A 60,948-nucleotide genomic window follows, 5' to 3' on the forward strand; every position below is an offset into this window, starting at 1 on the left:
GAGTTCTTTAGGCTTTTTGCAATTGTTAGTGTGAGAATATTATCATAACAGGATTTTAGAATTAGAGGAGTTTTAGAAAGGTTTCGTGCAGCTGAGTGTAATACTCCTCCTCAAGGAACCCTTCTCTTCCTCCTCTTCATTATCAAACAATGGCACCATTGAAAAAGTCGGTACCAAGAACTGAGAATTTGCGTCATCCTTTGAAATTACAACAGCAGTGATCATATGAAATCTACTGACCAAACCCAAGAAAATAAAAATGTACCTTCCAGCTCCCAGCAGTTATAAGGATGAAGATTTAGTGATGATAATCTTTCACTAATACATCACTCTCAGTCATGTTCATTGGTTCATTTGAAATCTCAATGATCTTTACTATCCCCCCCTTCACAGAGCACGAAATTAAGACTTACAAAGGTTAAATGTCTTCTCCAACATTATCTAGCTGATTATAATACTAACAGCAGAATGGACAGGATTCAAGCACAGATCACATTTCAGAACTGGGGCTCATACTACACTGTTTCTCAGCAGGAGAGAATCATGTTCATCTCATTAATAAGGAAGCTGTGGCACATATGCACAATGGAACATTACTCATCTATAAAAAGGACACATTTGAGTCAGTTCTAATGATGTGGATGAACCTAGAGCCTATTATACAGAGAGAAGTAAGCCAGAAAGAGAAAGACAAATACCATATATTAACGCACATATATGGAATCAGAAAGATGATACCAACAGTCCTACATGCAGGGCAGCAAAGGAGAGACAAATGTAAAGAACAGACTTTTGGATTCAGTGGGAGAAGAAGAGAGTGGGATGATTTGAGAGAATAGCATTGAAACATTTTGTACATTACCATATGTAAAATAGATGACCAGTGTGAGTTCTATGCACGAAGCAGGGCACCCAAAGCTGGTGCTCTGTGATAATAGGGTGGGGAGGGAGGTGGGAGGGGGTTCAGGATGAGGGGGACACAAGTATACCTGTGGCCAATTCATATTCAGTTCAGTTCAGTCGCTCAGTCGTGTCCGACTCTGCAACCCCATGAACTGCAGCATGCCAGGCCTCCCTGTCCATCACCAATTCCCACAGTCCACCCAAACCCATGTCCATCGAGTCAATGATGCCATTCAACCATCTCATCAATTCATATTAATATATGGCAAAAACCATCACAAAGTTGTAATTATCTTTAAATTAAAATAAATAAAAATTATTATTGATAAATTAAACCCTGATTTGTATATTTATAACCAATGCCCTAAAAGTTTAGTGTTGAGAAAAATGACATCCATCTGTCTCAGATAGTAGCATGAGTCATGTCCCACCTGTTGAAATGTTTGCCAGCTGGCACTACCCAAACAAAGAAGAAAATATGCTGGCAATGCATCATAAGTATTGAAAGATGTCAACGGTCTCCCAGTGAGTGAAAACTCCTGGCCATATACAGACAGATTTTCTCCAGATAGCAAGACACCATACTAAGTGCCAACTCCATCTCACTTAAAATGCCGGGCTAGGAGTTCCTACTAGCTGTCAGTCAAATCGAGCCTGCATGGGGCTTGTGCACTTGAACTAATAATGCACTGGGTCGGGTCCTTGGGAAGAAGCAGAGAGAGAGGAAGCATACCTTGTGACTGGCTAACAGAAGCTGCATTTCAACGCAGACATAAAAGGAATTTAGGCCAGGCTAGAGAAAAGCTCACACTTTAAATAAAATAAATGTTTTTGTTGGGGTTCAGGGGACTTTTCAATTGCAGTATTTAGGCTCAAAAGATGACACTCATGCTATTGTGGTCGTGAAGAAAATTGACTACCAGGTGGAATGAAGGAACAGTGCCCTGGAAATCTTTATAAGTAATCTGAAATGAAGTGCCTTAAACCAACTCACTTCTCAACATAACCCTGCAGATGCTACACAGATGACATCTCTCTCCTCATAAAAGTGATAGAAAGCACACAACGGAGGTATTCAAAACCAAGGATTACAAGGGATCACCTTCACGAGAAGAACAACACAGATCCTGGGCTTCATCGTGGGATATCACACTTCTTGTCTCTTAATGGCCACTTGGTCTAAAAAGTCACTGCAGATTGGAAAAGTTATGACTACTGAATCAACAAGCAGAACTCAGCCAGGGTTGGGGGGGCGGTGGGGACGGGGGGGTGTTGAACACATATAACCTGTATGCAGACCCTGTGCAGACAGACCAGTCAGGCTTCCCCCGAGGGACAGCTTTGAACACTCAGACATGAGCATCAGTTCTCTCCTCTCCACTGTCAGGCACTCGGTCTCCTCCACACCCTGGGCAGTGGTGAGGCAGAGCACTTGCACACAAATAGACAGTGACAGTCAGGACTTCAGCTCAGCTCTTCTTGAACTTCCTTTTGTCTCTGCTACCACAGGCTGCCTCTGTGAATGACAATAGTAAGGCACACACAGCACCCGTCTTCAGCACTTTACAGTTCCCAAGCCATCTTCATTGCCCTTTCTCATTTACCTTTTAGTAGAAAAGTGCATTTCCACCCAGCTGACCTCTTTTCTCCAAGAAGGAAACCAGCTTTTCCAGGTTTAGTGAATTGACGGGATGGTAACTAGGACTCCTTTCTGAATGGTCACCAGAATAGCCCCACCTCTACCTTGTACAGACCATGGAGTAGGTTAGGAAGGATCATAAGAATTTATAAATCATGAAGATTCTCATTTTTTAAAACTAAGCCCTCCAGTATCTACCACCACACCACAACAGGATATACCAAGGTCTTCCACTGAGCCAGTGTGTTGACATAGTCCAGGCTACCATGAAGAGGGAAATCACTAAAGTGCACTGCTTTAAGGACACTGTGACCAGCCTCTGGTCTTCACTGCATGAATAATAAGAGTCAACTGATATGCAACAGTATCTTACATCAGATAGTGCTTATGGTTTCCAAATTCTTCCACATGCACACCTCATTTGACCCCTACAATAGTATCATTGTTGGATATTATTAGTAGTATATTTTCCTACTTGCATCACTGATTCAATGGACATGAATTTGAGCAAACTCCAGGAAATAGTGAAGGACAGAGTAGCCTGGCATCCTGCAGTCCATGAGGTCGCAGAGACACAACTTGGTGACTGAACAACAACAACAATCTTTATACTTGAGGTGATTGAAGTTCAAGGATATTGCACAAACTGCCCATGTTTACCCAACTAGGAAACATCAGAGCAAGAGGCAGGGTTAGATCCTGGGCCCAGGACTCCTTCTAGCTGTCCCTTAGCGGTACCCCTAAAGTTGAGCATGAATTAAACTCCTGACCCGTCTTCTTCTATCTGTCATTGAGCAGACCTATAGGTGCCTGACTCCAGCCTTAACCCTCTTGTACCACTCTTTCTGCTTCCTTTTTTACTTACACACATTATTTTTCTTCAATATTTTTCAGTTCCTTTAGTCCTCAACGCAAGCTACCTCCACCTTGTATGGAAGGTGCATCTCGAGAGTTAAGGTTTGAAAAAGTTTGCCCATGTGTATGTATGCATCCTTCCTGGACTCCTTAACAAACTTTTCCCCATGTTAACTCCCCTCCCTGATGGCCTCTCTGATGCAGATGCAGCAAAGATATTTGCCTGAACACAGGCACCTACAAACATGGGGAAGGAGTTAAAATAGTGAGCAAAGGGGGCCTTTGACACGTTATCAGGGTCGGACAGAAGGTGCTGCCTGTGATCTTGTCTGCTGGAGTCAGGGCTTCTGGCCTTGCTGAATAGAATTCCCCTCCAGCTTGTTCTTCCTCATTACTGTTTTCCTGTCCTTGTCCTCAAGGCCCAAGGACTCTGTGAACAAGGTGAGCCAGCCTGGAGAAGCGAGGGAGGAGCCACTCTTTTGGGAGAGCACCTCCAGCTGCCAACAGCTGGGTGACTTTTCAGGAGACAAAAGGCATTGAGTTTTAGGAACAAAAACTGTATTACAACAGATCTTTTTAAAACTGCCTTTAGAAATCTCATTCTCTACTGCGGATCTTTGGGGAATATTCTCGGGAGGCTCAAGAGTTCTTCGAGAATTTAAGTTGGTATCTTCACCTGATGAAATGCTAAGCAAAATTTAAAGCCTACAGTGAATCAGGCAGTTGCCCATAACTAAGCACTGCCCCATATGAGTATCCACATCTGTTGTATAATGATATCTCTGCTGCAGAAACAAAGCTTTCACAGCAAGGTGACAGAGGGTAAGGAGAGCTGAGTCAGCCATCACAAGGCACGTGGTGGTACCGCACACCCAACCCAAAGAGCCTGCTTAGAGCTATACACGCTGTTCATGCTGGCAAAATACACACTTGAAACATGGTTGTATAATACTTTGGGAGCCATTAATAGAATCCACCATAAAATGTAGGTGTTAATTTTATTTCTTGGTAAAAGGTGCATTAAGTTTTATTTTGAGGTACACTACTGAATTGATTGGTTCATTGAACTCACAAATAAAATTTAGTCATTGTTAAAAATTATCCTGATGGTGACTCAAATGGGACAATCCATATCCTAAAAATCAAGGTCAATTCAAGAAACACTGAAAACACATTTTATTCACATTGAATTATGCTAATGTGAAAGTGCTAGAGTTTATAAATTTGCTTGAATTCAACTTGGAAATTTGTTCTGATTTTATAGCTATAAAGAGGTATGAAGGCACAAGGATTTACACTTAATTTTATGTTGAAACAATCATTTATATTCATAATATTAGGACCATAAGATTGTTTTTTCCTTTTGCAAAGGTTGAGAAGTGTCACATTAGACTATTTCCTATTTTTCTTTCATGTCCGTATAAAGCAGGAAAGCAACCCTCCATACACTCCTAAATTCTCAGGCACCAAAGGGCAAGACTCTGGGTTTACTCTACAAATCTGATTTAAAATCGCTGAAAAGTAAAATTATCCAGTATCCAAGAACTCTACTGACTCTAGGACTTTGCTTCACTGTTTTGAAAGTGGTGTTCGAGGACTGGGTGCAGACCATGCCCACCACTCCCACGGCCACTGTGCCCAGACTGGGACCAGCCCTCCTCCACTCTAAGGCCTCGGACACTTAATCTAAGTCACCCAGGAGTTGCCGCCACACTCCTGCCGGCTGCAGAACAGGAAGGCCTTCCCAACAAGCTCTCTTCACCACCAGGAGCCAAAGCCTGTCCCCTGACACATTCTGAGCTTCTCAGAAGCAAGGGGAGCCCATGGCAGATCCCAACAGGTCTAACATGCTGTAGTGTTCAGATAGCTTACTCCCCACAGGAAGGGGTTTAGGGCGTTCATATAAACTGATGCTGCAGTGAAGGGCAGTGCACGTCTCTTTAGTATTTCCTATAGCCATTCTCAACCAGAACTGTTTTCTAAATAAGCGTGTTAATTTGCCATTAAGTGGATTGTTACCGTGGAATTAGAATAACTCAAATAGAATCTGAAATTCACTTAAAAGAAAGGAGATAAGGAGGTAAATCTTGCTATGGGCTGAAATGTGGAAATTTTAACACTCAGTATTTGAAGATAGGGCCTTTAAAGAGGTAATTAAGGTCAAATGAGTGAACCCCAATTAGAGTGAACCCCAATCTGCTGTGGCTGGTGTCCTTATAAGAAGAGGAGACGAGGACAGAGCCATACACAGAAGAAAGATCATATGAAAACACTGGAAGAAGACAGCCATCTACAAGCCAAGAAGAGGTGCCCAGAAGAAACCAACCCTGTTGGCACCCTGATCTTGGATTTTCAGCCTCTGATCATGAGAAAATAAATTTCTGCTATTTAAGTCTGCAGTATTTGTTACGGTAGGCCTAGGAAATGAATGCAAGGCTTTACCAAAAGAATTTCTTAATTTATAAACTTTTTTTTAGTTACAAAGAAATTGCACTTATTGTATCTTGTTCAATCCTAACAACTACTCACGGTTTCCCTTTTTTCCCTGACGAGAAAAAAAGACTCAGATTTGCCCAAATTCATAGAGCAAATTAGTGCCAAAGCGAGAATTCAAAGCCAGATCTCTTTATCTCTACATCAGTGCTCTTACTACCAGGCCTTTAGACCTTTCAGCTATGAATTTGAAGTAACAAACCAGTTTGCAAACAATATCTTAAATATGAAAGAGATCAAACTATTTTAAATGCACCTACATAAACAGATTTTATCAGGACCCTTAGGCTGGGGCAAAAGAGGCCTGTGCTCTGTACATTATACTTTTGAGGGTCCTATAAAGGATTATAAAATATGCAAAAAACAGTAATAATACATTAAAGAGAATGTGAGCACCTTTGTCATTCAAGATCCGGCTCTCAGCACTGACACAGCCTGACCCAGAACTTTAAACATCTGCCCTGATAACTAACACTGTTAGGGTCCCAGACCGACACCACTTGCATCTCTCACCCTAGGTCTTCAAAACACAGGGCAACTGCATGAAAACTAGACTTACTGTGGTGATCATTTTGCAATACATGAAAATATCAAATCATTATGTCACACACTTGAAATTAATATGCTACATGCCAATTATATATGGCAAATATATAGAAACAAAACAGAGAGTGACTGTACCTGAATGCCATGAAGGGTTAAGAATTTTTTTTGTGGGGGGGGTTAAGAATTTTAACACCTGTCCAACACTGGGAGCAGACCCAGATTGTGAGGGTGGAAAAATCTGTGCTTAGGCAAAAAAAGATTAGCATGTCAGATCCTCTCTAAGGGTGCACGAATGCAGTGGGATGTGCATAATGAAGAACTATTGCCCAGTAGCACCAAGAGTCCTCTTTCTGGCTTCTCTTCATATTCCTGTTTGTAGTTTCATATGGACTTGTGAATTACGAAGGTATTCACAACAGGTGCATGTGACAATTGAAGAACAGTTCGCAATATTAAATAACTCACACTGCACTTTGCTGTTGTTGTTTAGTTATTAAGTCATGTCCAACTCTTTGTGACCCCATGGATTGCAGCACACCAGGCTTCCCTGTCTGTCACCATCTTCCAGAGCTTGCTTAAACTCATCAAGGCTGTATTAAGTCATCCATTAAGTCAGTGATGGCACCCAACCATCTTGTCCTCTGTTGTCCCCTTCTTCTTCCACCTTCAATCTTTCCCAGCATCAGGGTCTTTTCTAATGAGTCGGCTCTGCCCATCAGGTGGCCAAAGTATTGGAGCTTCAGCTTTAGCATCAGTCCTTCCAATGAATATTCAGGACTGATTTCCTTTAGGATTGACTGGTTGGATCTCCTTGCAGTCCAAGGGACTCTCAAGAGTCTTATCCAACACCACATTCAAAAGCATCAACTCTTCAGTGCTCAGCCTCCCTTATGGTCCAACTCTCATATCCATAACATAACTACTGGGAAAACCATAGCTTTGACTAGACATACCTTTGTTGGCAAAGAAATGTCTCTGCTTTTTAGTACACTGTCTAGGTTTGCCAGAGCTTTTCTTTCCAGGAGCAAGCATCTTTTAATTTCATGACTGCAGTCACCATCTGCAGTGATTTTGGAGCCCAAGAAAATAAAGTCTCTCACTGTTTCCACTGTTTCCCCTGCTATTTGCTATGAAGTGATGGGACCAGATGCCATGATCTTTGTTTTTTGAATGTTGGGTTTTAAGCCAGCTTTTTCACTTTCCTCTTTCAACTTTATCAAGAGGCTCTTTAGTTCCTCTTCACTTTCTGCCATAAGGGTGGTGTCATCTGCATGACTGAGGTTATTGGTATTTCACCTGGCAATCTTGATTCCAGCTTGTGCTTCATCCAGCCCAGCGTTTCTCATGATGTACTCTGCATATAAGTTACATAAGCAGGGTATCAATATACAGCCTTGACATACTCCTTTACCAATTTGGAACCTTGTTTAACTCAATGAAACTATGAGACATGCCATGTAGGGCCACCCAAGACAGACAAGTCATGGTGGAGAGTTCTGACAAAATGTGGTCCACTGGAGAAGGGAATGGTATACCACTTCAGCATTCTTGCCTTGAGAACTCCTTAAACAGTATGAAAAAGCAAAAAGATATGGCACATTACACTTAGATATATGCATATTATATATATCATGATGAAATATGATACTGAGCATATTAGCACTTGGATACTGAATGCTAGAAATGCAAATAGTTTTATTTTCCAAAACATCAAATGAGGTTTACTTCTCTTTGCAAAAATAAATTTAAAACATTAGCTTTATTTAAGTGATATTTTCTGTTTTTGAGAAAATATATGAAAAATAATTTATCTTTAGACTTTGAAGTTAATTTATCTTTTTATGAAAATATATTTAAATTTATATATCTTGAAAACAAGTACAATTTGTTTTTTTTTTAATTTTTAAAAAATTTTTAAAAAATTAATCCTTTTGATAATCACTAGGAATCTAAATTATGTGAAAAACCACATAATTAGTGACTTTGGCTGAAGTTAAGTGAAGAGAAAAAATTTAATGGAATAAATATATGGTAATTTATGAATTATATATGTCTTCATTTTATTCGCCTGCAAATGTCACCACCTCATCAACAGAGATCTCAGACACATGCATTAATAATTAAATTCAGTCATCTTTAGTACTTTGTTGACTTTCAGTCATTAAAAACAGAGCTTTACATGTATTTGGTATTATCATGATGAAGGAATATTTATCAAGGTAGGAAGAGATTTTTAGGCAAGAGAATAAAGTTAATATGCTTGAATCAAGAAAAGAATGCACTACAAGTTCCATGAAAAATAGATTATGGAGAGAAGTTGGAAGCAGGGGACCAAGGTGGAGTTTTGGAGAGTAATCTAGGGAAGACAGAGGGGCCCAGACATAGGCTGGCAGTGGGGACAGAGTGAAGTGACAGATTTGAGTGACCCTCTATCTTTCCAAGTTTCATTTGTAATTAAAGTACAATTTCTTAATGTGTGTGTGTGTGTGTGTGTGTGGGCGTGTGTGCACAAGCATGCACGCACACATGGGCACATGCATGTGCCTGGCAAAGCTGTTCACTCGATTCAGAAATCTTTGCTATCGCACCCCAAACGGCCTGGCATCCAGGTGCATTTTGAAGCCCGGAGTGTAAGATGACACTACTTCCAGGGGTCAGCCATTCAACCATCAGCTCTGGTTTCTAGAAAACAATCTTCTATAACGAGTAGAAAGCTACTTCTATAAACCTCTACATGCTAGTCCGGTTCTATCTTCTGTAATAACAATTCTTTGCTTTGTTTAGTTGCTAAGTCAGGCCCAACTCTTTATGAGTCCATGGACTGTAACCTGCCAGGCTCCTCCGTCCTTGGGAGTTTTCAGTCAAGAATACTGGAGCGAGTTCCCATTTCCTCCTCTAGGGGATCTTCCCAACCCAGGGATCGAACTCATGTCTCCTGCTTGGTAGGTGGATTCTTTACCACTGAGTCACCTGAGTAAAAATTCTACCTGCTAGAAATTAAAACTGATAGCCTTTTGCACAATTTAGGTTGCTACTGTAGCCGCTTTCCAGGTTAAACCCTTCCAGTCTCTTATTTCTCTCAAATTATTTTCAGGGGCCTCCAGCCCACGCCAAGCACACCCACTTCCCTCTGCCAGCAGCAACACCTCGCCAGCAGCCAGTCACACAACCTTGGATACATTCTGGTTTTTCAGTGTCTCTCTTAACATGCAGCACCCGGAAATATTTCATAATTCACATTTTTCCCTATTCACACTGTCCTTTCTCATAATTAATATAGATGGCTAAGGTCTGAATGCAATTTTTCATCTCCAGGGCATATTTTTATGAGATTTACCACAGAGGTTTCATTTCTCTATTCAGGATATATGAAGATTTTTAATTTACTCCACCAACAGGGGATAGAAAGGGTGTCTTCTGGAATTACTATTTACACAGAGCTCCCTAAAGGAAGTTACTTGCCAACAATGAAGTAGTTGCTAACAATCTTCAGAAACTAGGAGTCTTGCAAATTGCCTTTTCTTTCCTTGCACTACTAAAGCTCCTGTTAAATTGTTTCAAAATATCCCAAGATGGAACTGCTTTCCTTGCTTCATTTTATTTCTTTTTCTAGGACTCCAGTGGGTAGGTCCTATTTGGGTTCTTACCCTGGCTCCATCATTCACCTGCTATATGACCTGGGGGAATCTTCTCACCTCTTTGAGTCTCAGCTTCTCTTCTAAAACTATAAAGGAGTGGTCCTTACTTGGTAGGAAGCTTAAATGACATTAGACATGGAAATGCTTAGCCTTTTGCCTGGAACCGGTTTGGGATTGCCATATAAGGCTACCCAGTTATATTTGAATTTCCGATGAACAATGAATAACGTTTTAGAGTGTGTCCCGAATACGACATCATTGTCATTTTCCTCTTCTCTTCCTCCCTTCTCATCCTCTCCTCTCTTTGTTTTCTTTCTCTTATTCTTTCCTTTCTTTATTCTTTCTTCTTCTCCATTACCTAGTTCTAATCTTAAAAACATACCAGTGGTAACATGATTCCTCTACATTCTCAGTTTATTTTTTTGGAACAACTATTACCCATTATTAGCGGTATGTATAGTCCAGCAGCCTCAAAGGAAGTCAAGGATATGTAAGATGGTACCTAGATGTACATGTGGTACAGGGACTGGAGGGTTGTTTGCACTTTCTTTTTTTTTTTTTTTTTTGGAAACTCTTGCTTCCTAACTGGAAATTTGAGTTTTCCCACTTGAACAGATCACCTCTGCCTCCTCAAGTCTCAACCAGAAATGGAAACTTTTGTCTCTACTATCAGCACACTTTAAAAAATTAAGATATTACAGAATATCTTCTTGTTTTTCCTGCCATCCTTCATCGTTTTAGTTTGCTTCTTCGTGCAGTTCTCAAACAAAATTATGAGGCATATTCAGAAGTACAAAAGGCATGCCTCTCCCCACCCAAACACACACACTCAGCATTCTCCTGCTCTAACCAGGAATAACTAAGTCCAATCACTCCAAACTCTGAGGGATCTGACCTATTCATAGGAACCCCAAGAATGATGATATAATTTTACAACTCTTTTTTCCAGACTTTAAATACACCTCCATGCATACAATATCATGAGAGTCCTGATAAATAATCAAGAATGCCTGCCCACATTCTAGTGAAACACATACACACTTTTCCTCTTGTCCTCTTTCAAACAGAAGGAAAAGGTAACCCAGGGTTTCACTATTATGAAAACATCGAGACTTTTTTCCATTCCCAGGATTCCCATTTTTTATCTGAGTATCCTGTGACCCAAAGGGGATCCTGTTCATGCGCGTATATGGCAAACCACAAAATGCCAGCTGCAAGGAGGACCACACTTCCCTATACTGGTTCTCCTTCCATTACTCAAGAGACCAATAGCACTCTCCTTGAATGGAGAAAAAAATATTAAAATGCTTCATTTCTTTCCCAGGATATACAAATTAGTATCATTATTCTCTCAGAACAAAAACGTGTCTAGATGGATTCAGGATATTCCATTTAAAATATCCATTACCCTCAAATCAAATTTCCACTGCCATTGAGTGGCAAGGGGCAATGCCCTGGGATCAGTGAGCTGCTAAGATTCCTTCTGCTGGAGTGTTTAATTTCATTTCACTTTCCACAAATAAGCATGCTTGGAGCCGCTGCCTTTCTTTCCTCGGGAGTAATCGAAAAATTTAATTCACATTAAGCCAGAGAGGATGGTGTTTTTCCCTAAGGTCACTCAAGGCAAACATTTTAAACCTCTAACAGCCCATCAGTCAGAGATGCATGTCTCATCCTTTCCTGATGAGATGCCTCCTGGAGCCAAACAAAGCCTTCACTCCAGCCCTGCTCCATCCTCTACCCACCATACTCAGCCCCTGAGCAAAAGGTCACCCAGAGAAGCGGGTGGGTACATCTCCAGATTCGATTCCCTCTGTGATTTTGAAGATGCCTACGGTATACCTCCCAGGAACCGCCCCCATTTGGAGACATGTGAGTTTCTAGGCATCATTTCTGCTTAGAAGATTAATATAAGTGGGGACCGAAAACCTCTTTGCTACTGCTATTTGAACTGCAAGCGGCTTACCCGAGAATGCATATTTCACTAGGGCTAGGCGATGCTTCAAATCTTATCATCCCTTCCTTAAAAACTAATAACACTTTGCACTTATATGGTGCCTTTCATCAGCCCCAGGTAACACACACAATGCTAGAGCTCAGAGATGAGTAAATCATTAATTGTTCGTAAGCCTCGCATAAGCATTTTCAGATCGCCATGCATAAGGATTCAATCAAGCACAATGACATCCATGCATATTTCTCTTTTCTTCAGGTATAAAATGTGTGCAGTGACTTATAAATGACAAATTTCTCATGAACACAATCAGAAGCATATCATCACCAAGATGACCCTAGTGCCACAAAGGTGGGAGATATTCTGCTCACGGATCACAGGACTCTTTATCAGAAAGACCAAGGAGTTCTAAGGAAGAAGGAAAGAGTAAGAAGCAGCTAAATATCCTTATTTAGAAAAACACCGAAAACACTAGATTTGTCCCCTCTGTCAGTCTAGCATAACATTTCTAAGGCACTTCTCCTTGTAAAGATAATACATTTCTTCTTTTTAAAGGACAGGTAATGGAATAAAACAGAGTGAGACCTTGTAAGAAGTCCACCTCATTACATTCCTGGATTTTTCTTTACTTCAATTATAGAGTTAGAACTCATGTAGCAGAGGGGAAGCATGTAGCCATAGGGGCTGACTCAGAGGATATCAGGGTGCGGGGGTGGGGGGGGGCGTCAGCCTAGACAGAGGGTGAAGAGACATTTGGAAAGGACAGGAGTGTGTCTGTTTCAGTGTGAGCCACAGTTATTTCCCCTGGTTTCAAGTCTCTGGCCTCGGTAGAAAAGATCTCAAAGAGGCATCAGTGAGCAGTGCTGTGAAGTGAGATATTATTAGTAATTCCCTGCCCAGAATTGAACCTGGGTAGCCTGGATGAAACCCAGAAATCCTAGCCACCAGATCAGCAAGGGTTAGAACGTATTTCCCCCTGGAATTTACCCCCAGTGAAAAATGCACTTCTCATGTAGGCAAAAACTGTAAATGCAGGTACAAAGGTTATTGAGACACAGCACAACAAATGGGAGAGCACACAGAGAAACAGTTTGTTAAGATAGAAATAAGACAGAGATGCACACCCAGAGAGAAAGGGTGTGGGTGTCCCCACTAGTGAGGAGGAGTGCCGTAAAGAGGAGGCTAAAACATTTATACAGGGCAGTTCTTTCAGGTCTCTGTTTACCTCTGGCCAATTATTTCTTCTCCCATGCATGACCTACCCTAGGACCCTCCCTGACATGCATGTGCAACTTTTTTCCAAGACAGATTCCAGCCCAGAGGCCTATGGGACAGCTTAGCTTCACATATTATGGAGTAGCGCCCCCTTCTTTTTGATCTCCAACGCGCCTTTCCACACATGTGAAATGAAATGTCTACCTTGCCCTAAAGATGGGAAATATATAAGCTCTTGATTCTTTACTCAAACAAGGTTTAGTACCTCTCTGTTCTTGCCATGGGGCTTCCCAGGTAGAGCAGTGGTAAAGAATCTGCCTACCAATGCAGGAGACGCAAGAGACACAAGTTCTGTCCCTGGGTTGGAAAGATACCCTGCAGTAGTGTTATAGCCACGTGTTCTGGGAAACAAACTCACTCAGAAGGACAATGCAGATAGTGGAATGCAGTTTAGTACACTGGCGGCCCCAAGGCAGAGTCTCCTCTTAGCCAAGGACCCCGACCAGAGTTTTTGAGAACCTTATATACCCTAAGTGTACGTGCCCAAACCCACTTCCCCAAATTCCCTGAAACTAGTCTGAACAAAGGAAAAGAAAGATATAATCAAAGTTAACCCATGATTCATATGCCTTAAGCCTAGGTAGTTAACAGTGGACAATTATCAATAAGCCTGTGGTCATACCCCAATAACCATAATAGAATTTATGATTCTATTCAGTTACACAGATAATTAGGGTATTCTTTTAGGTGATGGAGAGTCTAGGTATGAGCCCTGGGGCTCTACCATCCGGGGGTCTGGTTTTCCAGTTGGTATGTCATTTCCATAGATACTGGGCATATAGCTCAAAGTCCACAGTCCAGCCCAAGACGGAGCCTGTTCGTCTGTTTCCTCCTTCAGTAGGAAGTGGCAACCCATTACAGTATTTGCCTGGAGAATTCCCTGGACAGAGGGGCCTGGCGAGCTACGGTTCACGGGGTGGCAAGGAGTCAGACACAACGGAGCACAAGCACACGTGCGGGCACGCACATTCCTGTCATGACTACTATCTTAAGGTTTTCATGCAAGACAACGCCTGGCTTTTTACCCTGTTTTAGTTGTTACTTCCATTTCGGAGAGCAAACAGGAGGCTAGTTATCAGTATCTAACCTGAAGCCCCATGTTTCAGGAAATGCAAATAGGAGGCTAGTTTTAAGTGTCTGGCTTGAAGCCCATTTTTTTCTCAATCCAAGAAAAGCAAATAGAAGGCCAGTGTAAGCGCCTCGCCTGGGGCCCATCTATCTCCTGCCTCGGTAAGACAAAGCTTCACATTCAAAAACCACCTCTGCCCAATTCAAGTCTGATAAGTTGGCTTTGACAGTCATCCTCCAGTTGAGCCTAGATTCACTCCTGCCCTTCCCAACTTTGGTAAGGATCACTGCTTCACGTCACATCAGTCCCGGGGTGCTGGGCCACCCCACCAACAGTAACATCATCACACACCCTCCACAGACCTTCCCACCCATCACAGAAACCCCAGATCTCTCCAAATCCCCTCCCACGGGCCTCCACAGGGCGTGGCCTTCCTGGTGCCCACCATCTCCCCAGCGGCTCCTAGCATGGGCCCCCTGGCAGCAGCAGCGCCACCCCACAGTTACTCTGGGCCTCCCACCCACTGACGCCTGCTTTCCCATCCTGCTGCAGCAGTCACTGTGGAGGGGCAGTGGGCGAGCTTTCCTCTCACCCCAGGCGAATCCCATTATTGGACTGTAAGCACCCCGGCCCTGCATCCTTGACTTCTTGTTTATTACAGCCACCCTCCCACCATACCCTCTCCTCTTAGGATTCAGGGCTGTCAACTAACCTGAGCCTTAAACTCTCCAAATGAAGACCCTTTTTCCTGCCAATGACAGAAATCCACTTAATTTATTAAAAAAAAAAAATAGGCATTTGCCATGTTGTATATCATTTTTCATGTATGGTCTCACTGAACCCCAGGGCAGGGACACAGCAGAGCCTCAAGAATAGACCAAAAACCTGTGTCTGCTTCCCTGAGTCTCTCCTCTCCATGCTTTTAAATATATCCACATCACTCTTTCTCACTGCAAGTCAGTTTTCTCCGCTTCCCATATCACCTACAGTCCCTGCTGAGGCTGAAATCTCTGAATCCCTACTCCAAATTTTCAGGGAAGAAACCATGACCAACCCAGCTTCTTGTCTAAGGGGCCCAACACTGGACAAATCAGCTGTGACCAGCAGATCAAGACCACTTCACAGGGACTTCCCTCATGGCCCAGTGGTTAAGAATCTGCCTTCTGATACAGGGGATATAGGTTCAATCCCTGACTGGGGAACGAGAGATCTCACATATCACAGGACAACTAAGCCTGTACCACAGCTACTGAGTCCACGTGCTCCAGAGCCCATGCTCTGCGACAAGAGAAGCCCGCACTCCCCAACAAAGACCCAGAAGAGCCAAAACAAAAAAAGACCACTTCATACATCCTGGTTGTTATGGGAATCAGCAAAGTAGAGTGATAGTTTCCAAAAAGAATCTGAAAAAGAAAATATATTGCATATATACTATAAAAGAATATATGACTGAATATATGTATCATAAAAGGATACACAACTGTATATATGTATGATGAATCATTCTGCTGTATACCAGAAAATAAGACAACACTGCAAATTAACCAGATTTCAATTTTTTAAAATGGATTTAAAAAAGGCTGCTTGCCACAAAAGTGGGTGAAGTATCTTTTAATACCTACTTTTTTTTAAAAAAAGAGCAGAAACTAAGCAAACAGCTCTATCAGTGCATAAAACTCAGTTGGCCTCCAAGCAACCTTTTGTATTTCAGCTCTTCCTCCCTGCAGACAGAACTCCTTCCCCACACTATACACACCATGGCAGAGAGGCCATTGCAGGCAGGAGATGCAAGAGGCTTGATCCTAGAGACAAAGACTTCAACCACAGGGTCCAGTCACTTCTGCTTCACCAGGGCATCCTTGTCCAATTTCCTAATCTGTCAGCTCCTCCTGCACCTCGTTGTAGCTGTTGTTTTAGTCGCTCAGTCATGTCCAACTCTTATGTGACCCCGTGGACTGAAGCCCACCAGGCTCCTCTGTCCATGGGATTCTCCAGGCAAGAATACTGGAGTGGGTTGCCATTCCTTCTCCAGGGGGTCTTTCTGACCCCGGGATTGAACCCTCGACTCCTCCATAGGCAGGTGGATTCCTTAACACTGAGCCACTGCAAAGTACCGCCACCCACCTCTGCTCCCCAGCCCCCACCCGCCACACACACACCTAGAGGGCAGTTATTTCATGACAGGTTCACACCCTGCTGCGCAGAGCACTTTGCAGACAGCCTGAGTTGCAGACAGTGCTTTGAGGTCAGGACATTCTGCTTCTGACATTGTTTCCATCACTTACCGGCTGAGGGCTATCAGGTTGGCTATCTATACTTTCTGAACCTCAGTTTCCTTATCTACAAATGGACACAATAAGGCCCATCTCAAAGAGTTGAAAGGAATTAACATATGACATACAGTTACAAGAGTGCCTGGTGAACTTTAGGTGCTCAACAGAAGGTTCCTCTTATTATTATTTTTTTGTTAATATTAACCTTTAAAATAAAACCTACAAATGCCATTTTAAATAGGCAAACCATCTTTAGGTTAATTTCATAACTACAGATGCTATGCTGCTGCTGCTGCTGCTGCTGCTGCTGCTGCTAAGTCGCTTCAGCCGTGTCCGACTCTGTGCGACCCCATAGAAGGCAGCCCACCAGGCTCCCCCGTCCCTGGGATTCTCCAGGCAAGAACACTGGAGTGGGTTGCCATTTCCTTCTCCAATGCGTGAGAGTGAAGTCGCTCAGTCGTGTCCGACTCTTCGCGACCCCATGGACTGCAGCCTACCAGGCTCCTCCGTCTATGGGATTTTCCAGGCAAGAGTACTGGAGTGGGGTGCCATCGCCTTCTCCGACAGATGCTATACCACGTTCCAAAGCATTGGATAGTGTATTCTAATAAAGGAAATGGTTAAGAAGCAAAACAAAAGTAGATGGTAATTTTAAGACCTTTTTGTTTGGTTTTTGTTCATATTTTCTGACATCTGTAGAACTCTCTTACTCAGAATTATAAGAATGAAATAATAAAAAGGGCACACAGCACTAAGCACTGCACTTAGGTGTAGAACATACTCAAGTGATGACTGTTGCTTTTATCAGCTAGCATGATTATGATTACTATCATTATTATTAGTCTAAAGGAGAAAAATGTTTAAACATTCATTGACCAATCCATCAAGTTGATCATTTCATTGACTAGTATGCAAAGCTATGAAGCTTCCTTACTTGTTAAATCTGAAACTTAATGTATATGTGTGGTGTTAGACATTAATCAATATGGAAAGCTCAAAGTAACTTTTTAAAATATTTCTAATGGAAAGGGAATCACTGATTAACACAGCAAAGATAAGAGCAGTTGCCCAGGAAGGAGCAGCTTTTTGGGGGAGGGGTGCGGATATTGCTGGCTGTAGTTCCTACTAATTCCCACCCTGCTTTCTTGCTCAGAGAATTTTCTAAGCTTCTGTTGGAAATAAGTGCCTTAAAACCTCAAGGCAAAAATACATCTCTTCCCACCACACTTGAGCAGCCTATCTTGGGTGTCTGTGACCTAGATTCACCATAACATGAGAGCCAAGAGGGAATGTCAGCTTTTAAAACCTGGGCCACTTGCCACCACTCTGGGCTTCAACCTGGATCCCTAGGCTGATTTGGAAAGAGTTCGAAGGTGATCCCCTGGGAAGGGGTTCCGGTTTAATAAAAAGGTGGGAACATGACAAGAGGGGAAGAGGAAAAGAAGGCACTCCATACGGACCCTACTGCAAAAATAATCTCCTTTGCATAGAAAATCCACAAGCCAGCGGCAGTCATTGCACTTCTTGGCCACAGCCTGCAAAATATATCTTCTTCGGGCAGGCATGAGAGAAACACTGCCTCACGGTGCGGGTAGATTCGCTCTCTGTGTTAGATATTGATTTTTCCTTCAGTGGAATAGCAAAGGCATGAGAGCATGAAGGAAACAGAGGTGGGTTCCCTTTCCCCATCCCAGGCTCCAAGTGATGAGTCAAAGCAACTGTGAGCCACTCCTTATCTTTCACGTTCGAGTAGCAATTGAGCCCGGGACTCACCTCTGATTAGAGATAGCTGTGCCAACGAGTGTGCTATGAGGTTCTCAAAGAAACAGTCCTTCCCCTTCTCTTATCACTCTATCCCCAGTCGCATACTGTCTATTTAGGCTGTTGATCACCATATTAAAACCATTACCATACAGTTTTAATATCAGTGAAAGCACAGTTGTATCTGGATGCGATTTTCGTTCCCGAGCAGAAAATTGTTGTCTTCTTAGTTTCCTTAAGTTTCTCAAGAATTCGGCAAATTGTTGAGCATATTTATTAAAAGACTTTTTTCCTATCAGAGAAAGTCATGTATACTAAGCAAAGGTTTGGGCTGGGCAATCCAGTGCTTCTGTCTCTTCGATGGGGAGAAATTGCTTCTGTATAAGAATACCCACCTGGTTTCAAACCTCAGCCGCTGGCAAATATGTCAAAGAGACATTTCTTGTTTCTTTGATAGATTGGCCCAGGGCTGAAATTTAATCTAATGTGCCCAAAGTGGTAGGTGGGAGGAGTGGGGAAGGAGACAAAAACACTAAACCTACTCAGATGTTTACAGTAGTTTGAACCCAATGTGGTTATTGGTTAGCCTGATAAGCAATAAAAGTAAACATTGTAAAATGAAACGATTAAGAACCCTCATAAGCCTCTACATTTGTCTTTTTTAGTGATAAAATATTCATACCAAAAGTAAGATGTAAACATCCATGCCAAAAAATGAATCTGGACACAGACCTTAAACCATTCACAAAAATTAACTCAAAAAAAAAAAAAATATAGACCTAAATGTAAAACACAAAACTATAAGATTCCTAGATGACCTTGGGTATGGCAATGACTTTTTAGATACAACACCAAAAGCACAATCCATGCAAGAAATAATTGATAAGCTAGACTTTATTAAAATTAAAGACTTCTGCTCTGAAAAAGACACTGTCAAGAGAATGAGAAGACAAGCCACAGACTGAGAGAAATATTTGCAAAAGATATACCTGATAAAAAGGACTGTTATCCAAAATGTAAAAAGAACTCTTAATGCTCAACAATAAGAAAACAAACAATCCAGCTAAAATAGGCAAAAGTCCTGAATACACATCTCACCAAAGAAGATCAGATCAAATCAGATCAGTCGCTGAGTTGTGTCCGACTCTTTGCGACCCCATGAATCGCAGCACGCCAGGCCTCCCTGTCCATCACCAACTCCCGGAGTTCACTGAGAAGATACACAGATACAAATAAGCATGAAAAGGTGTTCCACACCACACGTCATTAGGGAAATGCAAATTAAAACAACAGCAAGATACCACTACACACTAAAATCCAGAACACTGACAATACTAAATACCAGCAAGAATGTAGATCAACAGGAACTCTCTCTCATTCACTGCTTGTGGGAATACAGTAGGTACAACCACTTTGGCAGACACTTTAGCAGTTTCTTAGAAAACTAAGCATATTTTTAGCATATGATGCAGCAATGATGCTTCTTGGTATTTACCTAAATGAGCTGAAATTTTATGTGCACATAATTGTTTATAGCAGCTTTATTCATGATTGCCAAAATTTGGAAGCAACCAAGAGGTCTCTCAGTAGGCGACTGGATAAACAAACTGTGGTACATCTAGACAATGGTATATTACTCAGCATTGAAAAGAAATGAGCTACCAAAATATAAAAATACATGGAGGAAACCTAAATGCATATTCCAGTTGTCATGTATGGATGTGAGAGTTGGACAATAAAGCTGAGTGCCAAAGAATTGATGCTTTTGAACTATGGTATTGGAGAAGACTCTTGAGAGTCCCTTGGGCTGCAAGGAGATCAAACTGTCAATCCTAAAGGAAACTAGTCCTGAAAATTCATTGGAAGGACTGATGCCGAAGCTGAAAATCCAATACTTTGGCCACAGGATGCAAAGAACTGACTCATTGGAAAAGACCCTGGTGTTAGGAAAGATTGAAGGCAGAAGGAGAAGGGACGACAGAGGATGAGATGGTTGGATGGCATCACTGACTCAATGGACATGAGGTTGAGCAAGCACCAGGAGTTGGTGATAGACAGGGAAGCCTGGCATGCTGCAGTCCATGGGGTTGCAGAGAGTCAGACATGACGGAGCGACTGAACTGAAGTGAAAGAGGCCAATCTGAAATGGCTGTATGTTGTATGATTCCAACTATACAGCTTTCTTGGAAAGCTAAAACTATGGAAACTATAAAAAAGATTAGGGATTATGGTGAAAGGAGGGATGAATAGACAGAGCACAGAAGACTTCTGGAGCAATGAAACTATCCTGTATGACTCTATAAAAGCGGATACATGTCATCATATTTGTCCAAACTCCTAGAATGCAAAAGTCTGAGTGAACCCTAGGATTACCTATGGACTCTGGGTGATAATGATGTGTCCATGTACCTCTGTGGTTATAAATGTACCATTCTGTATGGGATGTCATAGCAGGGGAGGCTGTGTGTACCCTGCCATCCCCACTTCAGTACATATAACTCTGCTTCAGGTCCAAGAGCCCTGGGAAGGATGCACCTTCTCTCTCTCAGGTCCTCATTAACAATAAAGAGACAATAATTCCCACCCTATCTACTGTCCACCCTTCCTCTACAGGCATTTTGAAAAGATAAGTTATCGAATACAATCAGTCACCTTGTATATTATAAAAGTGCATTTATGTAAACCCATCTATGAAATCCTTCTCCCTAAGAACTTAGCCTTACATTCCAAATCAGATTGCTTTGGGTGAAGCTCATTCTCTGATGCCTCTTTCTTGCTAATAGTGCATAATCCCATGTTTCATCTTCCAAACTGCTTTCTCATGTGTGCCACCACAGCCAGTACTTCAGGCTGTTGATGTTGTTGCTGTTGTTATAAATTGATAACAATTACTGAGCCCTTGTTATCTGGCAAGCACTATGCAACACAGTTACATACATTATCCCATAAGTCCTACAGCCCCATCAAACAATGTTCAGTATCTCCATTTTTCAGTTGCAGAAACTGAACTTCCAAAATGTTAATGAAAACGCCGAAGGTCCTAAATGCTGAGTAAATGCAGCATCCAGAATTTTACACCCGTTTGGCTAAATTCCCCAATTATTAGGCTATACTTGAATCAAACGGAGAATCACTGACTTCAGAATTGCCCAAGGAGAATGTCACTTCATTGGCTAAACCCTAAAAGCCTGTGGTAGGTTTTCCTTTTTCCTACAGTTGCCTAAAGTCTCCCTGCTTAGAAATGCATAGAACATGGAGGCAGAGAGGCAAAATGTTTCAAAGAACCCTCAGATGTGCTATGTATCTTTTCGACAGTGCAATTTTTACTTTTAAGAAGATAACAAGGACACCTTCATCTAAAACTTCCTCCAGTGCTCAGATTTCTGTGCATGTGTATGTCTGAGTGTGGTTTGCATGCACACAAGGTGAAATACAATTTCAAAATTTTTATCTGCAAAGAGCTGCCATTTAATGCAAGCTGACAGGATAAGGAAGGAGGCATAATCACCAGCTATCTGTGCATTTTTGTAACCACCTAAACAGGGTTATCATCAGAAGTGAGATTAATCCTGGCACCCAAATGCTACTCAGGGACTTTTCCTTCCTCAGGAGATTACCTTAAAATCAGGACCCTGTCCAATGTCAGATAGAAATCTTCTCCCCACCCCGGGAATATTAGAAAACCATTGCAGTGTGGAGCCTCAATTTGATAAAATGCAGTGCCCCTCTATTCCCAGCCCTCTTTTTGAAAACTGGCATTTGTCTTCTGATTTTCTTTCCCTTTCAATTTGTCTTCCTGTCAAAGGGATCACTCCCCACTCCCCTACTCCACAGCATCACCTGACTGAATTCCACTCAGGGCTCCTCGTGGTCTCGTTCTCCAAGCCGACTTGAGGGAGCCCTTTTGCCTGCTTCATAACATCCATCTCTTTGGGCAACTGAAATTGTGCTGCAAAATGTGTGCTACTTCTTGGGACCTCATTAACACCAGCTCTGAGGGAACAGGCCTCAACAGAGGAGACATTAAGCATCTAAACAGCACACTGAGACAGCAAAGACTTCAAGAGCATGGCAGACAAGTGATAGAAATCAAGGAACTGATAGAAAAAGCTGGGCGGTACACAAAGGGCCAAGGCAAGCTTTTCAATTTACATTTCATGTTGATATTACATTTCTTTCCACACAGCAAGGATAGGTCCCAAAAATAGAGATGGTAGAGAGTTTGTGTGCCTCCCGGGGTCCCTGGATTCAGCTGAACTGAAGCCAGAAACAATATCATAAAACTAATTTAGCCATCATACCAATAGGGCTCCTCATCCATGAGACAGAGTGGATAATTATATGTTTACTACAATTTCTGACACTTGGCTAGTTTCAGAAAATGGCACTTCTAAATATACATTGCTTTCTCACAGCTACCTGTCTACCTCATTTGTTTCCTTCAAACAAAAGAAAATGAACAGGAAGTTAATTGTGATAATAGAAAATCCAAGTCATTTTATCAGAACAATCTAAATTAATTAATGGACCCCAAAGAAAAAAGGAATATGAGCTTAGGCAAACTCTGAGAGATAGTGAGAGATAAGGAGGCCTGGCATGCTGCAGTCCATGGGGCTGCAAAGAGTCGGACACAACTTAGTGACTGAGCAACAACAACAAATTCTTGGTGATCAAGGACACAAGGTGAGCAAACCACAGGTTCCTTTTTAAAAAAAAAAAAAAAATTTATTTTACTGTGCCAGATCTTAGTTGCAGCATGTGAGATCTAGTTCCCTGACCAGGGATCAAACCTGGGTCCCCTGCATTGGGAGTGCAGAGTCAGCCACTGGATCACCAGAAAAATCCCAAGTCGTAGGTTCTTAAAGTCCATGCCAAGGGTACCATCTCAGGACAATTGCTTTACCTTGGACTTTATCTGTAAGTGAGGAGGTTGGATTAAATATCTTCTACAGTTTTGCCCTGTGTGGTCACTGACGCTGTTTCAGCTTCTACCATATCCCATTCAATTGTTAACATTTCTCTCTTGTCTGTTGTTAAGACAGAAAGATTTCCCCAGCCTCTTATGCTGTCTGTCCATTGGCTCCCCTGAGTCCTCATGGAGAATACCCAATTTTCTCAAGTGTCTTCCAAAATAAATTTTGGTTCACACATCTATTCACACACATTACAAACAATTAACAGTGAAATCAAAAGTTCTCATTTGGCAGAACAGCTGATGTGGCTAAAAGCAAGGCTGAACCTTCGATATCAAAGTCTCTGGCCACCCTGGAACGGGTTCCTTCCCACTGGGAGATGCATGCCCAGCAGAATCTGCTCCACTTTCTACCTAAACCAAAAGTGGGCTGTATAAGACCACAAAGGAAGAACCGCCACCAGGAGACACTTTTCCTCTCCAATGACCTGAGTAGGGAAAAAAAAAAAAAGATGTGCGATCAAATACTAAGAGTTCATATAGCAACCACTGCACTAAAGATTTAATTCCTTGGTTCATGAATTCATTATAGAAACTCTATGAGGAAGGGACTATTAGTAGCTCCATTTTATAGATGGGAAAACCAGGATTTAGAGAAGTTAAACAAATGCCTGAAACCAAACAGTTGGTAAATGAAGGAGGTAGAATTTGAACTGAGACATTCAAGTTTTAGAACCTGTCCACTCATCACTACACGACATTGGCTGTTGTGAAGATGCATCATTATACTCTTAGGAAACACTGATGAAAGCTGCACTCTAATGTGGAAAGCTCTCCTGAGTTCTTAAGACAGGTATCCATCTGGAGTGTGAAGATGGATGTTCAGGCATCTGTCTATTAATAACTACAGATGTTAATTAGGGGCCTAATAGCAATGAGCACACCGAGACAAGCAGAGGCTGAATGGCTCTGGGTTCCAGGCTAAAAGAGGGCTATGGAGGAGGAGAGTTACTTGAGAAATGAGATTTAGGAGAATAAGGATCTAGGACAATGGAACCAGCCTACAGTGGTGTAGTCATACAGATTTGAATTCAAATGCTGGATCATCCACAGGGTAGCTATACATGCTCAGTGTTTTGGTTTTATTGCTATGTCACATACCACCCTGAAACTCAGTACCTTAGTACAACAATGTTTATTTTGCCTTAAGTCCGCAACTGGGACAGGACTTGGCAGGGTCAGCTTATCTCTGCTCCGTTAGACATAAGCAGGGGTGGCTTGAGGCTTGGAGAATGGGTGCAATCATTAGAAGGCTTGGCAACTGGTGCTAGCTGTTGGCTGGGACCTTAGCCAAGGCTGTCTGCTGGAACATCTACATGTGGCCTCTCCACGTGGCCTGAGCTTTCTCACAACATGATAGCTGGGTTCTGATGATGAGCATTCCTGAAGAGAAACAAAGAGCTAGACAGAAAAACACCCCTTTCATTGACCCAACCTGAGAAGTCATGCAAAATCTTTACAACATTCTACTTCTTGAGGCAATCACAAAGGCCCACAGGTTTAAAGGGCAGAGAAAACGGACTTCACCTCTGGATGGCATAGTGGCAAGATTCTCAGCAAGGCATTTCTGGACAAAGAAATACTGCTGTAGCCATATTATGAACTATAATCTGCCATATTAGGTCAAGTTACTGATTCTTTTGAACCTCAGTTTCTTTACCTGCGAACTTAGGATAATAACACTTTAAAGAGTTCTCAAAACAGTTAGGGACACTATATGTTACGTGTATACATGCAGTAGATGCTCAGTACCAGTTCTCAATACGGGCTGGGGGTAAGATGTAGAGAAGCAGAAATGGAGACAGTCAATTCCTCCCACATTATTACATCTACGTTAGGCCATTTAGACTGAGTGTAAACAGTAAGTAACTAAAAATGGTTAGTTAAATGCTGAGGCTTAGAAGGAATCTTAATCTCATTTTCAAGTGTTTACTTATGAGCGGAAAAAAGCTCTTTACAAAAGCTCCAACAGAAAGACTAGCGGCTGGGGCTATTCCCAGAATCCAACATGCTCTCTAAATAAGTCTGAGCCTAGGCTATTCACTATGCTTCACAGCAAACCAGCTTAAAACATTTAAAACACAAAAATCTGATGTGACAAAGCTAATCCAGATTCACAAATTTCACATGAGAAAATCCATTGATTTTAAAGACAAATGTAGGGGCTTATGGAATGAGTCGCCAGTCCAGGTTCGATGCACAATACTGGATGCTTGGGGCTGGTGCACTGGGACGACCCAGAGGGATGGTATGGGGAGGGAGGAGGGAGGAGGGTTCAGGATGGGGAACACATGTATACCTGTGGCGGATTCATTTCAATGTTTGGCAAAACCAATACAATATTGTAAAGTTTAAAAATAAAATACAATTTAAAAAAAAAAAGAAGGGGAAAAAAAACTAATTTCTAAGTAGTGAGGACACAAAATAAAAATGTTATACTATTGTAGACATTGTCATGATATATGTAAACTAACCACAAGTATCTATGGATAACTATTATAATAAAATAGCAATACGAGCAAAAAAAAAAAGGAAAATGAAATCAAATATAAAGAGAAGGAATGAAAAAAAAAAAAAAAAAAGAATCCACCTGCAGTGCAGGAGACACAGGAGACGTGGGTTCCATCCCTGGGTCAGAAAGGTCCTTTGGAGGAGGGCATGGCAACCCACTCCAGTATTCTTGCCTGGGAAATCCATGGACAGAGGAGTCTAGTGAGCTACAGTCCATGGGGTTGCAAACAGAGATGACTGAGTGACTAAACACACACACACACACACACACACACACACACCATAATCTTTGGGGGGTCACCTGAGTTACCCGGAAGGTGCAAATGAAATCTAAGCAGATGAGGTCTTCTGCATAAGACAGTGGGTGTGACAAATCAGCCTTCAGTGAAATCACCTCATCTCTAACTCAAGAGAGAGCTGCAGTTCCATGCGAGGCTCCCTCTGATGTAGCAGGAGTTTTCTCTCAGAGTCCAAGGAATGAGAAAGAAAAGCAAAACAAATGGGTGAGCATGCACTCTATCTCAAGACAGTATTCATGAGGAGACCCCCACAAAGAAGCTCTTCAAAGGGGAGAGATGAAAAGGGGTCCGGCTTTGTGCTGGCATTTGAGCTGGCATTTGCAGCATTGCCGTGTGACTGGGAGCAGGGCATGAGAAGCCCTTTGACTGCCAAAGAACAGTTGCACCTCTGTCGGCGTGGTCCTCGTGACTCACACGGCTTAGCAGCAAAGGAGGGATAAGAGCAGATGAGTGGGGGAAGATCACAGCAGAGGGAAAGTTACTTGAATACAAACCAAAAAGAGAGGGGGAAAAAAGAAAAGGAGGGGGAGTGTGAGGAAAAAGGAAAAGAAAAAAAGTGTTTGGTGTACTCTGGCAGAGCACCTGTTGTTTACGGGCAAAAGCACATCTAGGAGGGGATGAATGGTTCCTTCTTCATCATGAAACCGAACAGCATTGCCCAGAACAGGTCTTAATGGCAGCAAACACCTTCCTTCTCTGCCAGTTTCATGCAGTGGAAGCTGGACCTACATTGGAGAGTATGGGAAACTCATGTATTTTTCTTTAAAACATGAATACTTTAATAGCAATTAGAGTGTACCAGGAATTCTGCTGACCCCTTTACAAATATTAACTCATTTAATCCTCTTGGCAGTCTAAGGCGCCAATAAGGAAACTGACACCCTTGTCTCTTTCAGTTAACCATCATAGTTGTCATCATTTCCATCCATCACCACCACATTAGTGACTATTAATTTTTAGCCCTTGCTATCAGGTGTTTCTTACATCATTTTACATACCTCATCATTTCAGTCCTTTTCAACAGCCCTATACTGTGGGCACTATTTTTATTTCCATTTTTCAGTGAAATGTAAATATTAAGATTTTACGATAACTGAGAAATGTTCACACGTACATAGAATAATAAGATTAATGGGCAGCAAGTCTGAGGAAAGAACCCAGTTCCATCTATCCTTAAAAAAAGTGCCCAAACCACCATCACTTGCAGCCAGGAACCCATGAGGCAATAAATACCCCTTGCCATGTCTCACACATTAGGTGCTGTGAGACACTCTGGTCTCAAGGAATTCAGTCAGAGCCATAAAGTTCCTGCTATTTCCACTATCCAGTGGGTGGGCTCTGAGTCATAGAACATCAGAGTTTCCCCCTCTCTACCCCCATGATACCCACAAAGAAACCAGAGTCCCCAGCATCAAATAAACTCAAATCTCATGACTTCAATCTATCACCTCCTTCAAGAAACTCCTGGCTCAGAACAATGGATCTATACTTATCAAGTCAATTTTTTGCCAGATATTTTCATTTTAACCAGATGACAAAGCAAATGGCATGGGTCTGGAACATGAATTTATCCGCTTTCACTGTTAACATGTCTAGGGACCTTCTTCTGCCCCATTTGCTGGATGCTGCAGAAAGACAGTCTTATCCTATCTTCTGTGGATAAAGCTCCCATGCTGTAATGACTATTGCAAACTTCAGAAATGTACTTAATGTCATTAGAATGAATTCAGAATTATCAGGAAAGTATACAAACATTGAAAATGTTTGTCAATTACTTTGTTTACAGATAACAGATAACCACAAACCAAATCTAAGAAGTATGCTGAAATATTTTAGTAGTCATCCCAAATTTGAGCACAATCAATCGACTAGGTCCTGTGCAGTTTTATTCATTTGTTTATTGAAAACAAAATGTTTACTTCGTATTACTGATACCCTGTGTAGTGACAGGCGATGAGAGACACACAAGGACAAGACAAATATCTCCCCCCTAAGGAGCTCCCTACATCACAGAGGGAGCAGGCATGTCTACAAAGAAAATTCAACAGAGCAGCCTTACAGCAAGTTAATCGAAGACCTTTATATATAGAAATTCTAAGAACAGGGCCGTGAACAAAGATAGAGTTCAAAGATCCCTTTATAATCCCATCAGTTGGATAATAATCAAATGACCATTTACCAAAATGATTTGAAACCACAGAATCCCCTGATCTGCCTTCAGAATTAATACTCAGATAATGAATGCCTAGTTCCTTCAGATGTTTAATTACTGAAGGGCCTTACTTTCTAAAAGAGAGGCTACATAAACTTGGGAAGTGACAGGGAATATTAATGAGATATGATCTTGAGAGGTCATCTCATTCCGACTCCTTCTTCAGGCAAGACTCATACTTAAAAACCTCAGGGAGAGAAGCTTGACAACCTTCTTTATTGACAGTTTTGACAACCCTCAGATAGGTCTGCAGTGGTAGCTCTTAAAGTAGGTCCTTCCATCATGGCCTCTAAGGTCCCTCCTGGAAACTTGACAAAAGAAAGGCCTGTATTTATTCTGCATCTGGGACATATGTTCTTGGTCCCCCTCCAGTCCAGAGGATTATCTGACTCTCAACTGGAAGGACTGGGGATTGTGGGGCCAAAGCCAGAGGTGAGGGACCAGCATTTGTGTTGCATGAGGGAGGGGAGATGGAGGTGGATTCCTGGAGCCAGAGATAGTAGCTGAATCGTAATATTCAGTAAAAACTAACATCTGGATAAAGTTTACACATTTATAAAATTCTGTGACATATGTCATCATTTGGCTTTGAAGGCAAGGTATAATAACAGCCGTGTAATGTGGATTACCATCCCGTTTTATTGAATAGAAAATGAGACTCAGAGGATTTAAGTGGTAGATATGAGATGACTATTACTACTCTACTGCTATTCCTAATCATAATAGTATTGCAGATAATACTAATAAACATGTAAACATTCCAGTCACTTTGCATGGAACATTTCGTCTAATCTTCATAATGGCCTGGCAAAGTAGATAGTACAGAAGGTGAAACTGGGATTTTAAAAGATTAAAAATTTGCCTATGGTCTCACAGTTAAAAACTGAAGTGAAATTCAAATCTAGGTAATGTGATACCTAAGGGCATCCCTGGTGGCTCAGCGATAAAGAACCCACCTGCAATGCAGGAGATGAAGGAGATACATGTTCAAACCCTGGGTTGGGATGATCCCCTGAAGGAGGGCACAGTAACCCACTCCAGTATTCTAGCCTGGAGAATCCCGTGGACAGAGGAGCCTGGTGGGTTACAGTTGAAAAGGTCACAGAGTTGGACACGACTGAAGCGACTTAGCATGCACACAGTATGACACTTAAGTCCATGGTCCTGCTATCTTCATGAGAATTTTAGAAAATAATCACCATTTCCACCAGAAATGGGATTCAAAACCCTAATAAAGCCCTGCCCAAGAATTCTTGATATGTATTCCAACCGACTCTGACAGTGATAAAATCCACATCTCCCTGTGTCTAATGCCCCATCCTCCCCTCCCCTCTAAGAATCCCTCACCTCCTCATGTATTAACAGTGGCTGGGGTCGACAGTATCCCTCCCCACCAACAGGATACAAAAAAAGTTAAACTGAGAGAGTGGGCTGCAATTCTCTTGCCTTGGGCACCAGGCAAGACCCTCAAAGAATAATACAGGGCCATTGGCGGTTTTCCTTCCAAAATACTTTTCCAATCTAGGATTCCATTAAATTTTGAGTTGTATGGAGATGTCTGATGAGACATGGAGAGGCTAAACACTTTCCCAAAGTCACAGAGAACAGGGACTTAAAGCCAGGTCTCCTGAGTTTAATGGTTCAACAAGTCAATTCAATAAGCATTCATGGTAAGCTTTGCATTCAGTTTATTAAGGTGTATAAGGAAATTCACCCATGTATTTAAGAAACCCTTTCTGAATAGCTAGAAGGTGCCAGGCACTGCTGGGGCCACTGAAGATATAGCAGGAGACAAAAAAGGCTTGTTGTTTTCTTGAAGCTAATATGCAAATAGACAAAGTAAGATAATAAAAAATGAAGTAAATGCATGTCAAATGCCCACATGTGCAGGGAGGGGAAAAAAAAACACATGGTAATGTGGATATGAAGTTTGAGGGGACAGGGGGACTGACTCCCTTATGTAAAGTAATGACCTGAATATAGGCAGCACCAGAGGAGAGAGGCTGTGAGCTCTGCAGGGATCTGCAGGAGGGGCATCCCCGGCAGAAGGAAAACTGAGTGCAAAGGCCTAGTGGCAGGGGTGTGTTGGCCTCTCCAAGAAAGAGCACAAAGGCTGCTCTGATGGGAATGGAATGGGAAAGGAGAATATCTGTAGAAGATGAAGTCAGATACGGAGGCCAAACTAGGAGACTTGGAGGCTCCTGCAAGGACCCTGGCTTTACTCTGAGTAACTGAAGTAGCCAGAGGAGGGTGGACCAGAGAAGGAACAGGGCTTAATTTACATCCTAAGTCCTGGTTGCACAGAGTCAACAGGTGGCTGATGGCCTGGCACCCCACCACCTCTCCCTCCTCCCATCCAAACTGCTCATTGCCCAGAGCACAGGCTAACCTGAATTCCCTAATCAAGTCTAGGACTCAGGACATGACAGAGAAAGTAAAGAATCATGTCTATTTCTAGCCGGAACAATTCTTGACTCTTCATCATACAGGCTGCCTAAAACTGAAGATGATATCCAGTCAAGGTCTTACCACACTTTAGAATTTCTAGATATATCCAGTATCATGCTAACCTTTTTTGACAAAAAGATTGGACTTATTTACATTCCCATGCTTGTTTGTCCATTATTTATCTTTAGTTCTTTTTTTTTTTTTATGTCGTCACAATGGAGCGACCCATCTTATATTTACAGCCTGTTCTTATTAAATTTTATTGTTCATTTATGGCCACTCATACAACTAGCCAAGGTCTTGGTCTATGTTGACTGACTAAAACTGCATCCGAAACCCCTAGCCTGAAGTCATCATGCTATCAGTGGGTATATAGGCCTTATAAATCAGCAGGAAAATTCTCATGGACTTTTTTTTTATCTATGGTAGACGAAAAAGGACCACAAATTCTTCCCTGGTTCTCTCATTGATAGGGAGTCTATTTCTTTCTCCTTGAACCTGCACTCACCCTGTGTCTTGCTTTGACCACCGAATGCACGGAATGAAACAGAATCAATCCTCTGAAACTTCTGAGCCCATGCCTTAAAAGAAGTATCAGCATCAGCTTTTCTCTTTTGGAAGTCAGCAGCAAAAGTGGTAAAGAGGACGGCACTAGATTACTGAATCATGAGAGACCACGTGGAGAGGGGCTCTCAGAGGGTGAGATGTCCACCATCATGGATATTTCAGCTTCAGTGGAGCTCCCTCCCAAATGCAGCCCCCTGAGTGACCTCAGCTACATCATGTGGAACAGAAGAACCACCCAGCTGATCTCAGTCAACCCACAGAACCATGAGAAATAAGAAATTGTTGTTGTAAGACACTAAGCTGGGGATAGCTTATTATAGCAATAGAAAACCAAACAGCCACCCTTCCCTCAAATACTCACAGAAGGAAAAATGGTAGGAAGGAGAGAAGAGAGGAAGAGTTGGCTGGCCTGACAATTGTACTGCCATTCAGTTCTAATTATTATTATTTTTCTTTCTGCATGAACTTTTACTAATGAGTTCCTAACTTTGGTACTCAGGCCAGTGCTAATGGAACAGAATTTTCTGGAAATTTTGGTTAAAACACCAGTCTCTGAACCTTTCCCTTGGAATTTAGATTGACAAAGTTTGAGACGGGGTCCAGAAATCTGTATTCGTACAAGTCTTCAAGTGATTTTGAGCACACAGATTTGGGAGTCTTGGCTCTAGACTATGAACTACTTGAGAGCTGGAAGTAGATTTATCCACTTACCGCCATTGACCTGGTGGTGAGCAGGGTGGGAGAACAATCGACTCAACGGACATGAATTTGAGCAAACTCCAACAGATAGTGGAGGACAGAGGAATCTGGCATGCTACAGTCCATGGGGTCACAGAGTCAGACACGACTTAGCAATTGAACATGGACCTGGTAGAGTGTCTAATATTATAGTAACTATGTTCATGTTTAGGGGATGAATGAATAAATGAAAGGGTGAATGAATGAATCCTAAGAGAATGGGAATATCTATAGGTATCCTGACAACCCAACAGAACATAGATATTCAGACCATCTCCCACTCACTTTCACGATAACACTACCACATATATCTCATTCTTCCCTTGTCTTTGCTAATGACTGCTATCCAACTGGGGCTTCCCTGGTGGCTTAGCAGTAAAGAATCCACCTGCAATGCAGAAGACACAGGAAAAGTGGCTTCTATCCCTGGGTCAGGAAGATCCCCTGGAGGAGGAAATGACACCCTACTCCAGTGATCTTACCTGGGAAAATCCCATGGACAGAGGAGACTGGCAGGCTATGGTCCACAGGGTCACAAGAGTCGGACATGACAGAAGCAAATGAGCACACGCACACACTACCCCAACTAGAAAGCTTCTGAGGATGAGACCAGTGTGTAGATGGTTTGACGTGGAGCAATAGGTGAACGATGTAAGAAAGATAGGGCATTGCTTGTTTGTTTAGTTGCTAAGTCGTGTCAGACTCTTTTGGGACCCCAAGAACTATAGCCTTCCAGGCTCCTCTGTCCATGGGATTTTCCTGGCAAGAGTACTGGAGTGGGTTGCCATTTCCTTCTCCAGATATGGCATTAGGGCAATGCAAGTATGTACAAAAACAAAACAAAGCAACACACACCCAAACTTGGCACAAGCCTTGAGTACTTGTCTCACTAAAAACAACCCCTGAAAACTGGAAAATGAATTCTCATTTTCTCTCCTTACTTACCTAGGCAATTCTACTTTCTTTGGGAAGATGTCCTAATTCAAGGACACTGGCAGTTTGCGGAGTTTGGAGGAGAGAGATGTAGAGAAAAGGCAGAGGGGTGTTTGACAGAGAAGAGCAGAGAAAACCCAGGACACTTCAGGAGATGGGAGGGACCACAGGGATAATACCTCAGCCAAGGCGATTTGCTTGCTTTTTCCACCAAATTCTTTTCCTGTCATGCTGAGGAAAGTCAGGCTCAGGCCTCCGAGACCTGCATTTTAAAAAATCTGAGAACCTGAAAGCCTTCCTCTCCCACTTGAGCTTTCAATCTTCGCTGAATACAAAAGACTAAAAAAAAAGTACAGATCTTGAAAACCAGTCCCAAACCACTTCCTGCAGCCTAATTCATTCTGATCCTCACCTACTCAAATTACATTGGTAACTTTGTTCTCTGGCTGCTTTACTTGCCAAATGAAAGGGCAAGTTTTCTGGGTACAGGGAGCAAACAGGCACATACAGGACCATGCAAAAAAGTGATCCAAGTTGAAATTTCAAAAATGAACTAAACTTAAACCAAGAGAAAAATGAAGCCAGTCTAAACACATTTTATAGAAATTTTAGATGTCCTGCAAGGAATGTGACTGCTGTTTTCTATTTTCAAGACTTCATATTTAAGAAAATCTACTCAAAACTTGGACATCAAGTACCAAAATTTGTAATACACAAGTATGCTGTGATGTGCTTAGTCGCTCAGTTGTGTCCAGCTCTTTGCAACCCCATTGACTATAGGCCTCCAGGCTCCTCTATCCATGGGGATTCTCCATGGAGTGGGTGGCAATCCCTCCTCCAGGGGATCTTCCCAACCCACAAATTCAACCCAGGTCTCCCACATTGCAGGCAGATTCTTTACCATCTGAGCCACCAGAGAAGACATGCACAAGACATACACATTAATAGTAGAAAAATAAGAATATAAAGTTTAGCAAAAAGAGGAAGATCCTACCATGTTAAGATGAGTATTGCTAACATTCTAGATATATCTATCCAAATTATTATACCTAAAACTATATTTACAAAAATGTGTCACTATGCATACCTTTTTTCACTAAATAAAAAACCTAAGCAACTTTCTAGGATAATTTAGATATGTATTACCATATTAATGAGAGTATAGTATAGTTGTTGACCTATATATATATATTTATAAACTCATTATCCTTACAGCACAGAGTAAAAGTATATACCATATTTTTTTTCTTGTTTTCTTAAGATAAATTCCTATCAGTAGCATTATTGGGTCAAAACTTTAGATAAATATTGCCAAATAGCAGCTCGAAAACTTTGCACTTCTTGACCCTTTCACTACCTATATGACAGTCCCCACTCTCATCATTCTAGGACAGCAGCCTCCTTACTCTTATCTTAAGGGTCAAAAAGAAAAATGTTTGAATTCTTTGTTTTTTCCTCACTGGTGAGATTGCAAAGTTCTCTCCTCATATATGTGCTCTTCTCATATATCTATTAGTCATTCTTCTTTATCTTAGACTCTTGGATGTTCTATTGGAGTATTTGCATATTCAATATTGATTTGTAACAAATCTTGTTAAAGTAGATATAGTCACCTTTTGCCTTTGATGACACAGATCTTTTTCCTAGGTTGTCACTGTTTTGTAAATTTGGACTCAAGGTAGTTCCAGGGCTCCCCAGTGGGGACAGGGGAAGCCTGCTTTGGGACTGATCTGCAGACCGACTTCTGTGCAGCCCTGCTTCTTCCACTCCTCCTTCCCCTGTCCATGTGTATCTAAGTATGCTCGGTTGCTCAGTCGTGTCTGACTCTTTGCAGCCCCATGGACTGAAGCCCACGAGGCTCCTCTGTCCATAGGATTTTCCAGGCAAGAATACTGGAGTGGATTGCCGTTTCCTCCTCCAGGGGATCTTTCCCATCCATGAACTGAACTTGAGTCTCCTGTGTCTCCTGCATTGACAGGCAGATTCTTTACCACTGAGCCACCTGGGCATTCCCAAACAAATGCCTTGAACACTAACCTCAGGCTCAGTCAGCTTCCTGGAAGGTCCTATCTATAAAATATCCCCTCTGAAACATAAAATTACTGGAGTTTGAATGACATTGCATATCATGATTAATTTGATGGAATCAACATTTTTACTATATTGCTTTCTCATTGTATACTTCTCCATTTGTTTCTATTTTTCTTAAATCCTCAAAAATAATTTGAAGTTTTCTTTACAGAGGTCTTGGAATCTCTTTTGAAGTTTATTCCTAATTTTTTTGTATAAACCATTGATATTAGTGAAATCTGCTATTTGTTCCTCTCTGTGGTGAAAATAAACTTGTAATCCCAGACACTCTTGTAGAAGAAATTACATTTATTCTGTATGACTTCAAAGGCCAGAACAACTGGAATTTGACCTATCCCTTACAACTGATACACAAATAACTCAAATGGATCAGGATACAAATGTAAAATATAAAACTATATAGAAGGAAACATAGGAAAAAATCTTTAAACAAAAGATTTGTGGATATTATTCCAAAAGCACTATCCATTAGAAAAAAAAAAAAGATAAATTGGGCTTCCTCAAAGTTTTTAAATTCTGTTCTATGAAAGACGCCGTTAGGATAATGGAAAGACAGGTTACAAACTGGAGAAAATGCTTGTAATATACAACCAATAAAGGACTCATACACAGAATAAAGAACTCTCAAAACTCAACAGTAATAATATAAACAACACAACTTAAAAATTGGAGAAGGAATGAAATAGACACTTCAACAAAGAGAACATATGGATAACAAATAAGCAACATGAAAACATGTTCAACATCATTAACCATTAGGGAAAAGCAAATTAAAACCATCTGAGATTACATTACACATCTAGTAAAATGGTTCCCCAAAATACTGACAATACCAAGTGTTGGAAAAGATTCACAGGAGCTAAACTTCTGATATATTACTGTGGGAATATAAAATTATATGGTACTTTGGAAAACAGTCTGCTCTTCTTTACAAATTTTTTGGCTGTGCTGGGTCTTTGTGATATGCAGGCTCTTTGCTGCAGCACACAAGGACTTCTCTTGCTATGGAGCACAGGCTCTAGGGCATGTGGGATCTTATTTCCCTGACCAGGGATTGCACCTGTGTCCCCTGAATTGCAAGGCAGAGGCTTAACCACTGGACCACCAGCGAAGTCCCTCTTTTAATTTAAACATACATATATATATAATGTTTAATTTAATTTAAGCATATATATATATATATATATATATATATATATATATATAACTAGAGAAGGAAATGGCAACCCACTCCAGTATTCTTGCCTGAAGAATTCCATGGACAGAGGGGCCTGAAGGGCTATAATCCATAGGGTCACAAAAAGTTAGACATGACTGACTATTACATATATATATACATATGCTGTGGGGCAACTAAGCCTGTTTGCTGTAACTACTGAAGGACTTATATATATGTGTATATATAACTAGATAATGCAGAAATACCATTCTTAAGTATTTAGCCTAAAGAAATGAAAACATATTCACCTAAAACCTGTTTAAATGAACTTTTATCACAGTTCTATTCATAATCACTGAAAAATAGAATTATATTGGTTTGCAAACTGGCTTTATACACAGAGGGCAAGGAGACACTGAAGAAAGAGGCAGGCCACTCCAGATTGGTAGGTGACAGGTTTAATAAGCAAGGAAACTCAAATATAAGCTTTGTCTTATGCAGCTACAAGAAAGTAAATCTCCGCATCCACCTGCCAGGGAGTTAAATGTTCATATAGCGGCCTTAACTGGATTCTGTCACATATATTGTCCAGATGGTCTCAACACCGTGCTCTTTCAAGGCTGTGTCCTTGGAACAGCTCCCACTGTGGGACTAGTTGGCAAAATCTACATTTTTAGGATGAGGGCAGACAGTGGGGATCAGGGGGCAGTGAGGAACCGCTGATTACCCCAGTCTAGCTCTTGGGTTAACTGCTAGTCACATCCTCTAGATTACCTCCTCCAACTAATTACCCCAGTGCCCTCCAGTGGGTGAATGGCTAAACAAACGGGTACATTCATATAATGGAATACTACTCAGCAATAAAATGGCATGAGCTATTAAAATACACAACAATTCTGATGAATCTAAGCAAAGGCATCATGCTAAGCAAAAGAAATCAGTCTCAAAAGGTCACATACACCCTCACATTTACACAGCATCAGGGAAAGGCCAAACTGTAAGGAGAGAGAATGCACTGGCGATTGCTAGAGTTAGGAGGTGGAGGAAGGGATAGTAACGAGAAGTTTGATGGGATGGTGAAACTGTTTTGTATCCTGATTGTGATAACAGTTACAAGAATCTATACATTTACCATATGTTTATTTAAAAATTAATTTTTAATGTATTCAATTTATTCAAGAAATACTTGTGTCTCCTCTTTTCCAGACACTGATTTGGATTCCAGCCTTCAAGGTGCTGAAAAACAACAGACAAGGGACTGGAACATAAATAATTCCAATACACCATGACAAGGGACTGGAACATAAATAATTCCAGTACACCATGTTCATTTGGATGACAGGATGCTGAGAGGATGTGTGACAGAAGACTGTAGCTCCACATCAAGCATGACTTGGGCAAGAAGTATACCCTGGCAAGAATGACTGGAAAATCAATTCAGAGTTTTCTGATTTGGCAAAGAAAGTGGGTGAAAAATATTAGAAGACATTCCAAATGAAGAAAGGCAAGATGATGAAACTGAGGCTTTGAGGGGATGAGTGCCTTGCCCAAGTTTCTGTAAACCTGGAGCTATTCTAAAATTAAAAGTTTTTTTTCTTTTAAAAAAGGAAAAGTGGTTCAGGAAAAGAAACCAAAAGCCAGAAGACAGACCTGAGAGCTAGGGCGAATTATTCCCAGACCTTGATACTTGATCAAGCAATAGCTAACATTTGATCAGCTGGATTCCAGAACTGCTATTTCTGAAATACCAGTGACGCTGTTTGCGTCATCTAATTCCCCTGTTTTGAGAAGGAATGTCAGCAGTCACCCTGTTCCTGTCTCCCCATTGTGTGTTGGCTGTATGTTTCTTCAGTTTCATAAGTGAAGAGGAACTGAACTTGAAGACTTGCATTTAAGGAACTATGCCCGAGGAGACTTTTCCTCTCTGGACCTGATTTCAATAATAAGATTTTGGATTTCAAGCTGATGCTTTAATGAGATACTGTGGAGGAATGAATGTATATTGCATGGGGAAATGATGTACGTCATTTAGGGACCAGAGTTTCAGAATATGGTGGTCAACCTCCAAGATGGCCCCAAGGAACTCACATTCTGCTATAAGACTCTTGTGAAGACCTCCTCCTCCATTATGCCAGTGTTGATCTCTATTTCCAATATGACACAGAAAACAATTTGCCACCTCCAATATTAGGTTATAAAAGCTGTGGCAGCCATCTGAGGCACTCTTTTGCTCATTCGTGTGGCCTCTGGAGGAAGCCAGTTTCTCTTCTGCATGAAGAACTCTGTTCCAACACGGCAAAAGACAGAAACCCTCAGTCAACAGCCATGTTCATGATCTTGGAAGTGGATCCTCCAACCCAGTCAAGCCCTGGCTGACACCCTGACTGCAGCATCATGAGTGATCCTGAGCCATAAAACCTAACTAAGTCAGTCATAGCTTCCTGGCGCACTGAAACTGTGAGATAATAAACATTTGCTGTTGCTTCAAGCTACTGATTTCCTACACAGAAATAGATAGCTAACACACTCATTCAGCCTCTGTTACAATCCTAAATCAGCCCACTGAAAGCATCTCTGAAACAGCGATGAGCAGCTAAGTGCAAGAAAAGGGAGAATGCTGAGTCAGTAGCAAACTCGTTAGGAAGAGATAAGGAACCTCGTAAGGAAACATTTAAAGCAAGACACCCAGGAAACTGGGGATAAGGCTTACCTAGCTAAACAATCATAACACATACCCTGAATAAATCAGAAACCAGAGATTCCAAACTGCGCCTTCCAGAGCAAAACAATCAGGCAGAAGATAACAGGAAGTTGAATGTAAATAAATGGATACCTGTCCAGTTCTCAAGCTCTAGGCTAATGCAAAGCAGCAATACATTTTTGAGAATGGGATCTTCATCACTGTCCGAACAAGAACAGAATTCAGTTCAGTCCAACAAATGCGTAGTGGTCACTGATTCTGCTGCGAAGGAAATGACTGATGCTCTAAAACAGAAAATGGATCATCAATAGTATTGTTATAGAGTGTTTAATCGCTCCCCTGGGCATGGATTATAAAAGTTAGTGCCTGGGCATATATATGCAAGATTGCTGTAGTCAGAATTAATAAGACTGAAGTAAGACAATAGACAATGGAAGAGGTCAGAATTCAGCGGGGAGGGCCTCGGGGGAAAAAGAGAGTAACAGGAAGAGACCAAGACTCCCTTATGAAGATGTAGTGCCAGGAAAAAAAAATTTTTAACACAAAAATAGTGTTAAGGGTTAACAGGGAATTGGTATTTTTGAGAGAGTACAGTACATAATAATAACCACCATCATCATCACAGCAAGTGTTAAGGACTCACGTGCCAGGCATTGTTCTAAATGGTTCTCGTGGGTGAGTTTATTTAATCCTCAATAATCCTGAGATAGCTGCTTTATTTTCCTCAGTTAAAATGCACTGAAGCATGGAAGCTAAGTGAATATCTCAAAGCCACAAAGCTGCTACATGGCACAGCTAGGATTCAGATCCAGGGGTCCTAAGCCCACAGGCTTCCCAGGTGGCACTAGTGGTAAAGAACCTGCCTGCCAGTGCAGGAGATGAGACGTCAGAGACATGAGAGAATATAAGTTTCAATCCGTGGGTTGGGAAGACCCCCTGGAGGAGGGTATGACAACCCCATCCAGTTTTCTTGCCTAGAGAATCCCATAGACAGAAGAGCCTGGTGGGGTACAGTCCGTGGGGTTGCACAGAGTTGGACATGACTGAAGTGACTTAGCACACACAACCCCATAACCGGTGCTATGTTGCCCCTCAGCAAGGCACTGTGGACTACTGGCCTGTGCCCTTGACCGCTTGCCATTAGAGCACGAGCTTGTACTGTCACTGCTGCTGCTGCTGCTGCTGCTAAGTCGCTTCAGTCGTGTCCGACTCTGTGCGACCCCACAGACGGCAGCCCGCTAGGCTCCCCCGTCCCTGGGATTCTCCAGGCAAGAACACTGGAGTGGGTTGCCATTTCCTTCTCCAATGCATGAAAGTGAAAAGTGAAACTAGGGGAAGCCAAAAGTGAGATAGTAAAAATGGGAATCAAAGGACCCAGAACTACTTTTTTCCTGCTCAGCTCTCCTCCTGGGTCAGCTACGGATGAGGTCCTATTAAATATGCCTCTGAGGTCAACTAAGTGCCACGGTTGGTACACCCCTGCCCTGCTTGCACGAAGGTTCACCCCTCCCCACCCTAGGAAGACCGACCCAATAAAAAGGCACTCAGAGGGCACTCTTTCTCAAGCTGAGCTGGGAGACTCGACATTTGAAACGCATGCAGAAATCCAGCCCCGCCAAGCTGCTCCAGACCATTGCTTTCAGACTACTTAAAAATTAAAGAATCTTTCTTTTTAAAACTCATTCTATGCAGCATCTCTTGAACAAATAATGTTTTAATAATACATATAAGACAACTGGTAATAAAGCAAAATTTATACCTGTGTGTATAAACTGGTATTAAGACAAAGCTGAAATATTGTTACTACTAACAATAAAGTAAGTTTAAAAAAAAGTAATAGTTAAGCTGCAAATACAATAATTTTTGTTGTTGTTATTCCTTCAGCTCCTTGTTTAAGTACCAGCAAAAAAAAAAAAATCTAAAATTTTCTTTGGTTGGTTACACATCTGTCTTCTTTGTGACCTTAAGGGAACTGAAAATTGTGCCTCTTTTTAATCCCCTCCACAGGGCTCTAAGAATATCCTTGGAAACATCTCTACCTTCATGTGTACATGTCTGCTAAGTCGCTTCAGTCATGTCTGACTCTTTGAGAGCCTATGGACTATAGCCCACCAAGATCTTCTGTCCATGAGATTCTCCAGGCAAGAATACTGCAGTGGGTTGCCATGCCCTCCTCCAGGGAATCTTCCCAGCCCAGGGACAGAATCCACATCTCTTACTTCTGCATTGGAAGGCAGTTTCTTCACCATTAACGTCACTTGGGAAGTCCCCTCTACCTCCATACTTTTGCCTGTGTCACTCTCTCTGTCAAATCAGTGGTGGGTAAATATGTCAGGCTTCATGGATCCTAAGGTCTCTGTGGCAACTTCTCAAATCTGCTGTTGTAGCAGGAAGCAGCCACAGACAATGCATGAATAAGCAAACATGACTGTGTTCCAATAATACTTTATTTATACACACTGAAATTTAAATCATATAGTTTTCATGTGTCAGCAATATTACTCTTTTGATTTTTTTTTTCCTGACCATCAGTTCAGTTCAGTTCAGTCGCTCAGTCATGTCTGACTCTTTGCGACCCCGTGAACCATAGCACGCCAGGCCTCCTTGTCCATCACCAACTCCCGGAGTTCACTCAGACTCACATCCATTGAGTCCGTGATGCCATCCAGCCATCTCATCCTCTGTTGTCCCCTTCTCCTCTTGCCCCCAATCCCTCCCAGCATCAGAGTCTTTTCTGATGAGTCAACTCTTCACATGAGGTGGCCAAAGTACTGAGTTTCAGCTTTAGCATCATTCCTTCCAAAGAACACCCAGGACTGATCTCCTTTAGAATGGACTGGGTGGATCTCCTTGCAGTCCAAGGGACTCTCAAGAGTCTTCTCCAACACCACAGTTCAAAAGCATCAATTCTTCAGCGCTCAGCTTTCTTCACAGTCCAACTCTCACATCCATACATGACCACAGGAAAAACCATAGCCTTGACTAGACGGACCTTTGTTGGCAAAGTAATGTCTCTACTTTAAAAACAGCAAATCCATTGTTAATTTGCAGGCTATACAAAAACAGGAAGTTCATTGGATTTATCCCAAAGGCCGTACTTTTCTGACCCTTGTCTTAGACTATAAGCTGTTTAAAGGCCAGAAAAGAACTCATTCTTATATCCCCATCACCTACTGCAGAGTCTGCATCAGAGGGGAGCTCAGTATTCATAACTTGAATGGCAGAATAAATGTAAGTAACGATTCTCCCTTGTAAAGATCTGAGTGTAGATGATTAAGATTTTGCTAATTTAACAGGTACAAATTCCAAAGTTTGTAATTATTACATCCTAATTTCAACCTCATTTCTGGATATGGGGCTCATAATTAAATGTGTTTTTTGCCTTAGTAACTGACTCCTGGTTTGTGTTCCTGTTCATTTCCATAGAATACTAGCTTTTCTACCGTGAACTATGTGACATTCAATTTTGGACATGTGGCTCTATTCCTTAAGGCCATCTGCCCAAGATATTTTCCAGCCATCTTGTTTCCAAAGATGCATATGTGTGGTGTGTAACAAGATGTCTTGGCTTGGTGGGGCCCAGGTTTCAGGGGCTCACAATGAGTGGAAGGAGGCGCCTCCATGCTCCTTAGACACACTGACATCCTAGATTTGCCTGGGGCTAAGGAAATGGGTACAGATGTGTCAAGTGGGATGCAAGATTGCAATGGAGTCTCTGCTTGGGAAAGAGCATTGAAAAAAGTGCCTGGTTAAATACCATAACACTCCAGGCTCGAGAAACCTGAGCTCAGTGTACTGGAGAAGGAGAGTCAGGGCACCTGGCTCCTTTCCAGGGGCACCAACATCACACCCAGCTTTCCAGCTCCACACCATGAAGGCAGCCACAGAAATGCAGTAAAAATTCAGCTCACAACAGCTACTCTATACATCGAGGCCTAAGACTACAGAGCTCTAGCTTGGCTCGCAGAGTAATAGGCAATGGTCAAGACTCACTGGAGACACCTAGGTACTCCCAGGAATCCTCAGGGTCAGAGAATCAGTAGCACTTCATTTTCCAAGTATATGTGACCACAAATGATTCTGAATTGACAGAATATTGACCACAGCACACATCGGGCATGTGGCAGCCACTCAGTAAGATTTGTGGATAGAATGACAGAATATTGTCTATGGCCAGTATTTTGCCTGTTCAATCTACATCTTATCCAGTACCTAAAACTTTGTGCCCAGCATACAAACAGCACTCAGTAAGTATTTGTTGACTGAAAAAATATTGAGTTTGTGTCTCTTCAGTTCATTTTATTGTTTTCTATAGATGTGATTTATTGCTGAGAATACTTTTTAAAGATGTAAACAAATTAACAAACCAGGGAAAAGTCTTCAGTCTTGCGTCCTGATTTATGTGTTAAAACATGAGATTACCCTGCCTTATATCATTCCTGTGATCCACTTGCCTTTGAACCTGCAGCCACCATTATCCTCTTCTACAGAAGCTTATAAATTAGGCCACCCTGCTGTGGATAACAGTGCTGACGATGTTTGAATATCTGTTTAATAGCAACTATTGCTGGCATTTCCTTAATGTGGTTTATCTTGTAATTCTGACAGCTTTATGAATGCTCCAGTAACTTTCAGCTAAATCATCACAGTTTCAATTTCCATCTTTAAGCCCTGTGGATAGATCATAATATCCATATTATGCTAATAAATAACTGCATCTCAGGTGGATGGGAGGAAATGATCTTAAGGAACATACAAGGTAATATTGCTGGTCCTTAGGCTTGAGCTAGCCCTCATTCAGTTATTTCCCCTTCAGTGATCAAAGACATATTAACCAATTAAAAATAAAACTGGGAAATGGTGCTGACATGATTTTGTTCTTGCTGCTTACTCTAGAAAGGAGAACCTTTCCAGTGAGTCAGTGCTCTCCCTGCAATTTTCCAGCACCATTGCAAAGCACTGGGGTAGAATAGCAGGCTATGTGCGTGGCTATGTTTCACAACTAGAAGAGAAAAAAGAACTTTGCAGTTATTGTTTAGGGAGCTGACATTGCGTTTAAGACCTATATCTTAATATGTCCATACAAAAAACAAGGAACTCTGACCTTTATGAGGTTCCATTAATTATACTTGAAAATTTCTTATATGTGTACTAATTACTGGGCTGCCTTCCATTTATTTAAAGGAGACTTTCTTTAAAATGTACTTTTTGCTTCTTTAACATTTCAGTGTTTCAGAACTCTCAGAGTTTCAGAAGTCCAACTGGATAAACTCAAAGTTTTTTACTTTTAAGAAAGAGTTTAAAATATCAAGAAACAGAAAGTATTTTCCACATGACAAAATGTACCATGTAAATTCCTTTCTTTATGGATCTCTAACTCAGCCTTGGAGTCTACCAGGAAAGTTGATGTTGTTCCAGAATACATTGTGATTTGTAAAATGAATTTATAGTCTCTGTCCAGCAAATTACATAACTCCCTTTCTTTCAAATGCAGGTTACCTTAGAGTTGCTACAACTTCTTATACTGAATCCAGTCCAACCCTGCTCTGCTGTCCTAACCATAGTCATCAACAAGGATTTGCTGATAATCCAGAGGCACATTCCTTTAAAAAAAAAAGTAACTGAACTTTAAAAAAATACGTCTTTAGTTGACTGCAGTGGGTCTTAGTTGTAGTATGTTGTGGCATGTGGGATCTTTTGTTGCAATGGGAGGGCTCACCATTGCAGGGCATGGGCTTCTCTCTATATGTGGAGTGTGGTGCTAGCTGCCCCACAGCATGTGCGATCTCAGCTCCCTAACCAGAGATCGAACCCACATCCCTTGCATTGGAAGGCAGATTCTTAACCACTGAACAGGGGCACATTCTTGTACCAGCAGAGAATGCATCTTTGGCATCACAGGTTGAATAATGATGGCTCCCAAAGAGATGTGTGTATATCTTAATACCTGGAATCTATGAATGTGGACTTATTTGGAAAATGGCTTTTGCAGGTGGAATTAAGCTAAGGATCTCAGATCATCCTAGATTTAGGCTGGGCCCTAAATCCGATGAAAGATGGCCTTATAAGACAAACACAGAGTAAGATTTTCAATACAGGGACACACAGAAAAAAAAACCACATGAATCTGAAGGTAGAGATCAGAGTGTGCAGCATCAAGGTGTTTGTGGAACACTTGGAACCACCAGAAACTGGAAGAGGCAAGAAGGATTCTCCCTGAGAGAATTCAGAGGGAATGAGGTTCTGGAAACACATTGATTTCAAACCTTTGGTCTCCAAAACTATGAGAATATTAATCTGTTTTGTTTGGGGTACATCAGCCCCAGGAAAGCAACACAATCAGGTACCAAGTCAACATTTCATGCTTGGAAACATGTCTAGGATTTGGCTTTCATGGATGTATTAGAACCTTTTATTTTTTGGACAAGTAGCTCCCCAACTCCAATCACCAAGCCCCCTACTATGCCCTGCCAAAAAGACAAAAAATCTACTCTTGCATTTACTATATAGCCACACCCTAGTACAGAATGTTAACAGGAGAACATAGTTAAGAATAACTGACAATTGTTGCTGATTATTAAGTGGGCTAATTATGCCTCTTACCCTTGGGTGGTCCTCCTTGTCCTCCTATTTAGAATGAGAAAGATACTGTTGTCATAATATTTTGAGTTGCTCTTTGATGAATCAACAACTCTGAGAGAGAAGGAAGATCCAGAATGATGAAGTAAGAGAGTATTAACGACCAATTTCAGCCTGGCCCTGGCCTTGAGCATTTGAGTTTCCCTGAATATGTTTATGTAACTTAGTGATTCCCATATATGTCCTATAACCCAAACTAAACAGACTTGAAAGCAGCATGATTTTCCACCCTTGGATGGTGAGTAACCAGTCTCCTCAAAGAAACATTCATTGTAAAGCTAAAAGCTCCACAGACACACTTCCAGGCCGGAGTGGAGGAGTCACCTAATCACAGGACTCTTGACAGCTGGCAAACAAACCAAGATGTCTTCTAGGACCAACTAGAAACCCAGAAAACTGTATAACTGGAAACAACGAAACCACAACTATAAACCACTTCATTGGATTTCCAACGCTTATTCTTGACTTCACTGGCAAAACAAAACCAAATCCTGGTTTAAACAAGGCTATATTCAGCCTATAAGCTTTTTGAACAAGACAATATAACATTCCCCAAACAGGTCCCATGTTCTCTGCTTCCTTGCCCTTGTTCTCCGTGTCTCTCACTTCCCCTGTCTGCCTAATGAATGTCTACTCCATCCAAAGTCTGGCTTAGATGTCACTTCTCCCACAAAGATTCCCCCAGCTCCTTTCCCTAACTAAGGCGTGAGACCCGCCTTTCAAGCCCATGCTAACCCCTTGCGTCTTCTTCCTCACTCCAAGCCCTGTAGTTTTTGTCATGCTCCTCTTATCACCCTCCATAGCTCGGAGACACTGGGGGAGTTCTCAGCTTTGTGACCTAGTGCACGTTCCATGTTAGAGTCAAAGGGAATAGCTACTGAATGAAACGAAGTCAAACGAAATCAGGGAACCATCCAGGGAATTGGTGGACCTGGATCCCTTTTTCCTCATCCACACTTCACGGAGGATTCTAAAGAAAATATTCAATCATCTCTGACTTTCTTTCCAGAGAGAACAGTAAGAGCTGATCTGGACTTTCTTCTTAGTCTTCTTCTCAGCTGGAGTAAGGACTGTTTTCTTCACCTGCATTGCTCCTTTACTGCTTATTCTCACACAAGACACATGGTAAGCACCTGAAAATATTGAACGGAGAAGCTTTCTAGCCAACAGGAATCTATATAAAAGCACAAGATGGTTTCCTGATCCCTCAACTCTCTTTGATCCCCATTAGATGGCCAAATCTTGCTCAGTCTCCCTCAGGACCACTCTCAGTATCTCCTCTTTTCCTTTATATTCACATTGCTACCACTCTTTTCCTCCCAAGCTGTTTCCTTAAGGGCCTCTGGGTCAAGAAGGCAAGATTTGGCTTCTTAAAGTCCAATATGTTTTTGCAGTTACTTATTTATCTACAAGAGAACAGCCTCCAGTGGATATGTATCTGACCAAGTCAAGTCAGAACCCCTAGTCTTGACGCTAAAGTCTTCCAAAGGCTTGATTTGGCTAACTTTTCCAGCCTTTTCACTCATGATTTCCCTTAAATAATGCAAAGTTTTTGCCAAACTAAATATTATTTACTTCCCAATCATACCAGAACTTTCCCATCTCCCTATATCTACTCAGACCAATGCATCCACCTGGGGTGCCCACCTCACCTGTCTGGTTACACAAACCCACCTGTCCTTCAAGGCCAATCCAAGTGCTACTTCTGTCTTGGGGTCGCAAACAGTTGGACATGACTTAGGGACTAAAAACAACAACAGCATAATGGCACCACTTGTGCCTTCTCCATGCCCTCAGAGAAACAGCAATGTGGGAGACAGAGAAGCCTCCCCAGCTGTGGCTCCAAGCCTTGAGGGCTTCCCTGCACCACAATGGGGTGCTGAAGACCACCCCTCAAAGTGCACCTCCCTCCACCCCACTGCTCACTTCTCTACTCTCACCCGCTTTGGGGCAGAGGACAGAGTAAAGGGAGGGCTGGGCAGAGGGAAACAGGACCTGATAACAAAGCAAGTCAAAAAACAGACCTAAAACAGTATGTGGTGAGCCCCAGAGGGTGGCAAAGGCAACAGTCGAAACACCAGGAATGTCTGCCCTTGGCTGCCCCTTGGGCAGTTCCTGTATCTTCAGGGAGGTCTGCCATCTGGGGCTGGGCTGGAGTCCCAAGCCACCCCTCTGACCTCCTTATCACCGCGGGCATCACAATCCAGGACTCAGAATTCTCTCCCACTGGCGGCGAGGCCACAGTGCCTAGAGCAGAGGGCTGTGCTCAGCAGTCCAGGTCAGGGCGGGCCAGACGGAGGGGTGGTTTCATGAGGCTGTTTCAAACCTTGAGCTAGGGCGGTGGGAAGGACACCCACATCCTGTGCGGGCGGTGATGGCGGACAGAATAAACTGGCGACAGAGTTGTTCTGGGGAACCGGGCTCAACACAGGGAAAAGGGCTTAAACAGGGTGTGCAGGGCCAAGGGTTTGCCACATGATGCTTGCTCAGTACCAGCAAGTGTAAGAAAAAGTGCAGGATCTGACTCCTGCGAGAAGACGATCTCATCCCCACCCCACCTTCACCCGGGGAGGAGCCACCAACTGGTGATACAGAGGTCATAGTTCCTTCGTTTCTCATGATCGGAATCCAGTTTCCAGCTCTGAGGGGGCTGTAGGTGAGCTGAGAGACAGGTGTATGGAGGAGACAACCACCGCTGGCTAGGACTTGTGCTGAACCAGGGAAAGAAGCAGAAAAGAAAAATGCCGAACACTGGGATGACAACTGGGGAGGGCTTGGCAATGGGAGCCTTTCAGGCAGTAGGGACAGCAGAGCACAGCTAGGATGCAGGATCGTCCACATGCTCTTGGAGGAGAACAGCAATTCCTCACACGGGATGAGAAGAGAGAACGCTTCATGGACCCAGAGGAAGATGTGGCCAGTGGGCAGAGTAGCTGAGGAGACGCAAAGTAGGCCTAAGTGCTGGAAGCTTGATCCTAAATTGGCTTCAGGGCTCAGCAGGCTGGTGTTTTCCAGGCTTGTGGGACATTTATTAGAATACAGATTCCTAGGCTCCTACCAGAGATTCTGTAGATGGGGGGTTGAGTCCAGGAAACATAAACTACTAGGAACTATTGAAATAGAAGAGTGGATAAACGAAACCTGGTTGGAGGCTGTCATAAAAAACAGACCAGTAGCTGTAATCATAATAGGGGCTTTCCAGATGGTGCTAGTGGTAAAGAACCACCTGCCAATGCAGGAGACGTAAGCGATGAGGGTTCAATCCCTGAGTCAGGAAGATCCCCTGGGGAATGCAACCCACTCCAGTATTCTTGCCTGGAAAACTCCATGGACAGAGGAGCCTGGTGGGCTACAGATAAGGTGGAGAGAGGGGAGGGGACCCAGGCTCTGGGAAGTCGAGAGGTTCGTCCAGTGAGCTGGAATGTGAAACTCATCCATTATCTCCTATTTGTTCTACCTTCTCTGTCAGCTAAGAAAAACTGACACTTTCACCAGAGAATGTGCTATTTTTTTTTTCTTTCTGATGTTAATCTAAAGAGGTCCCTTATCTCCTTAGACCAATTAATTGTGCAGACCTGACAGCAAAACAGTCTGGGAATTAAGCAACCAGAATCGAGAGATTAAACCCAACCTTACTTATCTGGGTCAGACACTTCTCCGGGTTTCTCGGCTGCAATTTGTGTGTTTTCTCCCATGAGGTGTCTTTAGGATCCCTTCCCATTCAAATGTATTCTGCTGAAATCCTTGGTTTTCCCCCAGGTTTCTTCCCTGCATCTCTAATCTGAATGTTCTCTTCTGTTGGCCTTCCTTCCCACATGACTGTGAGGAATTTGAATGTGGACATGATTCCCTCGGGAATTCATAACACTTCTCAGTTTATCTCCAGGGCAGTCGTGGCATGAGAAGAGCAACACTGGATTGGGAACAAAAGCCCAGTGTTCGGAGCCTGCAAAGTGGGAAGGTCATCTCTGGATTCCTCAGGGGCAAGATGGGAACCCCACTGTGAAGGCTGAGTAACACAGTGAGTATAGTCCTTCTCTATACACAGAAAGACTTCCCAGGTGGCTCGACGGTGAAGAATCCGCCCGCCAATGCAGGAGGCACAAGAGACATGGGCTCGATACCGGGATCAGGAAGATCCCCTGGAGTAGGAAATGGCAATCCACTCCAGTATTCTTGCCTGGAAAATTCCATGGACAGAGGAACCTGGCGGGCTACAATCCATAGGGGTCACAAAGAGTCAGACCTCCCCCGCCTCCCCAGGTTGCTCCTCATGCAGGTGATTTAGCTTCTCCAGGTGTAACCTGTTCCTATGGAGCTCCCTGGCGAGCAACTGAGCACACAAGCCATAAAGCTCTGCTGTAAAAAATCTGCCTACAGTGCAGGAGACGTGGGTTTGATCCCTGGCTTGGGACGATCCACTGGAGGACAGCATGACAACCCACTCCAGTATTCTTGCTGGGAAATTCCATGGTCAGAGGAGCCTGGCAGGCTGCAGTCCATGGGGTTGCAGAATGGACACAACTTAGCGACTAAACAACAACAAATATGCAGCAAAGACCATCTCTTCCCATAGACCAGTCGAGCCTCTCCAAGGTCAGGTCACTATCAAAAAGCAGACTCTCCTGGTTCTGAGTGGGGTATGTGCATTTATCTCACCATCTTACAGCTACAGAGCAGGTCACCGGAGTTCAGGTTTAAAGGCCTCAGCAGGGTTCTGCAGTGAGTCAGAGGCCAGGAGACTCAATCACCTTTCTTCAGGGTTAGCCTGTCCTTGACTAGTCAGAGGAGGCTGGGAGAAGTGTCATTCTAAACACAAAGATGGAAAGCTGGAAGACATATGTTACTAGGAAGATCCTGGGGGACCCTCCAACACAGAGGTAGGACAAATCAGCCCATCTCACTCCAGCATGTGGGATGCAAAGCCACAGCACCAGTCATGATGCTGCTCAGAGCTCTAGCCTACTAAACATCAGTACAGAGGCAACTGGAGAACACCTGTGCCTGGTGTGGATGCTGTTTTGAATGTTTATTAGGCTGGTCTGGAGCTGTTGTTTATTTCCTAGAAGCAAAATTATCTCCTGACATTCTCTGTCACTGTGTATATGAGTTTGGAATATGAATATTAATGAAATAAAATGATACACCTTCCACTAAAACTTTATTTGTAGATTTTATTTTCTGCTTACAAGAACATTGATGTTAGTGCTTAGGTCTTCGCTGCATTTAAAGTGCCTCTTTAAAAATCTCATTTGGAGTGAATATTCCATTAATGTTTTGTAGTTTGGGGCGTTGTTCTTTCTGTGTTTTCATTGTTTGCTTCCCCAAGTCAAGGGAGGGTTGGGAAATGGGAAAGAGGAAGGCGGGGACTTCCTTGGTGGCCCAGTGGTTAAGACGCACACTTCCACTGCAGGAGACACAGGTTCAATCCCAGTCAGGGAACTAAGGTCCCACATACACATTGCACAGCCAAAAAAAAAAAAACTTGGAAAGAGGGAGGCAGAATTCAAGCTGTTGAAAAGGAGCTGTGTACATCATCAGGCAACAGAACAGGGTGAAGCGAACAGAGGTCTACAGGGTAAATTCTTGTTACAGTGAAGGCAAGTCTTGTGAGTGTTTCCCATTCTCTGCATGGTCCCCTACTACCAAACACCCGTTCTTTATTTTGACTATTTTCTATATTTATAAGCTCACTTGTTCAAGAATGGATTTAGCTAGCTTCAAAAAGTTCCTGTGATTAATCTATTTTGACAATCAATGAAACAATCCCAAATCTTTGAACAAATGACTCAAGCTCCCTGGGAACAGATAGCATATGGAGCTATCTTCCCAAATAGCTCTCATGACCAGATCAGACCTGTTCAAGGACTCCTGAAAATAAAACTGACAGCTGGGCTGGAGTCATCCCAGAGTTTGGGTGAAATACGCCCTCACACAGACCCCTGAGGAAAACCCAATCACGGACTTGTCAAGCTTCCTTTATCAGAGCTTTTGGAGGACTAGGTAAGCACCTCACTATACACATTCCTGGGGCTTCCCTGGTGTCTTGGACAGTAAATCTGCCTGCAATCCAGGAGACCTGGGTTTGATCCCTGGGTAGGGAAGATCCCCTGGAGAAGGGAATGGCAACCCACTCCAGTATTCTTGCCTGGGAAATCTCATGGACGGAGGAGCCCGGTGGGCTACAATCCATAGGGTTGCAAAGAGTTGGACACAACTGAGCAAGTAACACACACACATACACACTCCTACTGCACAAGAAGGCAATGAGCCTTGGCAGAGGGTGCGGGGTGCTCACACCTGCCCCACTAACTCTTTGCAGGAACCCAAGGCAGAGGGCAGGGGTGTGGCAAGAGCTCACTGTTTCATGAAGCCGAGCATCCACACAGAGCTCCTGGAGCAGAGTAAAGCCTTGCTCCACCATGACCCTAGAAGGAGGACTCAAGAAGCCTAAGGGCACAGCCAAGAACTGGAGTGTCATAGGTTTTATACTACACGGCTCCTCTGTCCACGGGATTTTCCAGGCAAGAATGCTGGAGTGGGCTGCCAATTCCCACTCCAGGGGAGCTTCCTGATGCAGGTATCTAGCCCACGTCTCTTGGTGTCCTTTGCATTGGCAGGCGGATTCTTTACCACTAGCACCACCCTGGAAGCCCAGGTTTCATACTGCATGGCTCCACAGAAGTAAAGGTTCATACCAGGGTATACTTAGAGGACAAGATAGTAAACACTGACCCTAAGTCTCAACCCAAATAGCTCCCATGAATATCAATCAACTTATGCTCCACAACTCTTACCAAGAGACAGGGAAAAGGATGGTACAATTAACAGGCTGGGAGGCAGTCATAGCTGGGAGCGGTTCCTCCTACTCTCCAAGGCCATCTGCATGGGCAGCCCAGTCCTCTGACTAAGCACAACGTAAAGGTTCCTAAAAACCATAGAAAAACAAGGTGAACTAGACTAAATTTGCTGAGGGTAAGGCTGTACTGTCGTTTCTGTTACTTACATGGAATTAGCAGACATACTGCTCTTCCCTTTCCTGTTGCAAAGCCTGCCCCAGGATGGGATGGGAGAGGGAGCCTGGGCCACCAGTCACTAAGACTCAGGAGCCCTAAGAAGAGGCACTCGTTAGTATTGTTCACGGCTAGATCTTTAGTAACAGCAGCCAGGCTGGCAGCGGGTAAGTCATCAATAATATCTATTGAATAAATGGTGAATGGAGTCTATCTTCAAGAGAAGCCTTAAACACAAAACCATAGTACCTACTGTGGATTTATTTGTGGTTTGGGAAGGAAAACTCCAAGGACTGGATCACAAAAGGCAAGTGATGTCTGAGTTTCTAGGGGCTGAAATGAACATCCTGAGACAGCCCAAACAGGCCACAGAGGAGCGTGGCAGCGAGCACAGTGAGGGGCAAGTCACACCATGTGAAGGGTCCACATGGAAGAAGACTGACAATGCCATCTTCTCCAACCTCCAACCTCCTTTCCATAGGATCCCTCCTGTCAGAATGGGAATTAACAGTCACCCAGGACAGTTTAGGTGACAAACAGATGGCAAATAGTGGTGCTAGTAGGAAAGAACCTACCTGCCCACGTGGGAGATGTAAGAGATGTGGTTTCGATCCCTGGGTAGGGAAGATCCCCTGGAAGAGGGTGAACAACTCACTCCAGTAGTCTTGGCTGGAGAATTCCATGGACAGAGCCTGGCAAGCTATGGTCCACAAGGTCGCAAAGAGTCAGACATGACTGAATCAACTTAGCACACACATGCATGCAGATGTAAATGAGTATCTTCCCTCTCCCCACCCCAAATCTTTGCATATAATCAGAAAGAATAATATCAGAAGAGTATTATCCATAGATTGAGGAGGAAATGGCAACCCACTCCAGTATTTCATGGACAGAGGAGCCTGGTGGGCTACAGTTCTTGGGGTTGCAAAGAGTTGGACATGACTGAGCACAAACACACACGCATATTATCTGTAGAATATCTGACTCATTTGTTCAACAAATAAGTCCAACCTCTATGAGAATACAGCAGTGGTCCAGATCTAAATTCTGGCCTCCAGGACTAAGATACCACCTGCCTTTGTGAGGACTATCACAGTTTATAAAGTACTTTTAGTTTATTTGATTGTATAGCCACATTAGAATTGTTAGTAAAACTGCTGTAGGGTACAGTCTGTGGAACAAATTTCTTCATGTGGTGGGGGTGGGGGGCCTCCTTCTGGGATCCTAAAACATAACCACCCATCAGCCTTGAAGTTTCCAGCCAAAGGGCAGCAATCATGAGTCATAGCTTATCCCCAAGGCCCCTCTTTTCCCCTTAATCCTTCAAATCAATAAGATAATTACTGCTCTTGTCTGAAGGTTTTACATTTTCTATTATTCTTGTTGACTGCAGTCAATTTTTAATGTTTATTTTTAACTTAATGATTTTCGTGGAGAGATTTTCTAGTTCATTGGAGGTTTGGGGTTTTATGGTAGATTTAAAGAAACATAAGAATATAATTTTGTCTGATTTTCTTTTCTGGCCTAAATCTTAATTTGGTGATGTTTGCCAAGGGTGAGTTTTTGTGAGTGTGTCTGTTTCCATGACCAGTATTTCAGTGAGGGTAACAGAGTTAGCTACAAGGAACAAAATGATGTTTGGTAAAAAGTAGACAAATCACAGATATTCAGGACCCAAAAGCAAAGGCTTGGAGTCTGTTTCATTCCCATGTTCTACTCTTATCCACTCCCTCTCCTTGCCTGTGACCCTGCAGCCCTGCAACTGGGTCTTCCACTCCACTCCAGTCAAAACATAGCCTCTCTCACCACTGTGTGACTGGTGGGGATGCACAGTCCTCTCTGTCTGACTTCACCACATCTTATCACTGCAATGAGGCCACACTGTACTCCAAGTCACCCTGACATTCAGAGAAGGGCTCCTCCCCAGGCTTCTGCAGGCTTCTCCCTGGATTCCTCTCCCCACTAGACTCTCAGCCTCCTCTCTACTTCCCTAAACTGTATTGGCTCCTGCAGACTTCTGTCTTTTGGTCACTCCTGACCTTCTTGCAAGCATAGTCACATCATGGGGCTTTCAAGTCTCTCAAAAATGTCTTCCCTTTTCTTCATCTCTGCCCCACTTCAGGGAGGTCTTTTGTTTAGGCCCACTATCAGGAAAAGTCACTCTCTCTGGGCAGGCAGAAACTTGGCAAGGGGAGCACAAACTGGATTTCAAACCCAACTTGTCTCCAGAATGGGATTCTAAATGTGAGTTTAGCACACTAAACTCACATTTATATTAATAGAGGTTTCTGTCTCAGATTCAAGTATGCTTAGCGGCAGAAGTTGGGGGGAAAGTGACATTTCCAAGATTCCCATTTATGGATTACATCTACCATAGCACTGGTTCCAGCCTACCTGAGCCCCAAGGGAGAATTAGAAGGAATGTTTCATTGTATTAGAGGAAGAGAGGAAAATGAAGAAAGAAAAGGGGAAATGGAAGAGTACAAAAAATTAGATTTTCATCTATCTTCTTTTTTTGGGGTTAATTTTGATGTAAATATAAACTGTCTTTCGATTTACTTTAACCCAATTAAGTAGCTATTTGCTGTTAGGAAAACAAATTTCTATACTGCAATCCCTTAATGTTCTTTTCCTAAGTCACATCTGGCTTTGTTTGGGTCTTGGGATTTCTTTTCTTCCTTTTTTTACAGTCCTCACGACGGCCACCCCAACGCTGCAGTGTCATTAACCCAGTTGCAGCTTTGATTCTACTGGCTCCTTACCATGGTTCCCGCAGCGGTCCCAGCCCATTGTCCTCCCCCACAGAGTGCTCAATGGAAGCTATAACTCAGGGGCTGAGGCGTTCAAAGAGATTTCAGGGAGCCATCATCTGGGTGTCAAAATAGGCAAGAATCTAAATGCTGAGAACTCATGCTGTGAAGAATCAGGAGAAGCAAGGCTCCTTCTACCCCTGCTGCTGAGGTATCCCCCTCCAATGTTCTGAGAGAATGCGAAGCCCCATGTGTCCTGACATCTAGAAACAGCCTTAGCTTCTCCTAAGATGAACTTCAGGAGCACCTTCTAGGTGACCAGCACTGTGCTGGTTGGGCTTCCCTAGTGGCTCAGTGATAAAGAATCCACCTGCCAATGCAAGACCCGCAGGAGATACTGGTTCAATCCCCGGAAGATCCCCTGGCAGAAAACGCACTCCAGTATTCTTGCCTGGAAAATCCTATGGTCAGAGGAGCCTGGCAGGCTACGGTCCATAGGGTTGCACAGAGTCAGACCCACACACTGTGCTGGTTGCTCTACCCATATTATCTTTCATTATCTTCCTTTTATTTTTCAGATGAGGAAACTGAGGCTAAGAGACAGAAAGTGACTTCTGTAGAGGTCACATGGTCACCAAGAGATCAATTCACATAAGGGGAACTTATTACATGTAAATTAAGGCTAAGTAGGGCCCAGAAAGCAGGGTGAGGCCATTAGAACGTGAAAAAAGGGAGCAAAAGAGGGAAACTGACCCTACTCATCATTAGGCCAGAATTTAGGTATCAGGACATTAACCTTCTAATAACGTAAACTTGACCCTACTTTGTGCCCTGGCGCTCAGTTAATATTCAAATGTTCCATGACTCCTCCAACTAACCCAGCTCTGAATTAAGCAGCAAGTGATGTGAAGCTAAGCGGTGGCTACCTTGCCAACCACCTCTAATCTCATTTGCTCACCTGTGGGCACATGGCTTGCTTCTTAGGACTAAGATTGGTTTCACCTACTTTGTCCAGTATGGCTCTAGCCTCTCAACTCCTCTCTTCAGGGAAGAGATAAAACATTCTATTTAGGGGCTGTTGGCTTATAGCCCAAAGGCTTGATCCCAAATGGATCTGCATCTGGCTGCCCCCCCTCAAGGGCAGACAGTGACATCCATACTCTCAGCTCATCCAGACCATCTGCTCATTTTTCAATAACACTGTCCTCTGGGTCCGTGCTAAGGTACCATTTAAGAAAATGCTGCTCCAGTAACTAAGCCCTTTGGTGGGAATATAAGATAGATCCTTATTATAATTAACATGATAGCCCATAAAAATTATTGTGGGTTTCCAATAGAGTTCTAATTTTCTCCATCAGGTGAAAACAAAGAGGAATTAGAAAAGTAAATAGCTTTATTTTTTTTTACCTCCTAGACAACAAGTCAACTGCCTAAGTCCAATATTAGAGCAGCATCATGGCCCAGTTCATTGATTCCCACAAGCACTGGATGACCCTCTGCCATGCCCAAAGTTTTCTGATATAAAAAAAAAAATCAAGGGATATAGTCATGATAAAATGAATTGAAACCCCTAAGGGGGGGGGTTGAAGAAAAATATGTGGCCCTTATTAGGCTAACTTGGAGAGCTTTATTTTCCTGACTAGATCTAGATTTTTTTACTCTCACTGAAGAGAGACTATAGACCAGAGGGGAAGAGAAAGGACACAGAAATACTGCCTGATGTAGAAATGTGACTGTCCTGCTGTATGATTTATGAGGGACTCTTATTTCCAATAAATGCCTCACAAAACTCTTGAGAAAATCTGCATTTTCATCACTGTGTTTCGAGTTTCTCTTTTCTTTATGGGAATAGATGCATTAAAATGCTATGTTGGCAGAGTCTGTGAAGGCAGGCCCAATCACAGGTGTATTACACAAAATGAGATAAACGTGTTTCCTATGCTCAAGTAACTCATGATCTGGTAGGACTGGAAAGACAATTAAAGAATAGTATCAAAACAGGTAAGGCTTTGGTCAGGACCCAAGTAAGGTGCAAAGTCAAAGAAATTCAGAGCAGAGCAAGACATCATGACATCATTACGTTGACACTGCTGATTTTGTATCATAAGCGCCACCTCAGTTCTGTTTTTTATTGTCCCATCTGGTGAAGTTGAGGGTGGACAGAATAAAGAATAGGGTGAGGATGTCTGATTTGTATCTTATTTGATATAACTTGACGATATATGGTTGTAAAAGTAACAGAATATAATGCACATAAAGAGTTCTATCCGTTGGGATGGAGGGACTTCTAAGCATTATCCCAAAGCCAGAAATAATAATATGAAATAATTTCACACATAAACAAGCATAAACACACAAACCAAGTTAAAAAAAAACTTTTAAAAATTTACAACATATATCACAGACTATCATCTGCTCTCTTTTAGACTGGTTTAAGTTTGCCTTCATTACGCACTTAGATTCTTACCAAGCTCTGCCCTGCATCAGTATAAAAATGATTTATTCAAATGAATAATAAAAACATACATCTGAGAAACTGTCATTGACCAGAGAAGACAAGGAGGAAATGACAACTAAGTGCAATGTGGGATTCTGGGCTGGATACCAGAACAGAAGAAGGAAATGGACCAAGTAGATGTTCAGATAGTTCAAAAGAACAAATGAATAAAAATGAATATGGCCAATGGAAAAGAAAAAGAAGTCCAACATTACTAATAATAAAAGGAAACTGTACACATAATTCATATTCTAAGTTGTATATATAATCCATATCATATAATTTATACTATGCACACACCCCTTAGATTGATAAAGACAAAAAAAGATCAATGATATCCCCTCTAATATTGGTATTAACTGGTAAAATCATAAAAGCATCCATTTTCCTCTCCTTTTGCCTTGATTTCTTATTATTGTTCATGCTTCAGATTAGTTTAGTGTTATCATCTGTCACTTGGACAGTTAGCCTCTTAACTTGTCAACCTGTGTTCATTCTTGCCTCTGTTTATCAGTCCTTTCTACTCAGCCAAAGTTATCTTTTTAAAAAATAAATATAATCTCCAATCGCTGCTTATATCTCTCCTAGCACTGGAATAACAATAACATTTTTAACAAAACTTATGGATCCACCAGTAGCACGCTCCCTACCTATACTTCCAGTCTCATTTTTGCCCAGTGCTTTCCCTCCCTTTCCATGGACTCCAGCTACACAAGCCTTCTTCAACCCCATGCCCCACCAGAAGCCACATTTGCAAAGGCTGAGGCTGAAAATCTCTTACCCGCCTCAACCCCCTCACAGTCTAGTTAACTCCAACTGAATCTTCAGGCCTTCTCTGAAACATCACTTCCTCCGGAAGTCGTCCTTGAACTCCCCAACTAGGCAGAATTCACACTACTGTACTTTCTCACAGTAAATGTGTCTTCTGTTAGAAATTCTTATACAGACTCCACAAGGGCAGGGACTACCCGTGGTGTTTCTCATCTCTGTACCCTAAATAATACACAGTACTTGCCACATGCTAAGAATTCAATAAATGTTGAATGAATCATAAATCTTTCTGGAGATCAGTTTGGCAACATACGCTAACATTTTAAACATGTATGTTTTTTGACTGGGGAATTTATTTCAGGAAATTTATTTTTCTTTTATTCCATTATGCACACACACACAGAGCACAACATAAATACACAGGAGTGTACGTTTTTCCACATTTCTAAGTACAGTTGACCCTTGAACAACTCAGGGGGTTAAGGGTGTCAACCCTCTGCGCAGAGAGCAGTCAGCACTCTGGATAGGGCACTCTGTACAGGTGCTTCCTCCCTGTGTTGTAGTCGCTAAATTGTGTCTGACCCTTTGGGGACCCCATGGACTGTAGCCTGCCAGGCTCCTCTAGCCATGGGACTGGCCAAGCAAGAATACCAGAGTGGGTCGCCATTTCCTTCTCCAGGGGATCTTCCTGATCCAGGGATTGAACCTGAGTCTCCTGCATTGACAGGCAGATTCTTTACCACTGAGCCTCCAGGGAAGCCCACTTTATCCCTCTGCCTGGTTCCAAATTCTCAGATTCAACCAACTGCAGCTCCCGTGGTACTGTAGTGTACATTTACTATTGAAAAAAACAAATCCGTGTATAATTGGACCCATGCACTTCAAACCCATATTGTTCAAGGGTCAACTATGCTGCTAAGTCACTTCAGTCATGTCCGACTCTATGCAACCCCATAGATGGCAGCCCACCAGGCTCCACCATCCCTGGGATTCTCCAGGCAAGAACATTGAAGAGGGTTGCCATTTCCTCCTCCAATGCATGAAAGTGAAAAGTGAAAGTGAAGTCACTCAGTTGTGTCCAACTCTTAGCGACCCCGTAGACTGCAGCCTACCAGGCTCCTCCATCCATGGGATTTTCCAGGCAAGAATACTGGAGTGGGGTACCATTGCCTTCTCCGAGGGTCAACTATAAATGAATGTTATATAATCAGAAACAGAAAAGATATTTTCATTGGGGTTGGGGGGTGAGGGTGTACATTAATAGTGTCTTCTGTAGGTTGTATTTTTCCCCCAGATTAAAACAGTTGCATCAAAGGACAAAGACATCAAAATATCACTATCACTCCAGTCCCAAAAGGGTCACATGTTAAAAGTCAGAGCCGGGGAGCACCCAGAGAGGTGCTGGGGAGGACAGCTGCCCAGCCAGTTCTCCACTGTCACTCAGCTCAGAGAAGGCCCTGCTGCCAGAGCTCAAGGGGCTACAAAAGAAGCCAGTGGAGGGCTTCGGTGTGTGAGGGAAACCTGCCTACTGGGAGGTGCAGCACCCAACACCTATTCTTAGGGCGCTACTTGAAGGCATACCTACAGATCGCCATTGGCTACCCTTACTCCTGGCCAGCCTTTCGTTTCTCCCCTTCCCCAAGATGTGGTGCCCCAACATCTAAAAAATCAAGACATGTGCATCTCCATCCTTCATTCCCCACTAGACGACCTGGGCCAGGGAATGCCCCCAGAACATGGGACCATCCTCCTGAGCATCATCTCCCTACTCAACGACTTCAACACCATCTTACCTGCCAACTTGGACACCTCTGTTGTGCACAGAAAATGAGAAGAGGGAGAAGGCAGGCCCGGGAGCACGCAGACATCATCAGGAGGCAGGTCTTGGGGACAAGGGAGGATGCTGGGTGAAACGGCGTGAAGGTCCCACCTTGCGGCCCCCTGCAGCGTGCGGCTCAACCAGGGCTCAGACTTCTTCTACCACCACGACCTCAGGATGGCGAGGCCCAAGCTGAGGCCCACAGCTGAGCCATGAAGATTGCTGACACCACGTCCCCATGAATAAGCTTTAAAAATTTTACCTCAGCTGCTCCAACCGTGTGGGTTCTTGGTGCCTCTGCCGGTCCTGGGCCCCTCTCCCTGTACTTCCTCTGCCTGGGGGGAAGGCCCTGCCCTGCCTGCGGTCATGCCCTGGGGGCCACAGTATTGCTAAGCTGATGCTCTGGGTCCAGAAGGAGGGGG

The 60,948-nt window shown here is 42.7% G+C and overlaps 1 pseudogene; it reads left to right on the plus strand.

Moving 5' to 3' along the window:
• The first annotated feature begins 53,003 nt into the window (after positions 1-53,003).
• LOC147364392 (ubiquitin-conjugating enzyme E2 R1 pseudogene) lies at positions 53,004-60,735 on the plus strand (annotated as a pseudogene).
• The last annotated feature ends 213 nt before the right edge of the window (positions 60,736-60,948 follow it).

This window comes from Bos grunniens, chromosome 10 (assembly GCF_055505025.1).
Source record: "Bos grunniens cultivar Pamir isolate PY7600 chromosome 10, Bosgru_T2T1.0, whole genome shotgun sequence".
NCBI classification, from domain to species: Eukaryota; Metazoa; Chordata; class Mammalia; order Artiodactyla; family Bovidae; genus Bos; species Bos grunniens.